This window comes from Heterocephalus glaber, unplaced genomic scaffold (assembly GCF_053883595.1).
Source record: "Heterocephalus glaber isolate CG9 unplaced genomic scaffold, H.glaber_assembly_v1.0 deba00001537, whole genome shotgun sequence".
In the NCBI taxonomy this organism is placed as follows: domain Eukaryota; kingdom Metazoa; phylum Chordata; class Mammalia; order Rodentia; family Bathyergidae; genus Heterocephalus; species Heterocephalus glaber.
This window is the reverse complement of record NW_028258332.1, coordinates 750,984-816,502: the sequence shown is the minus strand read 5'-3', so window position 1 is coordinate 816,502 and position 65,519 is coordinate 750,984. Positions and strand designations below refer to the sequence as shown.

Here is a 65,519-nt window from a genome sequence, read left to right as displayed (position 1 = left end):
GTGTGCACTGCTGCCCGGCGGCCTGGGCTGCGGCGTGGGTGGAGGTCACGGGTGTGGCCTGGCGGGATGGGTCCAGTCTGGAGTGAGTGTGTCACGGGAGGGAGACCTGTCCGCTGGGCAGCGAGGGGCAGCATGGTGGTCCTGTCCCCGTGTGGAGAGGGCCCTTGGGAGGGTGTGCGGCTGAGGCTGAGCGCTGCACCTGCTCCTGACACTGGTGCCCGGTTGGTGCCCGGCCTCTCTGTGCTGTGATCCGTACCTCGTCCCTCTCCCCATGCTGCTGCAGAAGGGTTCCGTCAGGCAGTCAGGGGCTGGGAAGAGGGGCCGGTGCCCAACACCATGCCACACCCTGAAGGGGCAGGGGAGAGGGGACACAGAAAAGCAGGACTTGGTTGGATGGCAATGTGGGGTCCCAGCACTGCATGGGGAGAAACGGACAGACGGTCACATGCCTGGAGCCAGGCTTGGGGCTGCTCACCTTCTGTGGCTGGAACACGACGCCTGGCTTAGTCTCAGAGGTTTGGTCCGCATCTGCTCTCTCCGTCACCCTGGGCCAGCGGTGTCGAGCCCGTGGCACACCTGTTGTTTTTAAGACAAAAGATGTTGATGTGTAAGTTGTTTTTTCTAAACTAAAACCTAGGCGTTCAGGTTTAATTGCAGTGTTGGTGCTGTGAGAAACGTAGTGGGTTTTGGGTTGGTTTGGGCATGCAGTCTCTAAAGGTTCGCCGTCCCTGGCCTAGGCTGCAGTGAGTGGACATCACAGGAAGCAAAGCTGCTCACTGGGGCAGCGGGAAGCAGAGAGGGTGTGAGCAGAGAGGAGGGGCTTGGGGCAGACAGACCCCTCACCCCAAACCTGGTGCCACACCTCCTCCACCGGGCCCAGCACCTGGCAGCCCAGCCTGCTGCCAATGCGCCAACGGGTCATCCATGGCCAGGTCAGAGCCCCGAACACTTCTTACTAAACCATAATGGGAGGGAAGAAAAGGTATTAATAATGGCCAGAAGGCCTCCAAATCCATAAGCTTGCATCTAAGAGGCTCAGTAAATGCCAAGAAGAGTAAAAGCAGAAATACAACCAGACACATTAGAGCACATTGCTAAAACCATCGACAGAAAATTTCAGAAGCACCCAGAGAAAAAAATCGTAACTGTGGAGGAGCAAAGGTAAGAGGGACATCTGGCTTCTTTCTCAGCAGAGATTCAGCAAGCCAGGAGGCTGGGCACCTGCAGAGAGGAAGACTAAAGCCACCAGCCTAGAATTCAGGCTAAACACCTTTCCACCAGGCAACAAGAGAACTTTAAGGAAAAGCTGAGGTAGTGCATCACATTCAGGCTGTGACTACCAACAATGTTAAAAGTTCTACAGGCAGAAATAAAAGAATCCCGTGCAGAAATCTGGCTCTGCAGAACAGATTATCATTCAGAGACAGACTACAGTGAGCTAAAAACGTAAGCCTCTAAAAGAAAACAAAACCAAAAAGATACGGTCGGTTAAATGCTAATTTTACCCGAGCTGGGCAGGCAGTGAGGAGACAGGGAGAGCAGTGCTCCCAGCCAGGCCACAGTGGCTCTGTCTTGTGCTGGCTGCCGTGCCTCTGGGCAGGGGCGCTGGGCCAGCTGCAGCACAGGCCCCCGGTGCCGCCCCCGGTGCTGCAGCTGGACATGCCGGCTGAGACCTTCAGAGCGCCTGAGGACAGAGGGGGCTTCTCCCAAGGACCGTTCCTCTGACCATGCCTTGCTGTCCGAGCAGTGCCCTAAGTCCCCGATGAGCTCATTCACCACCAGGTGGGCCTGTCCGGGTCATTCTGGGGCTGCGGCGTCCTCTCAATGCGGAGGCAGACGTTTGCTTTATACCTCTCTCAAGTCGCACAACAGAAAAGAGCACCGGGCAGTCATGCAAATACAGAGCAGCAACAGGGGAAGCCTAGATCCAAGCACTTGAGGAGCACATTAGCTACAGTGACGATTGGTGGACTGAATAAAGACTGAAATTCCCGGCGTGTGCTGTGCAGAGGGAGAGTGGGAAACACGTGCAGCACAGGCAAACAGAAGCAGGAAAGGTGGTCTGGTGAGGCGGCCCTGCTACTCACGCTGCAAACCGAGGAGGCCCCCAGCGTCCAGGACACAGGCGCAAGGTGGGCTCCCCAGGAAGGCGCGGGCACCCTGGAGGCACAGGTACCTTTCTGGCAACAGAGCCCAGAACACACTCAGAAAACCAACAGAGGAGCTGGAAACCAGTGAACACAGGCAGATGTCAGCAGAGTCCGGTAGCCAGTGCGTTCAGTGGGCCCAGAGCTGCTGACCTGCTAGACCATCTGCCTGGCCGTGGAATAGATTCCCATACATTCCGAGGCACTGGGCGCCCCGCCAAAGCTGTGTCAGGAATTCCCTGTGTTCCTCGCCCAGCTGCACGGCCCCCAGGGTCCACAAAGGACACAGAGCCACGGCCAGTGAGCAGCCACCAGGGAGGCTGTCACGGGAGATGCACGTCCCCAGGGCACAGGAAGGGGTGTGGCCCCAGCGGTGAGAAAGGCGGATCCCAGAAGCACCAGGTGCTTGCCCCACCAAAGGCTTCCAAGCAAGACCTAAGGGGACCGAGCCATCCCAAGGAATTCACTGTCCCAGAGATGAAGCCCCAGGACAGACAGGAGTGCAGGCGCCCGCCCTCCGCCCCTCCGTGGGACCCCGTGTTACGGCTCGCCCCCCATGGCCTTGCATGTGAGGAGGTGACTGCATGGCGGGTGCTGTGCTCTCGGGGACCCATCCGTGAGGAGCTCGTTGACAGTGCTGTCAGTGCCAGGGCCTGCCTCTCCAGCTCCGAACTTCCCTCTCTGCTTCCTGGCTCCCATGGGGTGAGCAGCCTGGCTTCGCTCCACCAGCCCCTCCACTGTGCTGTTCCTGCCTTGGAACCGCGGTAACCCTCTCCTCCTCTGGCTGCGGCTGTCAGCTACTTTGACCCGGTCATGGGTGCATGATTAATACTCAGTGCCTGCCATACCAGTTGGAAATGACAGGATGCAAACGAGCAGCCAGAAGGCACTGGTGTGCACTCAGCATGACTGGGACTCACATCCTCTGGGCGAGCGAGCGGAGGATGAACACTACCCAGAAAGACACAAGAGACCCTTGGAAGGTGCTGATCACCGTCTAGAGGTGAAAACCGTGATGCAGACAGGGGCATGCACTGCTCAGTGTTGGGAAGGGGCCATGTGTCCTCAAAGGCAAGACCAACGAACTCACAGCATGGCCATGCCACCCCGTTCAGATGAGCTCGAGGGGAAAGACAGAAACTGGATCATCCACCCGTGAGCCAGCAAGCACAGAGCCACGAGCAGCCCAAAGAGAAGAGGGAACAAAAACACTTCAAGTTTCCATGGTGGAAATGACACCTAGGCCATCAGAGTTCTTTTTTTTTTGTTTGAGAGGTACAGTCTCGCTATGTAGTTCAGGCTGGACTTGAACCCACTGTGTAGCCCAGGCTGACCTCAAACTTGTGTTGATCCTCCCGCCTCAGCCTCCCAAGTGCTGGGATTACAGGTGTGTACCACAGCACCCAGCATCAAAGTTCTTAAAACCAATGATAACAAGAAAATCCTCAAAAATCAGCCAGGAAAAAAACAAAAAAGATGCATTTTATACTGATAAACGAGACAGGTAGGAGCAGGTCTCACGGAAACAGGGTTGGAGCTCCAGAAGCACAGAGGGGTGGGAGCTGTGGAGCCCTCGCTCTTCACCTGGCAAAGATGGCTTGCAGGCCAGAGTAAGTCCTCCAGACAGAGCCAGCCTTCGACATGAAAATGTTAAGGCAAGCTCACTGTGCAACACACAGCTGTAATCCAGCGATTTGGGAGACTGAGCCAGGACTGCAAGTTCAAGGCCAGCCTCGGCAACTTACTGAGATCCTGTCTCAAATAAGTAAGGGCAGGGGTGTAGCTCAGTGGTAGAGCATTTGCCTAGCATGTGGGAGGCCCTAGGTTCAATCCCCAGCACTGAGAAACAAAAAGCACCTACCTGATGAGACTTGTGTCCAGAACATGTAAAGAGCCCGCCAAAATCAATGACAGTGACAATAACACAGATGTGCAAAATGATATGAGAGACTCCTGGCCAGAAGTCACCCTGATAGCAGCTAAACATGTGGGAAGTTGCCTGGACATCCTGGTCATTAGAGAAAATCTTACACCATAGTGAAATAAATGCCACTACAAATGTACAAGGGAGTCAGAGGTTAAAAAGACCAACCACACTAAGTGCTGGTGAAGACTGAGGTGACTGGGGTTCTCACACACCATTCTGGACGTGTATGGCGGTGTGCTGCTGTGTGTGCAAACTAACAGATTTTAAAAAGTTATTAGTGCACATTTGTAGTACGTACTTATTCATCTCAGGGCACTGCCACATGTATATCACGTATCTTCATTTTGTTCCCCTTCTCCCTTCCCTCCTCCCTCCTTCATCACAAGATCTCCTTTCCATTTACCAAAGATCCATCTCCCTATTTCCAATTGCCTATTTTTCTTTAGCTCTCAATTTTACTCTGGGTTTCTCAGGTAAGAGAAACCACATGATATTTAAGCTATTGTCCGATTTCTTTCACTTAACGTTATGGCCTCAAGGTGCATCCATTTGCTACAAATGACTCTAGTTTATCCTTCTTTATGGCAGGATAGCGCTCCAAGGTGTGTAAGCATCGGTCTTTCTTTATCTGTTCATCTGTGGATGGACACAGGCTGCTTCCAAGATTAGATGTTAGGAGTTGTGCTCTATACATACGATGTGCCCATGTCACTGGCCAGCTGCCCTCTGCATGCTCACCTGAGAGGAATGAAAGTGGACATCTGCACAAGGACTTGTCTGAGATATCCACAGTAGCTCTGCAGGCAAGAGCCAGACGCCCGTCCACAGGTAATGGGTTAGGAAGTTGCACACCGTGGCGTGCTACTCACCAGTGAACAGGAGTGTGCGGAGGGAGAGCATCGCAGCACAGGCCTCCCTGTGGAGCCCGTGTACAGAAGAGCCCAGGAAAACCCACGGGTCTGTGGCTGTCGGGCGTGAGCAGGGCAGAGACCACAGGGCCTGGGGCCATGAGTGGGATGAGCACCGCCCCGTCTCAGTGGCACTGGGTGCCACGTTTCTGTGGCTTCCAGGCACTGCCCAAACCCCACACTCCAAATAGTGCACCCCAGCAATGTCCCAAACAGGACAGGATGGCAGCGTGGCCCTCACTCGGGGAAATCAATGCAGTTTCCCATGGACAGTGGGGCTGTGAGTGCATCCCCAGGTCCTCCCACTTTGCCCTGTGTAAAGCTCCTTGCGGCTGCTAACATCGGTCTCTTCAACCAGCTGCCTTGCATGGAATCCGTATCAACTTGAGGGGAAGTGGTGTATTAACAGCATCGACCTTTAATCATGAACATCGTGCATCTCTCTCTACTGCTCCGGCCTTTTAGAGGTTTCTCCCAGCAGTGGATTCTAGTTCCCTAGTGTTCACGTCTCACACATTCATGCCTAAGCAGTGTTACGGTTCAGATCTAAGATGTCCCTGAAAATCTCCTGAAGCATGGGTGTGGTGCTCAGCAGAGGGTCCATGGAAGATGAGCTCATAGCTGGCTGTTGTTAGGATGAGGGGCCTGGGTAGAGGTGGCCCCTGGGGACGTGACCTGGAGGGCTGTGTTCTTGTCCCCAGCTCCTCCTTTCTCTCTGCTTCCTGCTCACCGTGGGTTGAGCACATTTTCCTCCTCCGGGCCCTCCCGTCATGACTTTCCAGCCTTGGAGCCAGCTGACCATGGACTGACTCCTCAGAAACCATGAGCCAAATCAGCCTGTCCTCCTTGTGTCCCAGTGATAGGAGAGTAACTGATACACCTGGTAAGGAGGCCAGCATTGAACAGTGGGGGTCCCCTCGACAAGGTTGCAGATCAGTTCAAAGGGCTGTGCTGAACGTGGCTGTGACGGAAATGGAATCCTCTGCTGCTCTCCTGTCCTAATTTGAGCCCAGATTTTGGTGACTGCCACAGAGGCGAGTCACCTCCATCTGAGCAGTGTGACAAGGAGAGGCTACCCACAGGGCTCTCCCCTCCTTCCACCCCTCATCACGGATTGGGACACGAGCTTGTGGCATCTGCCAGATGCTGAGCACGCCCCACTAAGCCACACATTCCACACCGGATAACAAAGCGCCATGGCCTGGCCAAGCCTGTTATCTGCTGACTGATCGAGCCCAGCTCTGAAAGGATCGCATGGGCCCTGGAGCCCTGGGGTCAGCCTCACAGCTGCACCAGCGTCTGGTACCCCAGGCTCTGTCCTGCAGGCAGGCGCCCTGGGGATGCCGTGGCTCCCTCTGGCTCTGAGGGGGACAGGTCTGCATGTACGGTGTGCTCTGCGCTGCTCTCACTCCAGGGTTGGCTCAGGCTTGTGCCCTGGGTCTGATGTGTACACAGGACAAGTGGCCGTGTCCCCTGTGTGACGAATGAGTCTCCTCAGACCTGTTCCTCCCCTCAGCTGGAGCAAGGGCATGTGGTTAACCAAGCACTGCTAAATGATGACGGAAGAGCAGCACAAACTGACATCGCCCCTGAAGTTTAATCCATCCAGAGGAGACGCTGGAGATGAATTCGTGGCAAGAACATAGAGAATTAACCAGTGAAAAGTGGACGGTTATTGACTTAGGGAAACAAAAACGGTTCCAAGAAGGAAATGCAACCCTGGGACAGTGCCACTGGGTTTGAATCCATGAGCAGCTCAGCCTGGAGCACAGCCACCGGATGGCGAGGGCAGAGATGGCAAGGGCGGAGTGAAGTTGGAGGGACCCAGGAGAGGGGAGGGAGTCGCGGCCCACAACCCACTGCCCACACGAGAAAGAGCCTCCTCCCAGCTGCCTCGGAGGTCAGGCCCTGTGAGTAGTGCGTGTTACAATTTGGAGCCGGAATGTCCCCTGGAGGCGCCTTCGGAAGGGGATGGATCCTCGGGTTGGATTGACCCACTGACAAGTTCACAGCTGAGGAGCTGGGGGCTGTGGAGAGTGGACATGGGCCAAGCCTTGACCCCAGGGCCCGCCTCTCTGCTCCTGGCTGCCGGGCTGCAAGCAGCTCTCCTCCACCACAAGGTTCCTGTCTTGGAACCAAGGGCTATGAACTGAAACCGCAGAAACCATGAGCCAAACAACCCTCCCTCCTCTAAACTGCAGTTGTCCTAAGGAAAGTTGTCCCTTCCAGCGGCTGACAAGGAGCATCCACCTTCCTCCTGTTTCCGCTCCGAGCCCTGCTGGCCTGGGACCTGGGAACAACCGTGACACAAAACAGGTGGGGAGGACTGTCAGGGCGTGGGGACAGGGCTTCCTCACTTAGCAGTGCAGCCGGTGCCCTGTGTGCTGGCAGCTTTTCTCCAGGAATAGACGGGGCAGCAGTGCTCAGCCCGGAGCCTCACCTCACCCGTCCGCCAGCCAGCCCGCCATCTGGGAAGCCAGCGGGAGGAGCAGCCGCTCACAGCTGGTTCTCCTCACGTGGTCAGGAGACCAGGGTGGGGCACGACGCTCCGCCCCCACCACACAGGAGCTCAGCATCCCTGCCTGACCCTGCTCCATCCCGCTAGGCCTCCCTGGCACCTGGGCAAAGCCTCCCTGCCTGCAGCGCTGGGCTGAGAGGCAGACAGCAGGTGGCCCTGGAGGTCCCTCATCTGGCCACACCATGCCCCTCCCCGCCTGCTGCCCCCCAGAGCCTTCGGGCACCAGGAGAGGTCGTGGCACTCAGCTCTGTCTGGACTCCCTCTGCTTCCTCTGAGACCCCAGGGGCACCCTGGAGGGAGGGGTGTTGCTGTGCACCACCTCCCCTGCCCAGCTACACTCTCCCTGACGTGGGGCCCCGGGCAGGAGGGCTTGGGCGCCCCATCCTTCTGAAGAGGGGATGGCTCATTGGCAGGTGCGTCCACAGAGGAGGTCCCAAGCCCAGCATCCCAGCGGAGGACCTTACTGCAGATGGGCGGGAGGCAGGGCTGTGAGCCGATGCTCTGCTGTGCCTGTAAAGGTTCACAAGCAGGTGTGTGAGGAGGAAGTGTGGAGGCGGCTGAGGATCTGTGTGCCCAGGACGCCCAGACGCCAGTGCCCAGTGCTGGGGCGACGCCCAGGCCAGCCAGCACCTCCCGGCCCGAGGAAGCAGCCCTGCCCCACCTGGACCTGACCTCTGGCCTCCACATCTCCTCCCCAAGGCCCCAGTGCAGGCTTCTGCCTCTTTAGGATGTGCCCACCACAGCCAGGTCACCGGCACCAGCAGAACAAGCACCTGAGCTGTGTCTGAGCAGCTAGCATGGAGCAGCGAGCAGCGAAGGTCAGTTTCAGAGCCCCAAGAGACCTCTGTCTTGTGACTGACCAGAGCCCCACATGGCTTTTCGTGTTTGTTTTCTGTGTTTTCCTTGAACTGCTGTGGAGACAGGACCCCTGCATGGATCCCCAGTGCTGCTGACCTTTCCTTTCCTGATGCCCCAAGAACTGCCGAGTGCCTCCACAGCCTCTGCCCTGCACCAGCACAGGCGCTCGCTCTCTCTCCCTCCCCTCTCCCTTTCCCTGCCCCCTCGAAGAGGCCTTCCCAGTCAGCCTGAGGAGCGCCGGGACTTGGAGCGGTGGTGGGCGGTGCCCAGGCTGGTTGTGGCTGGCTGTGGCCGAGGCGCCGGAAGCAGGCAGTGCACTGTATCCAGAGCTCTGCTCCTGGATCGCGGGTGCAGCAGGACTACACACAGCTAGCTTGGCATCTAGGGCCAAGATCCAGGCGGGGAAAGGTCTCTGTTGAATCAGGTTTCATCAACTCATAACCAACCACCGCAGCACTACCTGTACTCACCCGAGAGCGTCGGATCCTTGCTGCTGTCCCCTGCAGCCAGGCTGTGGGCCAGCCCCTCGCTGCTCTGCTCCGAGGACAGCGCAGCCCTGCTCCTCAGTGTTCAGCTGGAAGGCGGGCGCAGGAGCGCAGCCCTCTCCTGCCCTGGGTGCGCTGCACTCGTCACCGGCCCGTTCTGTTTGTGTCACGCGTCGGCAGCGAGACCCCCTCTGCTGAGACCCTTTCTTCCTGGGCGCTGGGTCGTGGTCTGCTCCCCTGGGGCTGCCATCCTTCCGGGCTGCTCTGCCTTGGTCTCCACGGCTACCGGGGCTCTCCGCTGGGGCGCTCCCTGACCCCGTTGGTGGGGCTCCCTCCCCGTGCAGACTGTGGCTGCCCCTCCCCAGCTCCTGAAGCCCGAGCCTCCCGAGCTGTCTCCACCCAAGCAGGCCTGGGAGCGCGGGATGCCATCTGCCCACCTTCCCCAGCGTGGCGCCCTGACCCACATGCCTGCTGGGCTGAGGGGGCTGCTGTCAGCTGTGCGGCCCCCCTTCCCCCTTCCCCCTGCTGGGATCTCCTTCAGCCTGGGGGGGGGGCGGCGGCAGAGAAGCCACAGGGCGCCCCGCACTCGGGGCGCCCCGCACTCGGTGTGCCCCGCACCCGAGCAGGGGCTGCAGCCAGGGCGCCCTCGTTCTCGGGGCTTCTGCGCCCGGGACGCCCTGGCTCTGGCCCGCCAGCAGAAACTCCGTGGCCGGGGCAGCAAGGCGGGGACGACCCGCGTCCTTCGGGTCCCGGAGCCAGGTGCAGACTGCGCGGCTGCCAACCCGGACCAGACACCGCCTTCCCACGCGAGCGAGGCCGCGCCGAGGCTCCGAGGCTCCGAGGCTCCGGTGGGTGCGCCCTGAGGCGCGGGTCTCGGGCAGGACCGGCCTGAGTCTAAACCAGTGGGCGGAGTCCTGGGCTCGCCGGGAGCGCGGGGACGGGGGCGGGGTCCTGGGGGGGTGGGCTGTGGGGAGACTCGGGCTCCAGGGGGCGGGACGGGGTGGGGCGGGGTGGGGTGGGGCGGGCCCCAGCGGCTGCATAAGAGCCCGAGGCTGCGCGCCCAGCGCGGAAGACCGGCGCTGGAGCCCCTGACCGGAGCCGAGGACGGCTTCAGGTGAGGCCACGCCCGCACCCCAGGCCGGGCAGGACAGGCGTCGTGGGGGGCGCCGGCCCGAGGGTGTGAGGGATGGGGATGCGCAGGGCGAGGCCCCGGATCCAAGCGGCTTAGAGCGGCGGGCCAGGTCGCAGCCCCACTCCACAGCTCCACAGCGGGGCGCTCTTTGCCGCCCAGCAGCCGCGGGCTCTGACTGCGCCCGGGACGCCCTGCTCAGGGCGGGCTGCGTAGGTTACGGGCCGGGGTCCCCCGACCGGGGAGGCCCAGGCCTCGGGGTGCCGGTCCCCGCAGTCGGCGGGCCCGGCCAGGTCAGATCGCCCCACTGCCTGGCCCCGCAGCCCGTGCAGGGCAAGGCCCGCGGGGACCCCGACCACGCAGCGGGCGCAGACGAGGCGGCCGTGCAGACGCTCTTTGAAGAACTTACTGCAGTCATTTGAAAACTCTGTTTGGGGCTGATTTTGACTGCATAAATTTTGCTCTTTTTTCAGTACTTCCTGACTGGGGCATTAGTCACTGTTGCTGGGTAAAATACCCAGCGCACACAGCCGGGAGGAGGAGGGCGCACTTCGGCGGGAAGGCTGCCCGCCACAGGGGCTGGGACAGGGCAGGGTCGGCCGGGAGAGGCGGGCGTCCCGAGTGACCCCGAGGCCGGGGCTCTCCAGCCAGTCAAGCTGGAGAAGGATCGGCGGTTGCGGAGGAGTCCTGTGCCGCTCTGGTGACCTAGGGTCGGGGCCTGCGGGGAGGAACTTGCTCCCGGAGCGGAGCGGAAACCGAGGAAAGGCAGAGGTCGCACAGCCCGCACCTGGCCCAGTGGGTGTGGGAGCAGCAGCTGCAGCGCGTGCTTCGGGTCTCCTAGCTCCCTTAACCCTGACCGTGGCCGTGGGCGCTTGGGTCGCGGGTGAGTGCTGCAGGCTCACCTCTCGCCCAGGCACTAACCGCGTGCTTACCTGTGTGTTTCATGTTGGCTGAAGACCCAGGAGGCGCCAAGCTCCCCGACTCCGTCAGCCATGAGTGAGCGCAAGTGCTCCGTGGGACTCCTGTCCTCCACGGTGGCCCGGGCCAAGGAGCCCAACGCCTTGGGGCCCCGGGAGGTGGAGCTCGTCCTGGTCAAGGAGCAGAACGGGGTGCAGCTGACCAACTCCACCCTCATCAACGAGGCTCGCAGCCCCGCCGAGGCCCAGGAGCGGGAGACCTGGGGCAAGAAGATTGACTTCCTGCTGTCCGTCATTGGCTTTGCCGTGGACCTGGCCAACGTCTGGCGGTTTCCCTACCTGTGCTACAAAAACGGCGGGGGTAAGTGCTGCCCAGGCTCCGGCTCTGTCCATGGCGCGTACACGGCTGGCAGGACGCAGGGCCCCAGACATGCGAGCGCAAGCGGGGACTCAGCCCCTCCTGCACACACATGGTGCCCACTCCACCCCCGAGGCTTCCAGCTCTGACCGGGCGGGGAGGGGCCCAGGAGGAAGCACCGGGGCAGCTGGGCTGCGCCTTACACTTCCAACAACTTTCCCTTGGGAAGGAAAATTCCCAAGGCCCGTGGAACAGTGTGTGGTCGATGCCAACAGTGTGTGCAGAACGTGTGGAGGCCTTGAACTCGGGGTGGGGAGGGCCCACATGCGCCCATCTCACCGCCTGCCCCCGCCTCAGCTGGACGCGGAGCCAGGACTGCTTGGTGCCCCTCCCCCGTGGCTCCTGCCTGCCTGCCTGCCCTGCCTGGTCCCCAGGCCCGGCATTTGCAGGACTTCACCTGGGCATGCCCCTGGAGTGCCCAGGTGTGTGGGCCTCATGGCCCATCTTGGACCTGAGGAGCCTGGAGCAGAGCAGAGCCAAGGCAGGGCCATTCATCTCTCCAGCCGGGCAGGGAGACAGGAGGGGCTTGGAGGTCTGGCCACATGCCCTGCTGGCACCTGGGCGGCCCTGCTCAGCAGACCTCAGCCGAGGCTGCAAGGGAGGCAGGCTGTGAGTGCAGGGACCCACTGGTCCAGGAAGCCTGGGCACAGCGCCTGGTGACAACGGGGGTGCATGAGGGGCCAGCACAGCCCAGAAGTGGGTGGGGCCTCTCGCTCTGCCAGCGTCTGATTGTGGCCCAGAAGAGGGCTGACCAGAGGGGTCAGGTGAGCGTGTGGGGTGCAGATGCCCCAGGGGACAGGCCTGGAGACGGTGGGCTCACCAGCAGGGCTTCCCCCTGGAGAAAAGGGTCGTGCCCACCAGGGAAAGCAGAGCCCCAGCCCAGAGATGAGCCCCGCCCACTGCAGGCCCAACACTCAAGGAGCTGTCCACCCACAGGAGCCTTCTTGGTGCCCTATCTGCTGTTCATGGTGATCGCTGGGATGCCCCTCTTCTACATGGAGCTGGCCCTCGGTCAGTTCAACAGGGAGGGGGCTGCCGGCGTCTGGAAGATCTGCCCCATCCTGAAGGGTAAGGCGCGCCCTGGGGTGTGGGTGCATGGGCCTCAGAGTGTGCACCAGTCCTGCTTGCTAAGGCAGGAGGCACCTGCACCAGGGTGCTAACCTGAGTGCCGCTTTGGGGATGGTCCTGACCAGATGTGAAGGTGCCCTCGCTGGTGGGGACTCTCCTGCCTATCCAGCTTTATCATCTGTCACCCATCTGCCCATCATCTCTCTGTACACCCATGTCTTTTTCTGTCTCCACCCATCTATTTATCTATTATCTATCTCCACCCATCTGCCCAGCTACTCACTGAGCCTTCCAACCTGTGGTGCAAAGCTACCTTGTGCTGAGCCCAGGTGACCAGCCCAGCCATAGCCTCCCCCAGCATGCTGGGGTGCATGCTGTGCCGGAGATGCAGACTGCAGGCATGGGGGGCTTGAGTAACCCTGGGAGGAGCAGAGAGTGATTTGGTCCACACCTGTCCAGCTCCCAGCCAGGCTTGGCCCCAGGACCTGGGCTCTGGGAGCTTCAGGGCTTCCTGGAAGAGACTCGGGAAGCCGCCCCTCTGACAGGTGGCACCTAAGAAATGGCTCCTGAAAGATTGGGCTGGTTTTCTCATAAGCTCCCAAGCAGCTGGTGCCTGAGGAAGGGAATAGAGGCTGGCACCCCCAGGTCGCACTGTCAGGGGTCAGGGGCTCAGAGCCCAAGACCGGTGAGCAGGGCTCTTGAATGAGGACATCTCCCAGCAGTGAGATTGTGCTCCGAGAGGAAAGGTCCCCTTCCAGGGGACAGGTTCCCCGAGCACCACAGACACCCATGGAAGGTGGGCAGGCTCCTTGGGTCCTGAGGGCCCGTGCTGACCCCTCGACTGCAGCACCTTCCCAAGCTGGGCAATCGTTCTCCAGAGCACAGAGCCCCTGCTCACACCCTCAGGGCTGACGGGCGTGGGGGGTCCGGCAAGATCCGAGAGCAGGAGTCACAGTTTAAAAGAACCACCTGAGAAAGTAAAGAATAAAACAAAACACAACAGGCTGTGCAAATGCATCTCTGTTCCCACCGTGGCCCCGTGGAGGAGGCCTGGCCACCCGAACCCAGGACCTGGGATTCTACAGCCCGACACTCCAGGTGGGCCAGACCCTGCGCTGTCCACTCACTGCACGGTGTGGACTCGCCCGAGGTCTGTGGCCCAGACCTACAGCTCCAGGCAGAAGAATCGCCATGGCCCCCAGGTCTGGCCCCCCAGCTGCTGTGGTCCGGGAGCAGACGGCGCCTCTGAGGTGGTGGTGGCCCGGTGAACGAGGCCCAACTCCTGTTAGGTGGCGTCTGAAAGCTGAGCCTTCCGTGGAGCGGGTGTCAGGGACCGGGGAGCAGGTGCAGCCACACAGACTGGTGAGGCCAGGGTTTGCTTTGTGGGATTTCCCAGTCTCACCCCAGGGCACGTCTCGACAGCACCCTAAGCCCACACACTGCCTGGGAGCCAATGTTCTGTCAGGCTGAAGTGCTGCTCTACCCAGGCAGTGGTGAGGGATGCAGAGCAACAGGGAGAAGGGTGACCCGGCGCTCCAGCCAGAGCTGGCAGATGGAAGCTGGTGTCCGTCTGGATGTCACATCACAGGCACAGTGCTTCCCACCCAAACTGCCTCAGTAGGTCTTTGTCTTGCAATTTATAAACTGTCAAGATTTAAACCACCAGGCGATTCCCAGGGACTCCAGAACACCCCACAGTGCTGACAGACTTGACTCAGGACACAAGTGGACGAATGTCTCCCACAGGCAGGACAATGGCGCCCCCGTGGGGAAACGAAGACCAGGACATGCGACCCCCGCTCAGCGTGAGCCCGGGAGAGGCTGGGTGGACAGTGATCCACCCACCCGAAGCCCATGTGGCTTCCTGAGCCTTCTGCAGACAGGCCATCCAGAGCACTGTGCCGGGGCCAGTATGTCACCACGGGAAGAGCGCATCATCCTCGCCTCATCACCCATGGCCGTGGGCACCTCGCGGATCCCCAGATACGAGCACTGCAGCTCTGGAATCCGTGGGGGAAACCCAGGGTTTTCGAGAACTAATGCCGACCAACCACGGCTCCGGGAGGTGCCTCCTGCTGATTGGCCTGCGGCAGTGCACAGGGTGCCAGCGAGGTAGGAGCCATGGTGCCCTGGACACCCTGGCCCCTGTGCCTTCTCTCTTGCCTCTGAGGTCTGGTTGCTAAACTGTTACGTGTTTCCCATCCCAGTGAAATAGACACCCATGGTAAATGAAGACAGCAGTTAAATCAGCCAAAATAATTCCTGTGGAGCTCAATGTTCATTAGTTCCTCAGTGTCCTCTGCAGGTGGCTGGCATTCTGTGTGCTGCCCGGGCCTGGGCAGCATGGAGCCAGGTGCTGAGCTTCTCTCCCGAGAGCCACGGGACCTCCTGGGCGAGGGATGGACGGAGGTTCCAGCTGAGCCCGGCTGTGTTTGAGACTGTGATCACCGCAGTTCACCCCGGTGCCTCCAGAAGCTCCTGGCCGCCTTTCGCACAGACGCAGGCATCACGGGTCAGGGAGATGCGTGCTTAAACCTCAGCCTCTCGCTTCTCCCTCCCGCCCCGTCTCCATACCAGCCTCTCTGCTGTGAGCGTGCACGCACACGGCACACATGTGCACACCCAGCACCAAGGATGCCAGGGCTCTGGAGCGCCTCCCTCCTTCCCTTCCTCCTAGAGCCCCGTCTGGAGGCTCTCGAGGGGCCTGGGCCGGCAGTCAGAGTACCTGCTCCAGCTGCAGTCCCGGGGTGAGTGTAGGCGGTCCCCCATGGCTGGCTTCACGACGCGTTTGGGTGCTGAGTCTGGGTGGTGGGAGGAGCCCGGGTCCCAGCACCCATACTAGCGGGAAGCTCCCTTTAGGTCATCCGTTTATTTGCTCGTGACAGACTCTATTTTGCAGGTGTCGGGTGAAAACCCCACACCCTGCTGTATTGAACATCAAAATTCATAACCTTCTGTAGTAAAAGTATTTTACTGTGGCTTATCCATTCTAATAAAAAAGGATTTAAGGTGGCCTAAAGAAAAAGCAAAGTACACACAAGGTTAACATAAATATTCAGAAAGGTAGATATTTAAGAAAATTGGCAGTGCGCATGCTGCGTGAAGTTTACATCCAGCCCTGCGCTCCCTGAGACAGGAAACCATATTGTGCATTCGTTGAGATTCCCCTGGATGTGGCAGAGACTGAGCCCACTCCCTGCCTGGGAGATGGCATCCTGGCACTGAGCAATACAGAAGCGTCAAGGGAGCTTTATTACAGCATGTAGGGGTGTGCTGGACGGCAATCACAGGATATCCGGCAGCCTATGGGCACATGGCCACCTCTCACAGTCTCCCGTGACCCTGAGGAGCAGCCTGGCCAGGTAGGGTGGGCCGCTGGGGTGCCACAATTCATGGCACGGTCCGTGACTGAGTCTCTGCCTTCTTGGAGGAGTGTGCTCAGAGGGACCAGAGGCATGGCCAACACTTGCACCTCCTTCCTGGGACAGCAGTTTTCTCACACAGGCCCTGGGGGCCCGGGCAGGAGAAGCCTCTGAGACTTCACACTGTGCTGCATTGGCAGACAGGCACAGCATTCGCTCTGCCAGGGAAATCTCCATGGTGCCCTTTGGAATAGCATGACTTCCCAACCACAAAGCTTCCCGACAACATGGCTTCCCAACAACAGGGCTTCCCAAAATGGCCCTATGTATGAATTTTCTGTAAATCACAACGCAGCCTTTTCCCTGAGGAGCTTAGTGAACAGAATTGCAGAATAGAATTAACCAGTGTTGACCAATTTCTCACTGGAGGAGCCCTTTGGAAGGAAACAGTTTGGTCTTGTCATCACTACATCTGAGCACATTTTCCAAGGGGGACCTTATAGTCCTGACCCCACGTTCACAAATTTTAGTGCATTTTTGCTTTTAATTTTGCTTTCAAGATAGGAAGACAACTTTAACGAGTTGCCTTGAGCATAAAAACAGCTTCTCCTAGGACTTCTGACCATGAAAAGCAACCCAAGGCACTTGCTGAAGTCTCCTTAAAGATGTGCTCCCAGCCCACTGGGGCTCCAGACCAGCAGAGGACAAGCTGCCTGCTGAGCTTCACTAAAGGCCATGATAGGTGGAGCTCAGACCATCCTACTTGCAAAGCTGAAATGCTGAAATGAAGAGGATTCTGCCTGGAGCTGAGTCAAGAGAGCCACAGCAGCAACTGCGAGACCATTTGTCCAGCAGTGTATGAGGGTCCCTTGACCAGTGGGCGGAGCCTGTTAACTGCCAGGCCCACCTACCCACTAGTCAGGAAGGCACCACCCTGGGGACGCTCACATGGTGTCCTCCAGGTCACCGGGAGCCCCGTCAGGTGACTGATCCCAGATGCCAATACTCTGAGAGGATCTGGGTGGCCCTGGGTGGCCTTGAGAGCCCTAGGTGGTCATATGTGCCCTGGGTGGTCACAGATGCCCCAGACCCTACCTGGTCTTGCCTGGCCCGAGTGGCTCTTGGTGGCTGTGAATGGCTTCTCCTGGGTGGTCTGGGGCTGTGGATAGCCATGGGGCTCCCGGTGGTCCCTTAGTACTGTTGGTGGCTCTGGGAGAACTGGGTCCCCTTTGATGGCTCTGTTGGCATGGGTGTCCCTCAGTGGCCCTGGTTGGCTGTGGATGACTCTGGCGGTTTTATGTGGACCCAGTGGTCCCAGATGGCCCTGGGCTGGATTGCCTGCTGGCTCTGGGGGAGCCTGCGTGGTTGTGGTAGCAGTGGATGTGCCTTTCTCTCCCCATGAGGTCCTCACTGGCCCTGTATGGCTGTGGGTGGCCTTCGTGTGCCTGGGTGGCCCCGGATGAGCCTGAGTGTCCCTGGCTGGCCATGGGGTCCCTGGGGTGCAGAGGTGGCCTCACATGCCCTCCCACGGCCCTCCAGTGACGCCCAAGTGTCTATGGTGGGAGACGCTTTGGAAAGTGGGCAGCCACTTCTCTGTGCTCCCAGTGCGGACTTGGGCACAGACCCCACACGCCGTGTGGGTGCCAGGTGCCGCTGCTGGGTAGAGATGTCCACCCTGCGGGGCCAGTGGCTCAGTGCTCCGTGCTGCCCTGCCAGGAGTGGGCTTCACGGTCATCCTCATCTCGCTCTACGTGGGCTTCTTCTACAACGTCATCATCGCCTGGGCGCTGCACTACCTCCTGTCCTCCTTCGCCGCTGAGCTGCCCTGGACCCACTGCAACAACACCTGGAATAGCCCCAACTGCTCCGACGCCCCCTCGGCCAGCGCCCACAATGGCCCCGGCCTCAACAGCACCTTCGGGACCACGCCCGCTGCCGAGTACTTTGAGTGAGTGGGGGCGCGCGGGGCAAGGGCCCTGGGGCGGCGCCGGTCCGGCCGCAGCTTCCCTGTTGCCCCCTGTTCTCTGCCTGTCCCTGAGGGGACTCTGCTGCCAGGGGGTTGTGTGGTCAGCCGAGCCCCGCAGGGTGAGCCTGGCAGGGTGAGCCTGGCAGGGTGGACGTGGGCAGCCCTCACTGCTCGTCCTGCCCAAGTGAAGGACGTTCCCTTCTCTGTGAGTTTCAACACAGCCTCCAGGGAGAAAGGCACTGCTCCCCTTCCCAGACAAGGCTTGGGGTGTGCCGGCGCAGAGACCCCTCCCGGGCCAGCGAGTGCTGAGGCAGGAGGCTGCAGGGTCCTGTGGCCGGGAGCTGTGGGCCACGCAGCTGGACCCAGCTTGTGCTCGGCTGGGTTTCACTTACTGCACAGGCAAGCGGTCGAGGGCTTCCTGCTCGAGTGTCCTCATTTTCCTGTGGGTTTCGTCAGTTTGAGACAGCAGGAGTGACTCATCAGGGGGCCATCTTCTCTTTGGGAGGAGTAGAAACCTTTAATTTGCCCAAGTGGTTTTCAGGCAAGAGGACCAGAGAGAAAGCTGGTCGGTTAGGTGACCTGTGATGCAGGATCCCAGGAGGGAATGAAGTGCTGCTCTGAACGCAAGAGGTCCCCAACCCCTCGCTGCTGAAGGCCCTCGGCCCGGCAGGTCTGTGAGCCTGGAAGCACCCAGGACAGGGCTGGGGTGGGGAGCAGTGTCAGGTGGAAACAGGGTGGCACCATGCGCCCTCGCTCTGCACACGCTCGGGGTTTCCCAGGTGTGCGGCTGGGGCTCCCCAAGGCCACCTTGCGAGCCCACCCTATGCTGCAGGTCACAGTGGATGGGGTGGTGGTCCCCACAGACGGCCCCCAGGAGTTCTGTCCCACCCGAGGTGGAAGGGTTAGGATCTCACTCCACAGCAGGGCTGCGTGTCCGGTAAGGTGGACATCTCATCCGGGGGTTCCACATAGGGTGTGAGTCATGCGGCACGGAGGATTTGACACCTGGGCAGCAGATGGGAGAGGGACACTCGGGCAGGAATGGCCAGGTGCTGGTGCTGAGGGAGCAAGTGCCAGTCCATTCTCTGAAGCACCGGCCGAGCTGTCCGGGATGGGTGCATGCTGGGCAGCACTTGGTCACCCATGTCTACCGCACTGGCGTGGAGAGGGACCATGGTAGCTCATGGCACCAGCCCGGGGTCCCACCCAGCCACCCTGCTGCCACCAGGCAGAGACAGGAATGCCTCCCGCAGAGAAACAGGGATCCTCAGCGAGACCCTGGCGCCCGAGCAGTGCACACAGCAGAGCACGGAGTGCCCGCTGGCCCAGTGCTTCTTACCTGAGGAAACCAAACCCCATCCGTGTTCCTCCTCACTTCCTGCTTCCTTTCTCCCTTGTTCTAGCCCCCACCTCTCCAGCTTTCCCTCTCAGCCGGTGTCCATGGAAAAATACTGAGGCCCCAGGGCAGAGACCATGGCCTACTGTGAGTCGTGCAGGTCCTAATGACCCACTCCTCGAAGGGAGACCTGGGCCAGAAAGGACCATGTGACCCAGAACTCTGCACCTGCACGCACTCTGCCTGCTCTGCCTCCACCTACTTGCTAACGTCAATTAGGAAGTCATAGCCTGAAAGCTAGGAATTTGCCTCCAGGAGACTTCGTTGGCTGCACCTTGCTAAGTTTGATAGGTATTTTCGTTTTCATTTGGTTCAAAGGACTCCCAGCCAGGCATGGTGATGCACGCCTGTTGTCCCAACACTTGGGAGGCAGAGGCAGGGTTGCTGAGTTTGAGGCCTACATACATTTCTGTTACCAATTTCTAATTCGGTTTGGTTTTGTCTTGATGACATAAATTTTCAATATTTTAAAATATATTAAGATTTGTTTTCAGCATGTAGGAGGCTGAGGCAGGAGAATCATTGCAAGTTTGAGCCCAGCCTGGGCTACATCGTGAGACCCTGTCTCAAAACTTTTTTTTTATTTTGTGATCCACTTTATGGTATACAGTGCTGAAGGCTCCATGTGTACTTAAAAAGAATGTGCTTTTTGCCAGGCCTGGTGGTGCCCACCTGCCATGCCAGCACCCCGGAGGCTGAGGCAGGAAGGTCACTTGCACCCAGCCTGGGAAACTGAGAAATCCTGTTTTTTCAAATCATGCATTGTGCTGGTGCTGTCGTACAGAGCATTGCGCAGTGTCGACTGGGTCACGTGCCCAGTGTTGTAGTCATCTGCATCCTTCCCAGCTTTCTCTGTACTAGCTGTCTTAGTTACTGAGAAACGGGCATCCACGTCTCAGCTCCAGGCATGGGCTCGTCTGTTCCCACCAGGCTTTCTCTGTCCGTGGGTCTGGAGCTCTGTAGGAGGAGTGTGCCATTTTGGCGGTCCGGTGGGTGGGTTCCTCTTTCCAAAGTCTCCCTTGCCTGAGGGTAGTGTGTCCGCCTGGTCCTCAGGGCTGGCGTTTGGGGGGTGTCTCCTCCTGGCTTTCAGGTGTAAGCTGTGTGTGCCCTTGACGTGGGCTTCGTGTGGACACTGCACTTGGCTCCTGCTTTTTAACCGTGGGGCGATCTCTCTCTCAGTCTGACTGACCATGTGGCGATTGCCAGTGGGCTGGGCTTGCATCTCCCCTCTTGCTGTTTCTGCCCTCTCCTTTGTTCCTCTTCTTCCCTTTGTTCCCTTCTTCTGAGTTAACGGTGCCTAGGCTTCCGGTTTCTCCTTTGTCCCCTCCGCCTCTCGCTGAACAGTCCCTGCCTCTCATCTTTGGTGCACTGCCATCACAGGTCGGTCTCCACAGTGTGCTACGGACTGCGCCATGCGGTCTTATTATTTTTCCTTAAACAACTGCATTTTAAATACACTGAAGGCAGAGTCCCCGTCTTTGTGGGCCCCAAGTCATGGATCCTGGAAGGGCTCCTCTGTGGTCCTGATGGTACCGTTGTCCTCCTGCTTCTGCTGGGAAGTGCTTTGCCTTCTTGGTGGGGCGGTGCTCTCCATACAACACTACATCTCCCTTCCTAGTCACTTTGAGCGTGCTGCTCTGCGGCACGATGTACCGCATCCTCCCGGGAACGTTCCTGTCTTCCATGACAGAGCTCTCCCCCCTGAACCCGTCCCCGAGCCCCAAGCTCCTGCCACCCCCTTCTGTCCCTGTGTGACCTGCTCTGGGGACTCCTGCAGTGGGTCCCGCAGCCTCTGCCTTCGAGTCTGATGCGCTGAGCCTCTGTCTTCAGGTCCATCCTTGGCGGGCTCTCAGGGCATGGCGGGCGATGTCACACACTGCCCAAGCTCAGATAGACACGGGGGGGGGGGGTTGCTGTCTGGCTTCATGAGTGATGCAGCTATGACCGGTGCACAGGCATGAGTTTGAGATCCTGCTCTCCGCTCCTTGTGTGCGTGCCTGGAAGAGGGGCTGCTGCCTCACAGGAGTGGCCGGGTGCTTTTCTCAGCCCCTGCGCTGTGCTCCACGGTGGCCACTGCCTATCTGTTTCCCGTTTGTTTTGATGACAGCCACACTGTGGGCGTGGGATTCTCATGCAGCTGTGACCTGCAGCCCCAAGGATCCAAGGCATTGAGCACCCCGGTGCCACTGGCCGCCTCTCCCTGTCCCCGTGCTGTTTGCAGTAGAAGTGGAGAAGTATCTGTTGTTGAGTATCAGGAGCTCGGTCTATTCTGGGTGTCAGTCGCTTGCCAGAATGTGATTGGAAGGCATGTTCTGGGGCTGTGGCTTTTCCTCGGTTGTAGACTCCTGTGATGCACAGACATTTTTAAGCTTGATGAAGTCAGATTTACCTATTTGTTCCTTTGTGCAGTGGTTAAGAATCTGGGCCAGGTCTGAGTTCATGGAGTTAACCCCGTGTCTTCTTCCAGGAGTTTTATGGCTTCGGGGCTTACCTTTCGCTCTTTGCCCGTTGAGTTAATTTTGTATATGGGAAGACTGGCAGCCACTGCTTTTCCTCCTGAACTAGTCACATTCCCTCGCTTCTGGCCATGCTGCTCGTTTTATTAACGCGAGGCTGGGTGAGTTTCAGGGTAATGGCTTTGGAGCTTGGCCTCGTCCTTTAGAAGTGAGATTTCTTGGCTGGAAGGTGCTGTGTTCAGGTGCCGTCCGGCTGCTGCCTCTCGGGGCCTTTACCGCCTGGCCGTGGGGTGACAGTGAGCACACGGATCCGCCCGCTCACTGTGACTGGGTCCCCCGCTGTGGAGTGCCTCGGCCCGCCTGGGCTCCCTCAGCACCACTCCGTGGTGTGTGGTGTGCGGATTACAGGAGCTCTCTCAGGGCCCCTCTTCCCAGGACTCTGCCTGGCCTCCATGCTGGAGTGTGAAGGCCCAGATTCTCCATGGGGCTGAGGCCTGTTGGACTGGCTGGGCCACATCCAGCCTGGGGGTCGGCATCGTTTCCTGGGGAGCTGGGCTGACCCAGGTGGAGCGTGGGCTGCAGTGTCTTCTTCGCAGCGCGGCCCCCACTTTCCTGAGCGGGTGCCATGGAAAGCTCAGTGCCTCCCCGCAGCGTCCTGCAGGAACCCTGGAATCTAGTGAGCTGCTGCACAGAAAGCAGCAGACGTTGCACCGGCTCAGCCTGTCCCCTCGTGGCCTTGTCCTCTGCCCTTGGGACGGCTCCCTGAGAAGGCACGTGAGGCCCGTGGGGCTCCCGGTCACCCGGCAGCACGGTTCCACGTCTGGTCGAGGCAGCAGGAGCTGAGGTTGATTTGGGTGTCACCCAGAGATCGGGGGCCTGAGTGGCGCCTCACTGCCCAGACACAGGCGCCTAGGGCACCAGGCCGGCGGCCAGCCCACGGAGCGGGGGTGCAGGCGCCACACGGCCATGGCTGTCACACCTCCCTCGCAGGCGCGGCGTGCTGCACCTGCACCTGAGCCACGGCATCGACGACCTGGGGCCTCCGCGCTGGCAGCTGGCGGCCTGCCTGGTGCTGGTCATCGTGCTGCTCTACTTCAGCCTGTGGAAGGGTGTGAGGACCTCAGGCAAGGTGAGGCGCGGGCGCGGGGCTGGGCTGACACTTGCCGGGCCTGGGAAGGGTCTGGCGTGGGGGGGCGGGCAATGCGCTTCCCTTTCCCGATGGGGCATGCGGGCCGCGTAGGGCACCCACGGCCACCTCGCCCAGAGGACCCGGCCCGCAGCGGCCGCAGTGTGCGGAGCCTGGCCTTGAGTCCTGGGACGACAGCACCTCCCACAGGGCGCCCGAGCCACAGCCCGCCTCTGCGTCCACGCTGTTCCTGCCCGGCTTTCCCTCGCCGTCCCTTTGGGCCTGCAGCACGGCGCCCCTGCCCAACCAACCCACTGCAGCAGAGGGCGCCACTGCCCGGCCCGCCACAGGTGGCTGAGTTCTGCCAGCGTCCCTCCAGGCTCCGCTGGCCCTGGCAGGTTGGGCGAGTGCCCAGGGACGCTGTCCTCTCCCCAGGTCGTGTGGATCACAGCCACCATGCCCTACGTGGTCCTCACCGCCCTGCTCCTGCGTGGGCTCACCCTCCCGGGGGCCATCGACGGCATCCGGGCCTACCTGAGTGTGGACTTTCACCGGCTGCGTGAGGCCTCGGTGAGTGCACGGTCAGGGAGCTCCCTGGGCGGGCCGCAGCCTCACAGGGTCCGCCCCGCCGGAGCTGACTTGCAGGCCGCCTCCCTCAGCGCCCCCAGCAGCTGGGAGGACAGCCGTGCACCGCACTGGCGAGTTTGAGGTTTTAAAGCCACACTGACGCAGTGCGAGCACGCGGCCCGAGCCAGGGGCCTGTGCGTGGGCGCGCGCCTGCCTCAGGTGGCCCGGGGCTGCCTCCAAGCGCGAGGGAGGCCGGGGAAGGAGGCTGAGCGGGTCAGGGCGCACGCGCGTGGAGGAGCCGACGCTGCGAGGAGGCTCGTGCAGGCGCCCTGCCGGCTCTGTGTGCTGCTCGCAGGCCCAGGGCGGTGGGTGAAGGGCACCAGGGGAGCGTGCGGCTCGGCAGGGGAGGTCAGCTGCCCCCAGGTCCCCTAACCTGGCTCTCTCCTGGCTTGCAGGTGTGGATCGATGCCGCCACCCAGGTGTGCTTCTCCCTGGGCGTGGGCTTTGGGGTGCTGATCGCTTTCTCCAGTTACAACAAGTTCACCAACAACTGCTTCCGGTAAGCTCGCCCCAGGGCCTGCAATGACTGCCACTGCAGGTCCCTGCTCAGAGACCATTCCTGGAGACAAAAACCTGGTTCGGGCCGCAATCCTCCCTGCCTTGAGGAGGCCGCTGAACTGCGTGGGGTGTGTCCCCTCCGGGCGGGCCTTCCTGGAGCTGTGGGGGACCCCACGGTGAGGCCCGCTCCCCTCTCCCGCCTGGCCGCCCCAGGAGCACAACTCTCCTGCTCACCGACAGCTTCACCCCACCCGCCAGAGCGGGTCTGCAGCCTTGTGCTGGACCCAAATTCTCCTAAACACAGGAACAGAATTAAATCTGAGACCTGCTTTCTCTGACCTTTATGGGCTTGTGTTTACTCTCACATCCTGAGGATAAAAACGCACTAAAAATACAGACAGCGCACAGCTAAACGAGCAGACAGCCGCTGCAGGCTCCCCAGCGGGGGTGTGGGTGCAGGTCCCAGATCGCCCTGCCCGGCCACCTGTGTCCCCTCTGTGGACAGCGTCCCAGTCCTCCCCCTGCAGACGTGCCAACGGGCACCTGGACGGCAGCAGCCCCCAGAGGCACCCCTGTGCCCCAGGCTACCCCACTTCCCTCTGGCCCTCGGGTTTCTTAGCCCTGAGTGGGGTCCCCGGAGCCCACTGTGGATAGTCTGCATTTCACCACAGTCCCCGTTTTATGTGTATGTGTCGGTGTCTGCCCCACCCTCAGCCCTGACTGTACCCCAGAGCCAGGAGCCCCCACATGGCCCCAGGTCGGGCTGCAGAACGGTGATCAGCTTGTGCGTGTCCAGGAAAGCAGCCCTCCAGACCTCTGTGGGGCCCAGACCCAGCGACGTAAGGCCAGCAGCTGGGAGGTGGTGGGCTCTCACGGCGGCACCAGGACGCTGGTCTTGTCTTGCAGAGACGCAATGCTCACCACCTCCATCAACTCCCTGACAAGCTTCTCCTCGGGCTTCGTGGTCTTCTCCTTCCTGGGGTACATGGCCCAGAAGCACAGCGTGCCCATCGGCGACGTGGCCAAAGACGGTGAGCCCCTCCCACCCCTGTGCCAGCTGCGTGCAGCCTGTGAGCAGGTGGCCGTGGCCCTGGGTGTAGACTGGGGGCTGAGCTCCCCCGCACCACCCCGGAGCTGGTGTCCAGGGGGACCATGGCCAGTGTCGCTGCTGACTGATCTCCTCCTGGGTCTCAGGCTTGGGAAGGGGCGTGGGGAGCTGTGGACCATGTTGCCTGTGCCCTGAGGACCAGGGTCAGCCTTGATGGCCCTGCTGCTCCAGGAGAGCTGAGTGCGAAGGCCCCACTCCACAGGGAGGACACGGGCTGGGGCTGCAGGAGAGAGATCAGGCTGGGCTGACCCTCCTGGCGTCCCTGAGCCTGGGGCTCCCCTCCAGTCAGAAATCCAGTAAAGGTGGGAGAGGAAGCAGGATGCAAATCCATCCAGAGGTGAACTTTCCTCATTGTTGCTCTGCCCTGTATTATGATAAGCAGCCTTCACCCTGAAACTCCAGTGGCCCCTGGAAGTGGAGCAGCGTCCTCCCTTCATTTCCTGATCGCAAAGCAAATGTCATTGGTGCAGAGAGGTCGCTGCTGTCTTCATCCCCACAGAGTCTGGAAGCAACCTTCCCGGGCTCACGGCTGGCGGCATTTAATCTTCAGTGTGTGCGTGTGTGTGTGCGTGTGTGTGTGTGCACCTGGGGTGTATTTGTGCATGTGTGAGTGTTCCAGCACATGCTTGTTCCTGTGTGTGTGCACATGAGAACTTGCTCATGTTTGTGCATGTGTGTGCTTGCTCATGTGTGTGCATGCTTGCGTGTGTGCACGACTGCTCACTTGTGTGTGTTTTGCATGTGTGTGTGGTTACTCCCGTGCATGTGTGCGTGCACACGCATGCATGTGTGTGAGTGTGCGTGTGCATGCGTGTGTGTGTGCGTGTGTGCGTGCTCACAAGATGCACCCAGGAGCACCACGTGGAATGAGGCCGTGGCATTAACAGTGGTTCTGGGACCACTCCAGAAACCCCTCCTGTGCCCACATTCCAATCCCTGTCTTGAGCTTTGCCCTCCTGGTGCCCATGGCCTGGTGTGGGTGTGAGTGAGTCGCAGCGAGGTGGCTGGGCTGGGGGAGGGGCCCGCGCCCGCATGCAGGGTTCAGGGTGTTCCCTAGAGCCCTGGGCCCAGGAGAGTGAGGGATGGTGAAAGGGCTCCTACTGATCTGGGCCGGAGTGCACCCCAGCCCCTGTCTCTGTGGGTTCTAATTGCAGGCCCCGGGCTGATCTTCATCATCTACCCTGAGGCCATCGCCACACTGCCGCTGTCCTCGGCCTGGGCAGTGGTGTTCTTCATCATGCTGCTCACCCTGGGGCTTGACAGCGCTGTGAGTTCTGAGGCTCGGGGTGCGGGGCCGGGTGGGGGCCCTGCCCACTGTGCAGGCGGGACCCTCTCTGGGCCAGGTGCTGGCCACTGGAGTTGAACTCACCCTCTCTCCCCCTGAGCATCAGTGGGCCCTGCCTGGGCACCAGGGCCAGACTCAGAGTGATAGTGACTGCCCAAGGGGATACAGCGGGGCACCCTCCGGGGCCTCCAGACCTCTGGGAAGGAGTGGCGGCAGCACAGCCCAGGCTCAGTGTCTTGGTGCCACCCGTGGTGCCCAGCCCACTGCACCCTTGCTCTCTGGCTCTGCCCTCCCCACCAGGTGGCACCAGGACCGGCCAGGGCCGGGGGCTGCCCCATGTCTTTGCCCACCCGATGGGGCTCAGGGTGTGCTTCCTGGAGTAGGGGGTCCCCCAGGGCTCCACCATGACCCCTCCCAGGGTCACAGCCTGCTGGGTGGACCAGGGCCCTCCGAGTCCCTGCGTCTGTGCACCAGGAGCGTGGCCCATTCACTGTGCTCACAGGGCACACAGTCCCCAGGCAGTGCCGTGTGCTCTGTGTGGCCCCACCCCGCCCAGCAACCTCACCGCAGCGGGGTCACCCCAGGCCCCTCTGAGGGCTCTGTCACGAGGGAGCCCGGCTGGGCTGCAGTGCAGGTGTCTGCTCCCGTGCGTCCAGGACGTGACCCCGACCACAGGTAAGTCCAGCCGTGTCTGTGCCCGCAGATGGGGGGCATGGAGTCCGTCATCACCGGGCTCATCGACGAGTTCCAGCTGCTGCACCGGCACCGGGAGCTCTTCACGCTGTGCATCGTGATGGGCACCTTCCTGCTGTCGCTCTTCTGCGTCACCAATGTATGCGCCGCTGCCTGCTCGCACTGGGGCCCATGGGGCGGGCAGCTCAGCATCAGAGGCTGGGGAGCATGAGCGAGGGGTGAGGCCCGAGTGGCCCAGAGCCCGGCTGGCTGGGAGGCCCTGGGGAAGCCCCACAGTGGCACGTGGGGCCTTCGGGGCGGGGCGTCCCCTGCCTGAGGTGGCCAGGGGACATGGGATTGGGCCTGCAGTGGCCGCTACCCCTCGGCAGCCTGGGGCACGTCTGCTGGCCAGCTGTTTCGGGAAAAGCCCTTTCCAGGCAGGCTACGCAGCCAGCCCCGAGCTCACCAGGCCCCTCTTCCAGGGCGGCATCTACGTCTTCACACTGCTGGACCACTTTGCAGCTGGCACGTCCATCCTCTTCGGGGTGCTCATCGAGGCCATCGGGGTGGCCTGGTTCTATGGTGAGTGTGGCCAGGAGGCTGGCACGGCGCTGCCTCTGGCTTTCCCTCTGGCGCAGCCACCTTGACAAGAGGTGTTCAGGCACCGGGGAGCTTGAGCTGTGTCCGCCCGGTGTGGTGGGCTTGGCACAGCCTGTCCAGCTGGGTGGGTGCAGTGTGCGCTCTGGCCTCGTGCACTGGGGCACAGTGGGGCTGCTCGGCGGGGCCCCGTGTGTGCTGAGTGGCCACTGTGCCCGCGCGGCTCTGCAGACAGTGCTGCTGCTCGGCGGGGCGGGGCGGGCTGGCCGGAGGACAGTGGCCCCGAGAGTGACAGGAGCCCGGTCCGGCTGCGCACTCACGTGTCAGGACTGTGGCACCAAAGGCAGTCAGGCAGCGCTGCCCCCGCGTGTGGCCACCGTGCCGAGGTGGGCACAGGGCCAGGAGAGCAGGCTGGTGCCGGCCGGGCCTCTCTCACATCACTCTCCATCCTCTGTTCCGTACCACGAGGCTCGGTGCTGGCCTGCCTCAGCCTCCGCAGGGCCTCTGCCGAGGGAGCTGGCGCTGCCCTGCACCCCCACTGCCCTCCAAGCCCCTTGCCCAGGAGGACTCCCGGTGCCCTGTGTGCCCGGTCACGCTCTGCCACCACCAAGGCAGGGAGGCGCCCGCCCAGCCACCCAGGGCCCTGCGCGTGCCCCCAGATGGCAGTCACACAGCAGCCTGACTGCAAGGTCCCCAAAGCTCGGCACAGCGCTGAGCCATGCAGCAGGCGGCCGGTGGAAGGGAGCCGTGTTCAGATCCCATCACCAGTTCCTCCGAGTTAGATGAGAGTACTGAAGAAAAGCCCGCCTGCCTAAAGCGGGCCCTGGGGTGTGGCTGGAGAGAAAATGCCATTCGTTACATTTCCGGAAGTCACTTCGCAGCACCAGTGGTGCCCTTCAGCCTTCCAAGGGGACAGGGGCCCTGCCACACAGCACTGTGACTGACGTGCAGGAATCTCGGGCACTCTGCTGAGTGGCAGGCGCCAGTGCCCCAGGGCAGACACAATGACAGCTGAGGCTGGCGGGGCTGAGGAGGGGTGCGCAGTGGTGCATAATGGGGCAGAGCTGGGACAGTGAGCGAGGCCAGGGCACAGCGTGGTGGCAGCGTGAACACACGTGACGCTGCCGAACCCGGCACCTACGAAGGTTACAGTGGTAAAGTGGTAATTGGCGCATCGTGCCATGGATTTTAAAAAGCGGAAAAACACCAGTTGCCGAGGGAGGCAGGGCATGGGAGGAGCCCTCCAGGGTGTGGTCGGGGCCCAGGCCCACCGCACAGCTGCCCGACGCCTGCCCACCCGGAGGGCCGCCAGGGCTGGGCCTGCGCATGGGGTCCGGTGGCAGCCAGGCCCGGGGTGCTGGGCTGGGGCCCCTGCGGAGCCTGAGTGTGACCGGGCTTGGGGTCCACGGGCGGGGCCGGGACAGGAGCTTGGGCTGTGTGGCCTGGTCAAGGTCCTGACGCCTGTGGCCCCACCTCCCCAGGTGTCCAGCAGTTCAGCGACGACATCAAGCAGATGACGGGGCGGCGGCCCAGCCTGTACTGGCGGCTGTGCTGGAAGCTGGTCAGCCCCTGCTTCCTGCTGGTAAGGCCCACGTGGCCGGTCCTCCCACCCTGTGCTCCTGGCCATGCCCACCCCAGTTTCCCCAGGTCCCCGCTGGGCAGGGGTGTGCTGCACGCATCTCTGGTCGGATGGCAGCTTCCCTCTCCCCGGGGACCCCAGGAGCAATTCACATGTGATCCAGGCACCCCGACATCTGTGTGGGAGAGGCAGGAGCCAGCTGGCGGTGCGCTGCCTCTGGTGGGCAGGTGGAGACAGGGTCTGGCTGATGAGCACTGGCACCCCAAGGACAGGAGTGGCCCCAGCTCCACCCCGTGGTTCCCTGGGTCCTCCTCAGGTGGCCAGCAGTCACCTGCTTTATGCTGTAGGCCAGGGGTGGCTGGACAGAGTCCCTCAAGCTCCTGCCCTGAGTCCACAGTTGTTGGAGCTGCCTGGGGCAAGGCGGGGACTTGGGCCAGACCCCATCGCAGAGTGATGCTGGGGCCAGTCCCAGGCCAGCAGGGCCTGTGAGTGAAGAGCCCTCATCTTCCACCTGAGCCAGACTCTCAGCCACTGAGCTCCCGGGGTGCTGGGTGCAGGGAGAGGCGGCAGACAAGCCCATCCTCGGGGTTCAGAATGGAGCGGGAGAAGCCCCAGGTACGCCCAGGAACTCGCAGCAACTGGGCTCCAGCTCACATGTGTGGCCACGTGACAGGAGTGTCCCAAGCCAGCCCAGGGCAGCCCTGTGCTCATCAGTGTCCTGGGCAGGAAATGCCCTGTGAGGGCCAGCAGGTGCCCCAGGAAAGTGTGTTTAACTGTAACACTGAGCACGGTGCTCAGCAGGGTGGATGGTATGCACGGAGGCACAGTATGTGTGTAGGTGCGCAGTGCCCGTGTAGATGTGCAGTGCCCATGTAACATGCAGTGCGCGTGTAGGCTTGCAGTGTCCATGCAGGCGTGCAGTGCCCATGTAGGCAGGCACTACGCATGTAGCTCAGTGTGTGTCCATGCGCATGGGTACAGAGATTGTGTTTGAAGAAGCGTGATGCGTGTGTGCTTGGTTAGCCAGCCAGCCAGTGCCCTGGTGATGGGAGCCTGTCCTGCTGTCACAGCAGTGCTGAGGTCAGCTCTGGGGTTTGTCACTTCCTCAGAACACACAGAAGCTGCCTGGGTCCAACACAGGCTGCAGGTTGCACGTGGTGCCCAAGCAGTGCCCTGAGCAGCAGCTAGCTCTGCCAGGCTGTGGTGTCAAGTGAAGGACGGGGAGGACTGGACAGCTCTCCCTGGGAGGACGTGCCCACCCAGTCCTGCCCTCTCACCCACGGGGCCCTGGTGGTCCACATGGCAGCGCGTGTGGCTGAGGCCCACTGCTGGCCCTTGCCCCGAACCTCGGGACCGTGCTGACATGTGTCCTTGGTTTCAGTTTGTGGTCGTGGTCAGCGTGGTGACCTTCAGGCCGCCCCATTACGGGGCCTACATCTTCCCCGCCTGGGCCAACGTACTGGGCTGGGTGGTTGCCACCTCCTCCATGGCCATGGTGCCCATCTACGCGGTCTACAAGTTCTGCAGCCTCCCGGGGTCCTTCCGGCAGGTGGGTGTGTGGGTCCTGCCTGGCCTCTCACTGACCGAGGGCAGTGGTCGGGATGGCCTCCCTGGCCCCATCTGCTGCTGCCCACTCTGGGGCCAAGAAGGACAAGCAAGGGAGGCTGGCCAGCAGGGCAGTGGGGCAGCAGGAGGTGTGCACATGGCCCTGTTTGTCCATGTGTGTGGCTGGCGTCTGTGCATCCATGTATCTGTGTGTCTGCTTGTGCCTGAGCGTGTGTATGCCTGGGTCTCTGTATGTGTTTGTGTGTGCCTTGTGTATCTGTTTGCCATGTCCATGTCTCCATGTGCACCTGCTTGTACATTCATATGTCCATGCATTTGTGTGTGCTGTATCTGTGCCTGTATGTTCATTGTCCACACGCCTGTGTGTGTGGCATCCATGTGTTTTGTGTGTGCACGGATGTTCACCGGGTCCACATACAACAGTCTGATGTCTGCAGCTGAGCTGGTTCTGGGACTGAGTGGCCCTGGCATAGCCCTGGCTCAGAGCCAGGCTGTCCTGGGTGCTGGGGCCGACCTCCCTCCCGCTGGGCCTGCTCCATGGACAGCAGCTCCCAGATCCCAGGCCAGCCCCCGGGGAGTGGGGCAGAGAGGCCCCGGGGATGGGTGCCTCCCCAGAGTCCGCCTCTCAGACCAGGCCCTGGGCCCCAGCACGGTCCCACAAGGTGGGTGTGAGCCCTGGGGCTGCCAGCCTGAGTTCAGGACCTGGCCTGGGGCTCTGCGTGTGACCACATGCCCACTGTGCCCCTCTGTCCCAGAAACTGGCCCAGGCCATCACGCCCGAGAAGGACCGCGAGCTTGTGGACCGAGGGGAGGTGCGCCAGTTCACGGTGAGTCCCTGTCCCCGCCTTGGGAGGCTCCAAGTGACCCGAGTGCGGTGCCCTTGCCCGTGGCTGCTCCTAAGGGCTCGGGGCCTGTGTTGCGGGAGCAGCAGTTTGCCACTCACGGGAGCTCTGGGCACCAGGGATGGAGGCCAGAGGGCAGCAGGGCAAGCAGAGCCAGGGTGGCACTGGGGGACCCCGCAGGAGACCCAGCAACCGAGAGGATCAGCAGGGGCGGGGGCGGGGGGCTCGGGGGAGCTGCACTCTGTCCCCTCGCTCAGGTGCCTGGCCACGCTGTGCATGTCTGCTGTGGCCACGGAGAGGCTCTGAGAGCCCCTGTCCCTCCCACAGCCCAGCGTCCAGGTCTGCCCCACTGCAGGCCCAAGAGCTGGGCGAGGCCACACCCCACCAGCAGACTCGGGCCCTGAGCGCAGGGAGAAGGCGCGCACTCGGCCAGGACGCAGTGCCCACGGCCGCTGGGTGGTGTGGCCCTGCGCCTTCCTGCCTGGCCACCTCCTCCCTGGCAGTGGAGGCAGGGGCTGCCCTGAGCATGCACGGCTGGCACGAGTGGCAGTTGGGGCTGGCAGCAGGTGGGCAGGGAGGCAGGCAGTGAGGGCTATGGACCCAAAAGAGGTGAGCCACAGGGCAGCTCGGCTGCCCACACCCTGCCACCTGGTCCCCTTGGCCTGGCGCTGGTGCCGGCTCTGCCTCCAGGGTCCCACTCAGCCCCCTCCTCCCGGAGCCGCCGTCCAGGACCCTCGAACGGCTGCTTTCTCCTCCTCTCGAGCTTCTCAGTCTGGGCCTCAAATCTCATTTTCAGCCTATTCCCTTTCTTATTCAGCATGCAGGGCTATTTCCTGCCTTCCACAGGCTTTGATAGCTTTTTTATAATTAGTTTGAAATATATTTTAATTCCCAGTGTGACTGCTCATAACCTGCATGGAAGTCTGCTTGGAGACTTCTCAGTGCCGTACCAGAGATTGGACCTGGCCCTTCACACTGAGCTACACCTCCACTCCAGCGCTTTTTCATTTTTTATTTGGAGACAGGGTCTCACTAGGTCACCTGGGTGGGTCAGACTTGTGAGTGTCCTTCCTGCCTCAGCCTCCCAGGGGATTCACCTCTCGTTGCTCTCACGTGGCTGCTTTGTGCTCAGACACCAGGTGCCCATTCTTGGAAATGTCCTGGACTTCTCAGGGGCCTTGGCCCAACCAGCACGACAGGGCTCTGCGCGTTTGTCGGTGACAGCACATTCTCTGCCCGGGGGCACGGTGCTGCCTCTGCCTCGGAGCAGGCTGCCCCGGCAGCATCTGCATCGGCCCCCAGATCCTCCTGTAATCTGCTAGCTTGGCCCTCTGGCCTGTAAGCTCAGCTGTAGGTGTCTTGAAAACCCGGCCCAGGTGGAGAATCCCATCTCCCAGCTGGGCCGTCCATTCCCCTGCACTGTGAGGATCATCTCCCGGAGCTTGGTGCCACTGGCCTTTCGTTCGGTGGACCCCAGTTTGTGCACGTACTCCCTCCTTTCTTCTTTCTGGGGACTCATTTTTGTGTTTTCTCATTCTCTCACCTCTCTCTGCTGCTCAGAACCCGGTGCCTGGTTGCCTGGCAGTCGCCCTGCAGCGGCACACACCCCACTGTAGGCCTAACGCAGTCCCCGCTGAGCTCAAGGGCTCGAGTCTTCCTTCCGCTGACTGCTGTGTGGGAGCCCAGGGCCCTCGCCTGTGTCTGGCACGAACGGGGCCCTGTGCTGTGCTGTGCTGTGCTGTGTTGTGTTTCGTGCCCACACACCCTGGTGGTGCCGGCCTCACTAGTCCGAGGACCTTGCCTGGCTTTTCGCATCTGCACGAGCCACCCTGCGTGACCCTCCTGCAGAGCCCACATGCGTGCCGCATCTCCTGTGCTCGCGGCTGCAGGGACGTCTGCCCCTTGCCATCCCTCCCCGCTGCTCCAGGCGTCTGTCCTGACACAGGTTCCCTGGTCAGGTGGTTTCACCCCGGTGCACGCTCTGAGCTTCTCTGGCCACACTCTCAGGAAGCAGCTCGCGTCTGCAGCTGATGCAGTTCTGAGACCTTCGCAGCCACGCTGAAATCTTGCCTTTGCTGTCATGTCCCCTTGGGGTCTCCTACCTCGTGGGGATTGGGTTTCAGGGTTTGCACTTCAGGGCCACATGTGGCTGTTTGTCCGTGACTTCTTAGCCCGCCCAGTGAAAACCAAACTGGCACGGCCAACACCTCACCCTGCCACCCTGTGTCCTTTCCTGAAGCCACAGTCTCGGCCCCGTGCACATCCTTCCTGGCCCTGCCCACCTCAGCGGCTTGCTGTGTGGACAGATGATGGGGCATGGGTGGGTGGACAGTAGATAGACAAATAGACAACAGATAGATGACAGAAGATAGCCGATGAGGGACAGGTAGACTACAGATGATAAATGCTTGATAGACGACAGATAGGAGGTAGATGAAGTGATTTCTGTATTCCTGGAAAGTACAGTATTTGGTTTTAGTTCTGTTGTGTCATTATTGGTTTTTTGCAGTTCTAGGGATGGAACCCAGGATCTTCACACTGAGCACATCCTCAGCCCTTTTTATAAATATTTTTTATTTAGAGCTAGGGTCTCACTGGGTCACAGAGTTGCCCAGGCCGGGCAATCCTGCCTCAGCCTCCTGGAGTGCTGGGATAACGTTGCAGGGCCTGTCCCACTTGGTTGCGGTGCTTCTGACTTGGTGGGAAAGCATCCTGCTGATCTGCTGTCTCGGGCTTGGCTTCTCCTGTTCACCACCCGCACCTCACATTTCTGGTGCCCCGTTCAGTGAGCTGCCGAGTTCATTGTTTCCGCCCTGTCCTCTGCCCCAGCCCTTTCAGGACCCAGCCGTGTGTGCAGCTCCCAGGGCCCTCCGGTCTGTACCCCGTCTCCCACGGTGGCGGCACCTCTGCCGGGCCGCGTGTTCTCCTGCTTCCTGGGGACCCCCGTCCTCGAGGTCCTCCTGCCCGGGTCTCAGTTGGGGTCCTGGCTCCCTCGACACCGCACTGGGCTGCAGCTGGGCCTCTGGTTGCATCTGCGCGTGACCTTCGGGGATCTGGGCGTTGCCCCGGCACCCACCCTCCAGTGTCCTCTGCTTCATCCTGCGGGCTGGGTCCCGGGCCAGTGCCGCCAAACCCTGGCCTTGTTGTGGCGTCCCATGAGCATGGTGGAGCCAGCCACACGCCCGCCACATCTGGTGCACTGTCAGGACAGCCCTCTGCTTGTCCTAAGTGACGCAGCATGGTCACCCTCGAGGTCTGTGCAGGGCTTGTGCCCAGACAGGCTGGACAGGCAGATGCGGATGGCAGGGTGATACCTGCTGGCAGCCAAAAAGCTGCTCCTGGGGTTCCTCCCTCCCCAGGTGGTGCACAGGGGCAGGTGCTGGGGTCGCGCACTGCAGCAGCGTGGACCAAAGCCCTGAGCACGTGGGGGTCGGGCCTAGGCCCCCGGGGAGGGTGCCCCGCACGGTGCTGCCTTCACTTCTGAGTCACCCCATTGCTTTCCAGCTACGCCACTGGCTCCTGGTGTAGTTCAGCAGCCACCTGGCCAGCCGGGCGAGTCCTCACCGGGGAGGTCCGCGAAGAGCACTGCGTCCACCCTGGAGCCCCGGCTTCGCAGACAAACGCCCGGCGGACCTTCCATCCGGTGTCACTGTGAGGCCGACTGTCCCCGCCATGCCCGGCCGTCCACCCCGCGGCTCATGCACCCGCGTCCCTGGGAGGTCTCGCCAACTGTACATATGCTGTGCCGGCCCCTGTGCCCCGGTGCCCGGTCGCTGGTGTGGCTCAGATTTAAAAGCCAGGCCCCCCGCCTTGTCTGAGCAGGCAGACGGGAGGGAAGGGGCCGTAGTGCAGAGTAGTGACGGAGGGTGCTACCCGCTGTCACACACGTGGGCTCCGCCCTGGGCCGCCAGGACGAGGGGCTGGGTGTGCGACAGGACTCATTCCTTCCCTGCAGCCGAGAGGACCAGCCCGCGAGGACCCAGCTCGGGCTGCTGCAGTCCTGCCCGCGGGCTCCTGCTCGGCTGCCAGCCCCACCCACACCCACTGTCTGCGGCCTGGGGTCTCGGCACGCATGGCACTGGGACGCTTGGCCCGCTGGGGACTGGCGTCTTGAATCCTCCTTATCTGTGTCGAAACATGCGGCTCCTTTCTGCAGACCCGTTCGCCGTTCGCCGAGGTTCTGGGTTTGTTTACAAGAATAATCAGCAATAGCGTGACGGCCGAGGCGGAGACCTCCTGCTCTGGCTGCCCTTCCTGGCACACGGGCCGCCCGGTTCACCCCGGGTCCTGCCGTGAGGCTGAGCGAGGCCCCCCCTACGTTGTGGCGCAGAGCGCGGGACGCAGGCCTGTGGGCAGCCAGGTTGTCGGCAGCCGCGGCTGAGGAACCAGGTTCGCTGGCTCCCTCCTGAGGAGCGGCTCCATGTGGGAACCAGGTGTTGTCGGCCTCTGTCTCTGTCCCCGTAGTCAGTTCCGTGTGTGGGTCCTCGTGAACAATAAACGAAACCTGTGTTGGAAAAGGACCTTGCTGCGCAGGCCCGCTTCCCCGCACACCTGCGGCCATCACCTGCCCCGGGGCGGCCTCACACCCTCAGCCGACCGTACACCTGCCGGGGCCGGGCAGGCTGCGTGCGACTCTCACCCCCTCCGGGACGCCCACTTCAGGTCACCTGTGGGTGCACATGGCACCCGCTCTGTGTCCCACCTGGCGACCCGCCCAGCGCCCTCTGACCCCAGCCCACCCATCAGCCTCCCTGGGCTCCCTGCACCCAACTCAGGCCCCGTGGCCTGACTGCCGTGACTGCCACCCCAGAGCCTCCATGTAGCCCCCAGGCCTTGTCCACGATGTCACCGAAGGACGCTGGGGACCCGCAGATCCGGCCGTGCCCAAGGGTATCCTTCGGGTGCCACGCAGACAGTCACTGGTCGCCTTGGTAACACAGAGCCCCTGGCAGACGAGGACGGGTGCAGGACAGCATCCCCACCAGAGATCCTGTGCCCGCCCTACACGGAGGCCTTCAAAGCCCTGCCCACGCTATGACCCCTGCTGCAGACCCCAGAGGGACGCCTGACCTCCCTCAGCTCTCGGCCCACAGCGGCCTGGTGAAGAGCCCCGTTGCCCCGAGTCCTCACTGCCTGCCACAGCCACAGCCTCCAGGAGGCCCGGCATGGCAGCCTCAAGGGTGAAGTCACGGGGTCAGCTGGGCCGAGGGGCTCAGGCACCAGCCAGACCACACCCTGTGAACACGCAGACCCCGGCAGGCCCCACAGGCCGAAGCCACTGAGGTCCCTCCCAGCCCCACACGAGAGAGGACAGAGGTTGCCAGGCCCTGACCGGGGTCCAACATGCAGGAGTGATGCTGTGGACAGGCACCTTGGAGACAACACAGGGACACCCAGGCTGGGCCCCAGGACCGAGGCAGGCACCCCAGAGTTACCAGCCCCCTGATAACTGGAGACAGCTCCAGGTGACCAAAAATGGAGGGGGGTGGGGTCCAGGTCTTTGCCGGGTGCTGGTCCAAGTGATCCTCAGGAAGTTTGAGGGAACAGAGTGGGAAGTGGCCAGTACTCTGAATATGCAAAGAACTTCCACAAATCAATAGGAAACCAGCCACCCAGCAGAGAAAGGGACAGAAACCATGAGCGTAGCTGCACTGGTAGCAACCCCCTGACAGCTGCTGGTGGAGAAAACATGCTGGGCTCACGGTTTTGGATGGTTCAGTCCGTGGTTGGCCCCAAGCACCCATCATGGTGACTGTGTGGCAAATCTCACACCTCAGGGCTGAGGTGCAGAAGAGAAGCACAGGAAGGAACCCGCCTTGAGTCCTCCAAGGGTGTGGCCCCAATAGCCAAAGGCCACCCATGAGGCCTCACCTCCTAAAGTAGCAACATGCTAGGGACCACTCCTCTGGAGTGTGGCCCTGGGGACGCTCCAGGGCTGAGCCCCAGCAGGCACATTGCGCCAGTACATGTCCAGGTGGTCCATAGGGAAAGACATCTGCCTGATCCGTCACCATGGAAATATAGGGACCCCTGCCTGCTAAAGCAGAGCCTGCAAGTCTGGGACCACCGAGGGGGCAGTGAGCAGGAGGAGCACAGTGCATCTCCAGCTGGAGAGCAAACTGTGATGGGGCTGGGACGGTGCGGCCTTGTCCCCGACAGCTGGCTCACCTGTGCTGCTTCACCCAGGGCCACAGCGACCACCTCTGTACAGGTGTGCCCACCCGCTCACCTGGACCTCTTGCCAGCCATGCCCCAGCCGAGGTCCAGGCCCACATGCCTGCTCGGCCTCTCCTTCTGGTCCCCCTTTCATCCCTTCAACATGCAGCTCCACCAGGGAGTCACACGCAAGGGGCGCTGGGGGGTCCGTCCCAGAGGTGCATCCACCTGAGGCCACGTCCCCTCCACGGGCCCACAGATGTGTGCAAAAGTTCACATCGGCGCGTGCATGCGGCCGTGTCCATAACACACGGGCAGGAGTGCCCCTAACACGAGCGGGAGAGACTGCAACACGTGTCTGAGGTGCTCCTAACACGCGTGCAGACTGCGGCAGCGGCCTCATTGGGCAGCGTGCAGTGCAGCCAGCCTGGAGTTCCGAATCCCAGATCGTGTCAGGACCGTCAGCGGCTGGCCCTGGTGTTGGGGCGTCCTTACAGGCAGAGCTGTAGCCCCAGAAGACTTGCTGACGTCCCCTCCCCTGTACCTGTACAGGTGACCTTCCTGGAAACGGGGCTGCTGCAGGTGTCACAGGGCTGCCCCCACCTCCAGGAGGAAGCGGGGCAGGGACACCGTGGGCATCTGCACACCTGCATCACATGGCCGGCCACCAGGCAGCACTGGACTGGGCGCACTCGGGCGGACCCTGCCCTGCCCCTCCTCAGAGCCCCGGCCGCCCCAGGCCTGACTCGGGCCCCTACTGAGGGCCCCGTCTGCTCGTAGCACCCAGCGAGCCACGAGGCCCTCACGCTTCAGGCTGGGCTGTGACCCTGCAGAGCTGACACTGACTCCTAACTGTCAGGTACGACTTCTGCCAACAGAGCCGGGATGCAGCTCAGCGGCACTGCGCCTGCCTGGCGAGCACAAAGTACTGAGTTCCCTCCCCGGTGCCACAAAAAAGGCTTATCAACAGGTGCTTGTGGTTTGTTGACTTTTAATACAAGTTTGAAGTGGAGTCCTCATAAATCAGCTCAGCCAGATGGGAAACCACGGTAAAGCCTTTAAGAGCGCAGAGCGAAAGCTCAGGCTCCCCGTGTCCGGGGCCCTCACGCTGAGCTGCGTCCCAGCCCGTTCTTTAGTTTTATTTTGAGACAGGCTGTGGCTCCAGCTTGCCACCCTCCTGCCTCAGCCCACCAGAGTGCTGGGATTACCTTCGTCCTCACCAAAAAGAGGCAGCTGGCGGTGAGGGCGGTGCAGACCCTGAGCTGCGTGGGCGCTGAGGACACCTCTGGCCACCACCTGAGCACCACACTCGGTGCCTTGTGCGCCCGGCTGCTGCTTTCTGTTCGTGTCCTCTGTGGGGTTGTGGGGCAGAAGCCCAGGTGCTTGGTGCCGCCAGGGGCGTGGACAGCTTCAGGGGGCAGCTGCTTTCTTCTCTCTGCAGTGGCGAGAGCAGCGGGCGGCACAGGGGCAGCGCACGGGTCCGGCAGCCCAAGTTTCCTTGCCCTCTCGCCTGCACCCGGGCCATCTGGAGCATTGGCGGTGGCTCCTGGGCCACGAGGGACTGGGCTGCTGCGCTGGGGCTGCCCAGCACTCTCTGGGGCTCACTGGCGCTCCCACTCCCGAGTGAACCCCACGAGTACCTTCTGACCCCGAGAACACAACTGCTAACAGCCTGCTGCTGACCGGAGCCCTACCTCTGACACAAACCACACGACGGGCATTCGATGCTGCCTGCATTCTGGGCGCGAAACGCACAAAGGGACCCGAGACCGCGCCCTTCCACAGGCACAACTGGCTGGGGCAGCAGCGGCTCCTGTGCCGTGGACGGGGAGAACTCGCGTCCACTCCCCGCAAGCTCGGTGCGAAGTCTGGGGTGCCTGCAGAGCGTGTCCCAGCGGCTGGCTCACGCATGTGGCCCACTGTGCGGTGCCCGGGCAGCGAGAGCCGACAGTGTAACCTGCACCTCCCCTCCTCACCTGCAAGTGGCTGCGGAATTTTAACTTTCCTAGCAGATCCATGTGTGTCAAAAGTAGACTGTTTCCTACGTAAATCTATGCGTTCATGACATGCTATCTTTTTCTTAATTTTCTCGGTATTTCTGGGGTACGTGGTTCTTCTAGCTTTTCAAATTGTGCAAATCTAACAAAAAACCCTCCGTGTTAGGAGGGCCCATGCTGTCCCCACTGTGCGGGCCAGCAGCCCCCTGGGGTGTGGAGCAACCAGGGCCACCCTGATGGGCATCTGGGGCTGAGGCTTCCCTGCAGGCCCTGCCCAGGCTCCACGTCCTCGCTCTGGGCCCCTGTTCTCGCCAGGGCACATACTGTCCTCCCTCCCCACCACCCAGACCTCCCTAAGCCTCCTTCCGGCACCCGGCTCTGCTCAGCGTGGGCTCCTTGAACCACAGTCTGCCAGGCTCCCGGCAGCACCGTGTTGAAGATTTGCTGGAGCAGGGCCAGGCTGGTCAGCTCGCTGCTGGCCCGGACACGGCAGAGAGTGGCATTTTTTTCTTTTTAGGTTCACTAAATTTATTTTAAAAATCATAAAACACTTCTTACAAAAGAGCATTACATTCTGCACACTGCTCTGAACAGATGCTGGGGACACGTGGATGATTGTGACTTTCCTGCCTGTCCCACCCCCAAATGTTTACAGTGACCACACACAGAGCAAGGTGTTCACAATAATTACATGGGGGAATTTTTTTTTAAACCACCAACAATGAACAAAAATAAAATCCACTCACTCTGCTGTTTTAAAATTTCGATGTTAGTTTTTGCATGCCCTCCCCCCAACCCTGTTTGTAAGGAACTAAAACATTACATCTGGTGAACAGCAAAGATTTCACTACACCTCAAATGCAGAACACCTGTGAAGCAGAGGAATGTTGGCTTTTTAAACAGAAGCAGATAAAAAAAAAAAAGATGCAGGACTCCTTCAGTTCTTCACTCGTCTTAGAAAACTTTCCAGAATACTGCTTCACACTGTTCTGCAGCAAATACTGTGCATTCTGTATCTGGTCCTGTGTTCCTGTAATGGTAATGATCCGATCTTTGGATCCTTCTAAAGGCTCATCAATTTTGATCGAAGCTCCTGATTCATGACGGATTTGTTTAATCCGCTGACCACCTTTGCCAATGATAGATCCAGCCAGATCTTTGGGAATAGTTACTTGTGTAGTAATAATAGGTCCACCAAGATCACCAGATGAGCCACGACCCCCTGCATAGGAATAACCACATCCAGAGCCACCCTGTGGTTCATACGCCATCTGCCACTCTGATGGGCTCCATGCATCTATGGCAGAGTCCTGAGTTTCATCAGCACAGAAACCAACCATGCCATCATAGTGATCTCCAGGTCTTCCTCCTCTGTCATAGGCCATTAGAGCCCCTCCTCTAGGTGGTGGTGGTGGTGGGAAAGGAAGATTCCGAGCTCTGCTACCACCCCGGCCACCTCGACCAGGAGGAGGGGGTAGTGGTGCCCGACGAGGGCTCATATCATCATAATCTCTTCTAGAGGGAGGCATGGGACGCCCACCCGACCAGGAGGCATTCTGTCAAAACCACCTCTTCCCCGCATGGGAAATCCTACAGGCTGTCCACGGCGGTCGTCAAACATCATTGTAAAACCACCGTAATCGTAAGTTTCATTGTAAAAATTGGGATCATAAGGTTGCACACGTCCTTTGATCGGAGACTCAGATATAAGGTCAAGGATGATCTTTATGCACTCTACAACCTTATCAGGCTTTCCTCCAATAAGAACAACTTGGTCAGTGGAATGAGGACAGCATTCTTGGAAAAGCTTGATTGTTGACTGAGTGTTCTCTCGGAGTTCTTTGATCTTAGCACCTTTGACCCCAATAATTCCTCCTGCCAGACCTTGATGAATTAACAGTCTCAACTCACAGTCAAAGTCACTTCCTTTATAATGTTGGTACTCTTCCAAGGTAGAGATGATTTTCTTCAGAATTTCTCCAATTCTTTCAATATCAGCACTGATACTTAATATGTGCTTGGGCCACTGCTGTCTGGGACTGAAACACTGGCATTGTAGTCTGTATGGAGAGCCTTAATATTCTTGCCTCCTTTTCCAATCACTGCCCCAGCATTCTTGCTCTGAAGCAGAATTCGTAATTCAAGCATCTCATCAGTGTTTCTAGATCTTTTAAATGCTTGCTCCTCTTCCATATTTTCTGCAGGACATTTACCAAATTCACCATCGGTTTCAGTGTTGGGGAAGGTTTCTTCAGGCTGCTCAGTTTCCATTTTCTTTTTCTTTTCTTTTTTTTTTTTGGTACCGGGGATCGAACTCCGGTCCTTGTGCTTGTGCAGCAGGCAGCGAAACCACTGAGCTAAATCCCCGGCCCCATTTTCTTGCATTAAATGGATACACCAATCTACATGCCGGAAACCAGTGTGATGAGGCAGAACGTCGAGGTCGGTGCACCAGACCAGCCGAGAGCGGCACTGAGTGTTCACAGGCAGATGAATGTGGGTGAGTGACGGGCACGGGGGGCGGCCCTGTGTTAGGGACCCGCCGTCCCCACGGGGCCAACACTGCTGTGCCACTTAGCTCTGCGCAGGCTTGTCATCACACGGTGACCCGGGGCGGAAGCCGGGCTCAGGGACGGGGGTGCTTATCCGCTCTGTCGCTGAGCAGGGGTCACGGCTGCAGCCCTCTCTGCTCTCTACCATCAGGCCTGGGCCCCTCATCCCTGGGCCCTTTAGGCACAGCCTGGGTGTCAAAGGGCAGAAGAGCCCTGGGCTGCTTTGGGAGAAGCAGATTAATAAAGACTCGAGGGGCTTGTGTTCTACTCCATGAAGCTCCCTTAACCTGCGGCTCTAGCTGGCGGGCCAGGTCCCCACGCAGTGACTCAGCATTGGCATGTGGAAGACACTGACCCGACTGCCACCTCCCCCCTCCCCGGAAGGGCTGGGTCCGAAGCAGTCAGCCCAGTGTTGCCACTATGACCCCAAATTCCCAGCAGGCAGAAGCTGAGGAACCTCTGCCCGCCAGCAGATCCACAGCCTTGCTGAGCTGTGCTCCCCAAGAGAAGGGCGGGGCTGTGGCAGAACACGCGTGGGGCAGGCATGGGAAGGCGCTCAGACCCGGAGCCGGAGCTGGAGCCAGAGACAGAGACAGCCCCGCAGCCAGGAAGGAGCAGGTGCCAGCCAGGGGCGCGACCCTGGAGGGGTGGGGCCCAGCTGCCCGGGGCTGGCCTGCTGGGGTGCAGGACTCCGGGGGTGGCTGCCCCTCCGGCCCAAGCTCAAGACACCAAGCCCCAGGGGTCCTTGGCCACAGCAGCTGCACCTCCCTGGCTAGGTGGGGGCGCTCGTGGGGCCTCCAGGGATCCGGCTCTTGCATCACCCGGGGGCAGCTCCATGTCCCGCTGGACCCCTCAGACCAGGGGCAGGAGGAGCCCCGTCAACCTCTGCAGATGCCGCCAGACTCTTGTCCCCATTGGGGTGCAACAGGGCCACATCCAGCCAGTCCCTCGGGGGCATAGGGGATGGAGGAGAGACCCTGCTGTGAGTGGGCGTGGCAGTCGGGGTGGCCACTCAGGGTCGCTTCCTTGGGCTCTCCCAGCTGCAGCCCGGCCTGGACAGGCGGCCGGCCCTCGGGTCCAGGAAGGTATGGATTCCAAGGGCAGGCTCAGCACAGTCCTGCTCCCTCCCGCCGCCTCCAAGCTCCTTCCGAGGCAGGAAGGGCTCCCTGTTGGGGACAGCAGCCCACGAGGCCTCTGGGTGGGTGTCCTCGAGCCACAGGAGATGACATGAAGGAAAATCCACAGGCTGTTTGCTGAAAGCATTGCCCTTCGAGTGAGCGCAAAAGCCCCATTTATAACTGAACTTCACATCAAGTGTATTTACCTAGAATTTAAATAATTTCACTTATGCCGGAAGCTAAGCCCTCTCTCCTTGAAGTATTTGCCGTGTGGATGAAGGCTCTGTCCGACAGGACGTCTCCTTTGCTTACTCTCGGGCACTGTAATATTTGCTCGGTACATCGCTGAAGACATGCCCTTTCTGAGCTGCACCCTCAGTCGTGGCCCGGCCCGGTGTTCACGTGGCCGCTGGCCGCATCCTGCAGGTCCCTGGTTAAGCCCAGCGCTGGCTCCAATCAAAGGTTAGCGCCTGGATTATAAACATCAGCTGTTAAACACTCTGGTATCCTGTAAGCCTTTCCACACAGAGACGCTATGTGTGAAATGCTAAAAGTTGTGCTAGTCTACCAGGTGCTCATTTAAAGGCTTAGAAAGAAAGTTGAAAACAAATGGCCTGTGTGTATCCGTGATGTAAGGGCAGTGAACTCATGCTGGCCTCAGACTGACCCCGTGTCATCACAGAGGCCCGGCTGCAGGGCCACTGGGTCCTGAGCCAGTAATCTGGGCGTTCGGAGGAAGCAGGTGGGTGCACTAAGGGCGGGACTCTACAACCTCTCTAACCCTGAGCCTCAGTTCACCCTCTGTTCAAGGGAGCTGGCGCCGGCATGAAGACCATGAGTTAAACCTGGGAGGTGCCGCAGCTGGTCCCGACTCCGACCCTCGAGCGGCTTAACCTTGTGCTCTCAGCCTCCAGGCTGTGGCCACAGTCACTGCAGCAGCAGGTCGCCTCGGGTTGGCTTCGTAGGCTTTGCTACCCAGCACCTGCTGAGGTCCCTGGGCACCCATGAGGAAACGAAGGCTGAGAAGGGGCGGGGCACTGAGCCTGGGTGCGCACAGCGCAGAACGCCCGCTCTGTGCACCACCAAGACGCGGGGTGGGGGCCGTGCTCCTTCCCAAGCTCTTGGAGCACACGGGGACTCCACAGCTGCTGCCCCTCCCTGCCACCCTCACTGTGGGCCCACAGGGCTGGGGACGCAGCAGGCAGCTGGACTCCGAGCACAGGCAGATGGGAGGGTAGGCCGGCATTGCCAGGGGCGCCCCACGGGGGTCAGATGACTGGCCTGGTGCGGAGGCAGGGCGTCAGCATCCAGGCCAAGGTTCTGGCTCCTGCCAGTGAGAGCCACTACCCACGCATGCACACACTCCGTGCATAGTGTGCATGTCCTCACTCTGTACACAACCCAACGCACACATGCACACACACGCCTGCTCACGCACTCCCACGGGCACGCGCACAGGCACACGTGCACAGGCACGCACACCGGGCCTGCTCACTGGAGTGCACAGCTGAATGCTGCTGACACTGGGTTTACGCTCAGTCCTGAGCTGTGTCCTCTACAGCACTGTGCAGCGCCCTGGCTTCTGCCCTCTCATGGAGCAGCGCCCTCAATCCTCGACGCCCCAGGTAGTGCCAGTTTCCCAGGAGGGGTGCCCTGGGGCAGGGTGCAGGTGAGAGCGGACCAGGCAAGGGGCCCCACCGTCGCCCAGCCCGTGTCATCCACCCCCTGCTGCAGGGGCCACACCAGGCCCCTGTGAGCTTGACGGGAAGCATGGGCCCCCAAGCGGAGTACAAGCAGCGACAGCAAACACCAGGAGGGGCGTGGAGAGGAGTGCTCCCCTGGGGCACCTGAGGACGCCTGCAAGGCGGATAAGCCCTGCGCCCTGCGGCACTGGCAGGCTTCGTGGAGACGAGAGGCAGCAGATCTGAAATTGCCCTGTGCGCATCCAGAACTGAGCAAACAAACAAATTTCAGGCAATTAGAGCAGCACGTAATTTGCAGGCCCTGTACAGACGAGGACAGGGCCCCACACAAGGCTCCTGACACCAACCCCACAGGTGTGGGCTGCTCTGTGGGCACAGAGGGCCCTCACCAGGGACTCCAGCTTCGAGCAAGGGAGGGCAGAGGCGGAAGGACAGCAGAGCCCCAAGGGGTGGATGGGCACAGTGCAGGGCACAGGGCACAGGGCACAGATGGGTCAAGTGTTTGTGTCATGGCACGCACACCTCTCTGGGGCCAGCAGCAGGACCTCCAGGTCCCCGAGCGTATCCACAGTCCAAGTGGCTGCTTCTAATCTCCTCCAGCCAGAGCCAAGGCAGGAAGTGCTGTGGCCCCAGGGTGCAAAATGGACCCAGGGTGGCTTGCAGGGCTCAGGGCAGGATGTAGAAAGGGCGGCATGAATGTCAGCCCACCTGGTAACCTCGGAGGGAGGGAGGGAGGAGCAATCCCGGCCGGCCGAGAACAGCTACTCTCAAAGTGCTCTGTGCTTGGCGAGTCGGGGTCAGGATGGTCGGGACCACACAGGTAGGAGGTGTCTGAGGAGAACAGGGTGCTGCTCAGCTCAGAGGACCCCCACGGGTCACGCTGCAGGTGCGAAGCAGGCCAGGAGCCCAGCAGAGGGGCAGTGGCTCAGCCCAGCCAGTTGTCCCCACACCTGCTGCCCGTGAGTGCTGGCCCGGTGAGGCCACCCGGTGGAAGTGAGAACAACAGCTGTGTGCAGTCTCGGTGGATGCTGGAGGGGACCCTGCAGAGTGCTCAGGGCTCCGCCTGGTTCCGGGGCGTGCAGTGTGCTTACACGGTGCCTGGGTCGGCTTTCAGGGACGCTGACGGGGATGTGCTGAGGTCCTCGGTACTGTGGAATAGTTTGTCTTGTATCTGACTCTTTTTGTAAGTCCAAACTGACTTTAAAGAGCACAGTTAAAAAGTAAAGGAGTGAAACAGGAGATTCCTTCCATTCTTAGTAGGTCCAGCCCAAGCAAGGATTGCAGCGTGAGTGTGAGTTCAAAACCATTCAAGCTGGGTGTGGTGGTGCACACCTGTGATCCCAGCTACTCAGGTGCTTGAGGCAGGAAGATTGAGTTTGAGGCCAGCCTGGGCAACCAGTCTGCAAAAGGGCTGGGGCTTCGGCTCAGTGGTAGAGCGCTTGCCTAGCATGTGAGCCCCAAGTTCCATCCCAAGTGCCCAAAGAAAGGAAAACGAAGAGCTATTCAAAAGCATTCTTCCCTGGGCTGGGGATTTAGCTCAGTGGTTTCGCCGCCTGCTGTGCAAGCGCAAGGACCCAAGTTTGATCCCTGGTACCAAAAAATAAATAAATAAGCATTGTTCCCTGGCATGGTGAGGTCCCAACCACTGCCATGCCCAGGGTGCCCCCCAAATGCAAGTCCTCCCTGCCACGTGGGGGTGGCTGGGCTGAGTGGCGACCCATGGCCAAGCACATCCCCCCAGCCTAGGAAGGAGTGGCCAGAGTCGCCTCATGGTGTGAGCCACCGCCCGGGGGGCAGCTCTGCCAGAGAACCCTGTAGTCGGGTTCCAGTCCCCACCTGCCCAGTGTGAGACGCAGGCCTGAGAAAAAGAGTACACTGAGAGACAGAGCCAGGAGAGAGACAGCGGGGCCAGGATGACCAATGCCACTGCAACGGACAAAGGCGCTGGCCAGTCCCAGGCACTGACTTTCACTGGCAATCAATCGGGGTAAAGGCGACGTGTGGTTTCTATGGAAATTAAAGTAAACAAGGCTCATAAAGGACAAGGCAAAGCGTTCTCGAATTAGGAACAGAATAGACAAGAGTACATGGTTGTAATTAGAACACTGTCCTTCTAGTCTGAAGGTTTTAGCTGTGGGAATGGAATTTGGGTGCGAGTTATTCTGACCTCGGCACATAGGATTCAGCCAGACTCACTTCTGTAAACAAGCCGGTCATGGGGTTAGCGCTTCCCAGCCTGCTGTGGGCATGATCAATATTACGTCCTCTGCACAGCTCAGTGGCAGAGCTCTGGCCTAGCATGCAGGAGGCCCTGGGTTCAAATCCTGCCAAAAAGGCAGACAGACCAGAGGGGACCCAGACGTGCACACACGGGTGCTCCCAGCATCACTGCATGTGCCCCGTCACCAAGTGTGGGTCCGGGGTTGTGGGCTGCCAGAACCAGGGGCCAAAATAAACCTGCTTCCTTTACTGCCCCACTGTGACCCTGCTGTGGCAGAAACAGAACCAGACTAACAGTGCCTTCCACCTCGTGACACACATGCACTTTTCTGCTGTCTTCACGGCTGGAGAACGCCTCTCTTCTCAGTGCTGAGTGCAGCAGCGGGCCCGTCTGGATGTTCCGAGTTTATTCCCTCCCTTCGAGGACATCTTGGTTACTCACAAGCTTGGCCATCATCTGCTGTAGAATCTGGGTGCAGACTTACCGTGGACACCAGCGCTCAGCGCCTCCGGGGGCCACCACTGTGTGCCAGAGACAAAGCCGTGCAGGAGAAGCTGCACGCTGCCTCCCGAGCTGCCGCACCTTTGCATTCCTGGGCCCGTCCTCGCACATGGCCTGGCCAGGGCTCCGTGCCGTCCCGACAGTGTGCCAGCATCTCCTCGCCCCTCCTGGTGTCTCTCTAGCAGCCTCTTTGCCAGCTACACATTTTCTTCCATGAGGTGCTGTGTTCCCATGTTGAGTTTTTGTTTCTGTGGCAGTGGGGATCAGACCAGGACATCGCACCTGCCAGGCTGGTGCTCTAACACTGAGCTACACTCCTGGCCCCTTGAGCTTTAAGGATTCTCTGTGTATTTGGATCAGCATCCTCCTTCTTCACATATGCCTTTTCCAGGTATATTCTCCCAGTCTGTGGCTTGTCTTTTCATCCTATTGCCAATGCCCTTTGTGGAACAGACATTTTTAATTTTAATGAAGTCTGATGTATTGATTCTTTTTTCCCTAGGCTGCGCCTTTGAAGTTGTATTTAAAAAGTCACCTCTATTGGGGGCATCGAGATTGTCTCCTGTTATCTCCCAGGAGGTTTGTAGCTTTGCATTTTAGGACTGTGATGCACTCTGAGCTCTTTTCTGTGGGGAGCATAAGGCCTGTGTCCAAATCTGACGTCCGCACGTGGCTACCCAGCTGTTCGTGCGCCATTGGCACACAAGGTGCCTTTCTCCGTGAGCGGCCTTGCTCGGCTGCCGTGGCCTGGGTTTCATCCCTGGGGCCCTGCCTGGGCTCCTGTCCTGTTTCGGCCCCATCACCAGTGCCACATGGCCTGGGCTCCTGCGGCTCCACCACAGCCCCGACATGGCTGGGTCTCCCTGCTTTGTTCTTCCTCAGTTTTGTCAGCTGCTCTCCCCACACTCTCGGGAGTTGGTTTGTCCACACTCAAGGTCACTTGCTGGGATTTGGCTGCGTGTGCTTCAGCCTGAGAGGAGAGAGCGTCAGCCTTTGATTTGTCCTTCTCAACTGTAAGTGGCTGTCAGAACAGCCTCCCCACCGTGAAGTCCAGGCCTGCACCCCGAATTCCCAGCCAAACGTGCATCTTCCTTTCCACATTTGCACGCTGGTCCTTTGGGGCCATTGACCACGAGCCAGTGATTTAGTCTTGGCTTTCTCTAAGTGCCTGGACAAGTGTCCCAAGAAAATCATCATCAAAACTTCATCTTTCCTTCTGGTGCCTGCCTCATGCGTGCAAGGTCCTGAGTTCCATCCCTGGTACCAAAAAACAAAAATTATCTTTCCCCACCTTCACCATATTTCAGCTCTCTCCATATATCTGGTTCTATTTCAAGACTTTCCATTTTGTTCCAAATCTAAACAAAAATCCAAATATCCACACCACCCATAGAAAATTCTCAGAAGAGTCAGTGGCAACGCTGTAACCCGTCCTGTCCCTGCCCCACCCAGTGCCGTGGTCCAGTCCTGGATGTCCACTGTGACACTCAGCAGGCCGAGCCCAGTGCTCCAAATAAAACAATGCAGCCAAATACACAGAAACAGCCCAGAAAAGGCAAAGCCCATTACCTCTGGCTCCACCAGCCATGTCATCGATGGAATCGACTGAGCACTTGTCTGACACGGAGTGACATTAATTAACCAGGCCGGGCTTTGCTCTGAAGTCATCAGTCCAGATTTGCTAGAAACACAGTATTGCCAGGCAGAGCTCATTCTCCTCTACACAGGGCGTCCTACAGCTCTCCTGGCTCCATGAAACAGGACGGGCTCCACCCCCGCTTGCTTCTTCCCTAAGCCTGGGAAAGGCAGCTTGGGCAAGGACCTCCACGTGGTCCCCTCGGCCCAGGAGCCAGCACCTCTGGCCCCTTGAGCACAGAGCTGGGTGGGAAGGACTAGGTGCCACCTCGGGGCATCCCGGGTGGACGTCCTGGGGTGGCTGTGCCCCGCACACACAGCATTGCCCCCTCTTTTCCATCTCTTGAGCAGTCCTCCCTGTGGCCCTGCCCGGGCAGGGCCAGCATATGGCTGGAAGAATACGGTGCACAGGCTGCGACTCTAGCTGCCTGGCCCACGGTGACCGACGGTGACGGTGACCGGCACACTGGTCTCCAGGCTGTCTCTGCAGTACCCCGAAAGTCTTTCCAGCTCCGCCTCATGTGAACCCAACCTGCAGAACCCTACACAGCCCGGGGCCTGGAGTCCAAGAGGGACTGGCTGTGTGCTCTCCCTGGAGCCCAATGGCCTTATCACCATGAAGATGGGCGGGAGCACCGACCGGGGAGCCGGGGCTTGCACTTGGGGTGGAGAGAGGGAGGCCTGGTCACCACCTTGAAGCCCAGTGGCCCTCACTGAAGTGGAGGTGGGCGGAGATTGGAGGGGAGCCAAGCTCTTCCCCTCCAGGACCAGCGGCTCAGGGGCAGCTGAAGAGGTCAGGAGACTGAACAGGCAGCAGCAAAAACCCAGAAGAAACACATCAACTTCTGGACACATATGACCCACCAAAACTGGTCCAAGAGGACATTAAAGCCTAAATAGTTCAAGAGGAAACAATGAGATTGGAACAATACTTAAAAAGTCTCCCAAGGAAGAAAACTCCAGGACCAGGCAGATCCACGGCTGAGTTTTAGCGGAACGTTAAAGGACTAAAGTCAATGTTCCTCACATTATTCCATGATGTAGAAGAGGAGAAATGCTCCCTTACTCATCCTCTGACACCAATGTCACTCTGATACCAAAACCAGAGAGAGCATTCATACCTAGAATATATGAAGTACTCAAAAAACACCAAAAGAACAAGTAACCCAATCAATAACACCGAACAAACAGTTCTCAAAAGAAGTGCAAATGTGGGCCGGGGATTTAGCTCAGTGGTTCCGCCGCCTGCCTCGCAAGTGCAAGGACCTGAGTTCGATCCCCGGTACCAAAAAGAAGTGCAAATGGTCATAATTATAAGAGAAATGTTCGACATCTTTGGCCACGAGGGAAATGCAAATTGGGATTCTGACTCACTACAGTCCAAGTGGCTATCATCAAGAACACAAAAAAGTAATAAATGCTGGTGAGGATGAGCAAGGGCACCCTTATATGTTGTTGGTAGAAAGAAAATTAGGGCTGGGGATTTAGCTCAGTGGTTCTGGCGCCTGCCTCACAAACGCAAGGTCTGGAGTTTGATCCCTGGTACCAAAAAAAAAAAAAAAAAGAAAGAAAGAAAATTAGCACTGCCGCTGTGGAATTCAGTATGGATGTTCCTCACAAAACTAAAAATAGCTACTCTGCCCAGCTCTGCCACTTCTCAGTATCTTCCCAGAGGAATCGAAGTCAGCGTACCATAGGGCCACCACACACCCACGCTTACCATGGTACAATTCAGTAGCCTCAGTATGGGATCAGCCTCGATGCCCACCAGCAGGTGAGTGGGCAGAGGAAGCATGGTGTGCACAAATGCAATAATATTCCTACTATAAAGAAGGACAAAAATCACGTCATACAGGAAAATGAATGGAACCAAAAGTCATCATGTGAAGTTAAATATGCCAGACTCTGAAAGACAATAGCATATGCTCTCTCTCAAATATAGAATCTAGAAAAAGAACAAGAAAAATGATGACATGAAAGTAGAAGGGAGATTATTAAGAGAAAGGGGACCCGGGGAAGGGGAGGGAGGATAACAGGGCATATGATCCAAGTATGTTACATGCCTGTATGAAGAGGTGGGGCGAAACCATTACTCAACATAATTAACCCGGGCTAAGAAAAAAAGAGAGAGAAAACCAGCTAAGAGCTGGAAAGCCCCAACACTGTTCCATCTTAGAATACTTTTGAGAACACTGTAAGAGAAATCCAGGGCCGGGGATTTAGCTCAGTGGTTCCGCCGCCTGCCCTGCAAGTGCAAGGACCCAAGTTCAATCCCTGGTACCAAAAAAAAAAAAAAGAGAAATCCAAATCTTGAGGACAAGGTGAGTCAGAGTCAGAGGCTGGTGCTCATAAACCTGTCAGAACACACCTTGCTAGCTGGCTTTGCATCACTTTGACAAACACCTGAAATGCACAGCTTGAAGAGCAAAGACTGACTTAGGCTCACGATTTCAGAGGTTTCAGTCCATGGCCACCGGCTCCACTGCCCTTGGCCAAGGCAGAAGCATCACGGCAAGAAGGTGCAGCAGAGGACAGCTGCTCACCTGTGGCAGCCAGAGGTAAGGAGGAAAGAGAGCCAGGGAGAGGAAGGGGTGGGTTATGGGTCGCTCTCCTGTCACTGGGACAAAACACCCAACACCCACAACTCAAAGGAGGAGACGTTTACTTGGCTCATGGCTTCCAGGGGTTCAGTCCCAAGTCTGCTGGATTCCGGGCAGGAAGACATGGCGAGACAGCCAGGAAGAGGAAAGCCGGTCCATCTGTGGAAGTCAAGGCGCAGAGCGGAGGGAGAAGCGACAAGGACACGCCCTCCAGGTCACATCTGTGGTGACCACCTCCACCCAGGCCCTGCCTCCTCACAGCATCTTCAGCCGTGGAAGGAGCCACTGATGAGCACAGTGCCGCATAATCCTGTCACCTTCCACACAGGAGACTTGGGACATTTCAGATCTAGATCAGCTGGGGACAAGGTATACGTTCAGGGGCACATTCCCAGTGAGCCACTTCCTCCAGCAGGGCCTGACCTCCTGACAGCCCAGATCACGGAGAGCCCATGAACAGGCTGACCCATGGATGTGGTCAGTGCCCCGTGGTCCAGGGCCCACCTCTGAGCACTGCTGCACTGGAAATCAACCCTCAGTACACGAGTCTTTGGAGGACTCAGTGTTTGAACCATAGCTGCTCAATGGCCTTCGAAAACCACTGGGCCTTGGGAGATGCTGGGGGAAGGCAGCTTCGGGGAGCACAGAATGGCCCTTTCCATGGCTAGGCACAGGAAGAAGCTGCTTGCATCACAAAACAGACCTCTTGGAAGACAAATAGGAGGCATTTCCAAGAAACTGGCAGAAGGGGCTTGACTAAACACTAAAATCTCTTGAAATAAAAGAAACAAAATGTACATAAAGCTGGTGAAAGGCAGTAAAATAATACATGCACTTAAAATCACATGAAAGATTCAAACTGAGAAATCTTCACTGTGGATGGGGACAGAGCCAGAAAGAGACAGAAACCCACAGCTCAGTGCAAAGCAGAACTTTGGTGAATTTCCAAAGCAAGGAAAGATGGACCATGCATGTGCTTGGGGGAAACGGACCGTGTGGAGAGATGCATGCATGGGGTGAGGGGGAGGTGGACCACACATGGAGAGTCATGGACACACATAAAATCAAGTCCAAGTCTCCCAAAAACGTGGAGCCATCGGGGCTGACAACATCAGCCCTTCTCCCACAGAAACAGCTCCAAGAAAGCCCCAGGGAGAGATAATGAGATTTTCAAAACCTCTGCTAGAAGACAGGCAGACTTCTGACAAAATGTGCTGAGGAAGAATGTAAGCTGAGACCTGTAGAACAGCATGCTATGTCCCTAGTGTTCTGAGGGGACCGTGGCCATGCACCCCTCCAAGGGTATGCTTGGCCAAGGAAGGAGGAGCTTCAGGCGCCAGTGGCCTGGGGAACAGATGCCATCCAGCCAGCGCCTGAGGAGAACCCTGGTAAGGACTGTGCAGCTCTCACTGGTGCGTTTACAAGGCCCAGAGCAAAATGAAGGAAGCTCAAAATGCAGGAGGAAAGCAGGGAGGGGTACAAGCTACACAGATCCTCTGCTTTTCATAGTTTCTCTCCCAAATGTAGCATTATTTTTTAGTTACTGTTTAATGACGTTCTCAATAAGGAAAATCTACCATCACAGAACACAGTGTGGAGCTTCCTCAAACACTTAAACATAGATCTGTGCACTATGCTGCCGAAGAGATCAGGGTGTGGAAGGAAATCCATTCCGAGTGCACTGCCTCATGGGTTGCCATGGCCAGGACGTGGCACTGGCCTGTATAAGTGCCCACCAGCACATGAATGGGTAAGGAGAACCTGACGCATATCTTAAGGTCTGTATCTAAAATGTCCCCCAAAAGCTTCAGAAATGGGGTGAGTGGAGGTGGTCAAGGATGCGTGACCTGGGTGTGCTCTGGTCCCCCGCTCCTCCCTTCTCTCTCTGCTTCCTGGCTGCCATGGGCTGAGCAGCTCTCCTCTGCCAGGCTGTTTCTGCCTTGGAGCCAGCCGACCATGAACTGAATCCTCTGAAACCATGAGCCAAAATAAACCTCTCCTCCCTTAAGTCACAGGTGTCAGCTATTTTGTCTCAGCGACAGCAAAGTGACTAATACAGATGTACATTGTGGACTACAATTCAACCCTAAAAAGGATGAACTCTTGTCACTTGTGCCAGCATGGTTGGAACTGGAGATCACAGTGCTAAAGCCAGGCCCAGAAAGACCAGCACCTCCGGGTGTCACTCACACATGGGATCTAACAAAGTTGATCTGATAACGTTGAGAATGGAGCTGAGAAGGGGAGAGGCTGATCAGTGGGTGCTGACTGACAATGTGGCAGGAGCAAGGAGCTCTACTGTGCTGCTGTGGCAGATGGAGACTCCAGGCAAGACAGTGACTGCGCTTGCAACACCAGAAGACAGGACTCAGCGTTCTCAGCATACGGAAATGGCCAAAGTCCTAGAAGGCAGACGTGACCACCTGAGCAGAACACGGTGCAGCATAATGCATCACGTGATGCTCCATAAAGTGCACAACTTCATGGGCCAATCTTTTTATTTTATTTTTGTTGTTGTTGTTGTTTCTTTTCTTAGTACTGGGGATCAAACTCAGTGCCAGGCAGGCACAGTGCCCCTGAGCTAGATCCCCAGCCCATTCTTTTTATTTAAAAAAACTTTTTATTTAAACTTTAGAATATCAGCGTGGATTGACCACTTGTCTTTACGAGCACACTGAACCTGTGCCACCGAGTCAGCAGAGGCAGAGCTGCATGTCAGAGACAGCCTGTGCTCGGGATGCCCCTCAGAAGAGCCTCTCCAGTGTCACCTTTCCCATCCTGCCCTGTGGCCCCCTCAGGGGCTGCATGGCCTGGGCACTGTGGCCCTCTCTCTGACTTGAGAGACCCCAGGCCCTTGTCACACAGCTGCAGAGGGGACACGCCACCTTGTCCTGGCCTGTGTCTCCTGCACTGTGGCTCCGTGGATCCTGTGCCCATGAGGCTAGAACCAAACTCTGGAGGTGGTGGAGGCTCTGAGATGAAGGTGCTCTGGGAGCCCAGACAGATGAGCTCTTGGAAAGGCCAGGGTCTGAGCCAGGTCCTGCACTTTCAGCAGAAGGCCAGATGCTCACTGAAAATAAGTCTGCTGGACCCAAGGACCAAGAGTGTTTTCTAAGGAAAATTTGGGGAAGAAAAGCATAGCTGTCCACCAGCTACACACACGAAGGGTGGTGTCACGTGCCACAGAAGGGAAGGCTGGGTTAGCCAGGGGTAGGCAGTGCACGGTCGCCACCGAGCGGAGACCAGGTCTCAGCACAGGACAGCACAAGGCGCAGCCTCCTAGCTTCCTGCAGCTGCCGGCTGACTCACTCCAGCCTTGGGCCATGAGATTCCAGGGAGGATCCTCAGGGTTTCTCTTACCACTTGGGTGTCCCAAAGGCTCCGTGGAGCAGGTGGCATGAGGACTGCATGTTTGCTACTCATGCCCACCTGGCCCTGCAGACCTCACTGGCAAAACACCAGCACAGAGACAGAATCATGAGAATCCCAGGACGGCAGCCTTGAAGCTTTAAAGGAGAAGCAGCCCGCCCCCAGAACCCTGAGTAGGAGTGCCAGCCTAGGAGGAGGACACCCTGCTTTCCCCTGGTCTGGGAACCCAGGGGGACACCCTGGCAGTTCCCTCCCGAGGAACCTTGGCCCAGACTCCTCCACAGCCAAGCGGGATTGAGACTGTGGTCCAAGGAAGCCACAGGCCGCCCTCAGTAGCCCCTGTGCTGGTCCTGCTGTGTCCGAGGCACTGGGCTCTCTGAAGGTAGCTTCACCTCCCCGCTTCGGCTTCACTGCTGTGAGTTAAGCAACTGCCCCAGCTCATGGGGAAGCAGGCAGTCACTACCGCTTCTCACTTCCACAGACCCAAACTGTTTATTCCAGGGACGAGACATGTTTACCTGAAGACATCTCACTTAGACGCCAGTAGCTCTACATGTGCATGGCTGGACCCTGGAGCCCTCCTGTGACCACCAGTCCCGTGGGAGCAGACACACGTGGTCACCAGGACGGAGTTGGTCCTGGAAGGGGCCACACCTCACACATCAGCAGTCCCCACGCATGCTGTCCCCGTGCCCAGTCCTGCCCGGTCTCCTCGTCTTCCTCTGATGCCACATCCTCCTCGGAGTCCCTGCTCAATCTGCGGCCAGTCACTGCCACTGTCCCTCCCACCACGCTACCAGACCCTTCTCATCCATGCTTCTCGACTCCCAGCTGTGGCTGAGCGTGGTCGGGCCCTGACTGTGTCCTGGTCTTCAGGGGAGGGGAGAACGGTACCAAGGCTCCCTGCTTCCCCTCTGGGACTCGGGGTCCAGCCCAGCCCCGGCAGCCAGGACCTGAGAGGCAGGGATCCCCGCCTGTCCCTGTGAGATCCTCCCCGCACCAGCCCCTTCCTGTGGCCTGACTCCTCCCTCTCTCCAGAAAGCTTAGGTGTGGGTGAGGTCCTGCACCCTGCAGGCAATGCCGCCTTCGTACACACTTTCTGGGCAAGTGGGCAGCTCCCTGGGGGTCACAGCTTGACACAGTGTGGGTGCTGATGAAAACCCTCCCTCGCCTTAGTTTCCTTGTCCACCCAACAGCAGCCCTCCACTCTTGCCCCGGGGTCATCATGAGCACTGAGTTGGCCCCTGGGAGGGGGTCCTCTGGTGCCTCCTTTCGAGGTGCACCTCATGCCGGAGTGGCTGCTCTGCGCCGTGGGCCTCCTGCTCCCTTTGTGCCCCTGAGCAGGGGGTGCTCTTGTCTGCAGCCGCAGGTGGGGTCCTCTCCCATGGCCCCAGTCCCCTCTGCCTGCAGTGGCTTTTCCTCGATTGGAAAGGGCTCTGTGCCCTGGCTGTGGGTCACGAGGCAGCAGCTCTGGGCTGTCATTACTGCGTTCAAGGGGGCAATTACAGCCACAGTGGGGCTGAGCTGGAGCTCCAGGAGGGCACCGAGGGAGGCTGGGTTGAGCAGCCTTGGCCTGGGGAATGGCTCGCCTGCCTGCCCTGGGAAGAGCTGCTTCCATGAGCTTTCTGGCTGTCAGGAGCTGTTTAGCTCCCTGAGTGCCAGAGAGAATATAATCTACTATTTGTTCAAAAATAGGTTTCTTGAGGTAACAACAGAACCTAGTACTAAGTCCCACTGAAAGCACTGTGGGAGGCTGGCCTGGCTTTTTGTAAGATAATCACAGGGCTTGTGTGTTGCACAGCTGACACCCGCGATCTCATCGATTTTCCTCCTGGGGAATTGGGCCGTCAATGAGGGCAATGGCCCTGGAGGACCAGCGGCACCCGTTCTGCAGCCAGCATTGAGCCAGTGGAATCCAAATGTCCAGATCTGGGTGCCAGGAGAGCCACCTCCCACTCCAGGGCCACTGCCAATTTGGAGGCAGACGTTTCTTTTATATCTCTCAAGATATTCATGGAACGAAGTGGGAGGCAGAGATCCACTGCCCCTCAGCTGCCAGGGCTGGCCTCAGGTCACAGGGCTGAAGTCAGGGCAGGGGCGGGAATAAACAGTTCCTGCTGCCAGAGCAGTCAGTCACTGGCCTTTCCTGTGTCTGCTGCCCCATGTGTAGAGCGAGGGTGGCGGGGGGCTGGGAGGCCAAAGTCTGGGGACCAGCTCTGGGCACTGAGCTGAAGCCACTACCACACTGGGAAGTGCTGAGGGTGCCAGTGTGTGTGGGGGGTGCCTCTGTGCAGGCCCGAGAGCGCCACCTCTGGCACTCTTCAAGGGCTTTGGTACAGATTCCTGCTCTTTGCAGCCACTTTGATTCCCACTGCTGCCAGCGCTGACATGGTTCAGCAGATGTCTGAGTCTCGAGGAGACTGAGGCAGGCACCCTATCCTCAGCCTCATCCTCCTGTGGGATCTGCACAGAGTAGGCAGGCGAACAGTCAGCCCAGCCTTCAAGGAGCACCTTGCGTTGCAAGCCCCCTCCTCTCTCTGAGAGCCCCTGATGGCAAATGTTCCACACCGCTGGCCACTGTGGGTGACACCAGGAATGGACACAGAAGGAAACGGCAGCAATCCAATTCTAGCTCCAAGAACAAGCTTGGAAGCGAACAGGAAAATGAGGCACTTGAGGACTGGGGAGGGAGAAGCAGCCCTGCCCCAGAGTCCCTGGGCTCTGCAGCCCCTTCCTAAGCCCCATAGATGCTTTGAGACCCCACCCCCGCAACTTCCCAACCCCTCATGGTTAGAGCTGGCATCAGTCTTTGTCTCCAGAACACGGCGTTACCTGCAGTCAGCTGCAGCAGGAGAGGCAATTGTTGCAGGGGTCTCAAGTGCACTATGAGCCAGACAAGATGCCCCGGAGGCACAGGACAGCCCTGCAGAGGGTGGCAGGGCCACTTTGCCCAAAGGTCTGAGCCTGCTAAAGATGGATGTCCCTCAGAGTGAGGGGAGGTCCCTCAGGGTTTTCTGACAGGACAGTGAGACATACAGGAATCTGGTCAGGCACCATTACAGCGCTGCCACCGCTGGGGCAATGAATAGACCTTACGACTGGAGAATGCCTTGGATGAGGGTGTGTGGTTCAGGGAGTCTCCGATGAACCAGACCATCCCTGCCTTCAGCCCCCTTCATTGACAATCAGCTACAAATCCCTTCTATCTGCTTGGAGAAAGCTAGATCCTGTGAACTCCTCCTGGAGTCCCGCCTCTGAAAACCCTCAGCAATTTAACAGCATTCAGATTTCAATAAATGTCTAAGGATGTGTTTGATGATGTGTACACACATGCTGTGGGCACAGGAGAGGAGACACCACAACACAGAACAGCTGAAGGACATGAGCAACTCTAGCAAAACCATGGGTCCTGTTTCCGGGAACTCTTCTGAAGAAATGGGAAGATCGGGTGCCTACCACGGGCTGCAATGATGCCTTCCTACTGAAAACATGAGGTGCCATGCATGAAGCCCTGGAAAAAAGGAGAAAGTCTCCCTCTTAGACCCTGGGAAAGGGCACTGGCCATCTCATGCTAAGGAATTCTGTGTTTTCCTTCAAAGTGCTTGTCCCCACATTGGGTTTATATTGTAAAACAAAACATCATAAAGAAAGTTCAAGTGAGGCACAGTTTTATGAGTGCAGAACATATTAACAAAATGGAAAAACACAGGTCAGCTAGAGACAGAGCATAACCTGTGCTCTGCCAAGGTCAGGCAGGACCCAGAGCAGCCTTCTCTAGGAGATGAGCAGGATTGAGGTAATTTCAGCAGTTGAAAACTCATTCAATCCAGGGGGCTGTAAATTTTGCAAGTCCACTGGATCTCCCAGGTCAAGAGCCAAAACGGACACTTTCCTATCCCTCAAACTTGAAAACTGTCCCTAGATTTCACAAAATTATTCCTTCTATGTGCTACTGGGGTCCGAGGCCAGAGGCTGGACTCTGGAGGTCCCTTGAAATCACTTGCCCCAAAAAAGTAATGAAGCAGGAAAGGGAATTAATCGCTGTAGCTACACTGGGAATATAAGGGGACCAGATGTCCTTAGCCATATCTTCAGAGATACTGACCAGAGCTTTAAGTTTGCATAGAGGAAGAACTGGGGCAGGGAACACAAGGTGTGCATTACAGTCTTGGTCAGCTCTGGTCTGGTCATCACTATCTCGATTCTGGTTCTGCAAAGTGGTTCCAGGGAAGTCCTCGTTGCTCAAAGGGCACTCTGGTTTCCATGGGTTGATGGCTCCTGCATGCGGGTCGGGCAGCCTCAGTCCTGGCCAGGGGTAATTGCTCCCACTTAGGGAGTGGCCTCATCAGTTACTTGTCTCCCAGGCCCTACCCTTCCGGGAATTGAAGGTGACTTGAGGTCTAGGGCAGTGACCAAAGACTTCCAGGTGTGCTCCAGAAGGTCTAGAACAGGCCGTTCTGGCAATTAAACGTATCTTAGCGACTCTTATCTTGGGACCTTCAGTTTTGAAGCGGGATGAAATAGGTTAAATTTGGGGGACTAATAAACCTAGCTTAGACAGACACTCCCTGGGCGGTTAATGCGCACATGTGCAGAGCCGAGCAGGAATCTAAGCCAAAATTTAAGGCAATAAAGAGGGACACAAGATGAAGACAGATCCCAGGCTTCATCCTACTTTGGTTATCCACTGTGCATCTGCAGGCCCCAGGGCAGTGGTTTTTTTTTTTTTTTTTTTTTTTTACCAAATGCAGCCTCTAAGCAGGTCTGGGACAACTCAGTTACAGACTCTATTATATGTCTGCGTGGCATTCTAGCCTTTGGAGAAGACTAAAGCTCAGGGAAGAATTTCTGCGCTCCTTTTGACCACTCTGATTTCTGTGATCAACACTGTGTCAGCTCCTCCCCCCATACACACGAAATCAGGTGTTTGTGAATCTGAAGGCTTTTTCTTTTTTCTTAATTTTTGGATACAATCCAGACTTAACAGCAGTTTCCCCGCATCGCCCCTCCCGCTTCCCCGCCCCCTCCCCCGCGCATGCCTGTAGCCTCTGTGGCCGCCCGACCTGCAAGTCGAGTGTGTACGCTGTGGGGGGCACCAACCTCGGGGGCGAGGGTCAGCCCCAAACGCACCCAATGAACCCTGCTGACACCAACACCCGACTCACACACAGCCCTCCTCCCGGCGCGCCCCCTACTAGCCAAGCGTCCGGCTGCCGCGGGGCACGCTGGGAGCACGGCGCAGGCGGGTGACGTCACGAACACGCGCCCCCCCCCCCGAGTGCTGGCGCGCGCGCGCCCACTTCCGGCAGCGACCGGGGGCCCGGAAGCGGCAGCCGGCGAATCCCGCGGCGCCAGGTGTAGGCGGCGAGAGTATGCAGGACGGTTGGCGGCCGGCGCGCGGCGCGTTCGTTCCCCCGCGGCGGTGGCGGCGGCGCGCGGCGGCTCTTTCGTGAGCGGCGGCCGGCTGCGGGGGCGGGGGGGGGGGCGGCGCCATGTGGAGCGGCCGCAGCTCCTTCACCAGCCTGGTGGTGGGCGTGTTCGTGGTTTACGTGGTGCACACCTGCTGGGTCATGTACGGCATCGTCTACACTCGCCCGTGCACCGGCGACGCCAACTGCATACAGCCATACCTGGCTCTGCGGCCCAAGCTGCAGGTGAGCGCGGGCCAGGCCGGGCGGGCAAGGCTCCCCAGCTTGAGTTGTCTGTCACCAGTACCACAGCCCGATGTCCCGCGGCCCCCGCGGCCCCAGTGAGAGATAAGGTCGGACTCAGGTTCTCGACAGTGTACTCCTGTCACCGGTGCCACAGCTCCGTATCCTGGTGGCCCAGTGAGCAGGTCGGGGCACTGACCTATCACCAGTGCCACGACTGATGTCCGGGCGCCCCAGTGGGAGTGGGGTTGAGTTTCTCCTAGTCCATATGCTATGGGCTGTGGGTGCTGCCCCTTGTCACTGGTGTCCATGGCTGGTATTCCGGCACGCTCCTCCTGGTCCCCTGTGCTGTGGCTCCCACCAGATACGGCTGGCCCACATCCTGTGATCTTCACCAGCCTCCCACTGGCGTGTTCCTCCTCTGCAGCAGACACATCAGAGCCCTGCCTCTGGAACTCTGTGCGATCGTCTGCCCTCTGGCCATGGGATGTGCTTTCTGCCAGGTGCCTCGCAGGCTAACTCTCTTGCCACCCTTTCCAGCTGAGCGTGTATACCACCACACGGTCCAGCCTTGGGGCCGAGAACAACGTGGACCTGGTCTTGAACGTAGAAGACTTTGACGTGGAGTCCAAATTTGAAAGGTAGGAGTTAGTCCACGTGTTCATGTTAGCATTGTATGATCAGACTGAAAGCAGCAGGGGTGGATTTGTCACTAGGAAGTAGTTTTCTCTTGCCTGAGGGTCGTGTGGTACACGCAGCTGGGAAATCTCCAGAGGAGCAGGTGTCACATTCCACCTGGTAGAATTAGTGCCCGTGAGTTATGAGTAAGGGAAAAGAAATGAGAGTGGAGAAGAGAATTGTGTAGAAAATTAGAAAAGTTGAGGCAGCGTCCACATATGTTAATTTTTAAATTAATGTACAGTTCAGCATTTCACATACAATTCTAACTTTTGTGTGTGTGTGGTACTGGGGATCGAACTCAGGACCTTGCACTTGCGAGACAGGCGTGGCACCACTGAGCTAAATCGGCCCCAATTCTAACTAAAAGTTCATCAAGAAGGCAGGTGTGTGTGTAGGCGTACTCGGGAGGCTGAGGCAGGAAGATCACCCCAAGTTTGAGGCCAGCCTGGGCTACATAGCAAGATCCTGTCTCAAAAAAAAAAAGTTCATCAAGCATGATATTAAAAAAGATCTGCTAGTCAAGATCCTGCCTTCTGCCATCTGCACTGCCTGGAGGTGTCAGACGTGTTCTAGGGGCTAGCCCTCCCTGGCTAGCTGCCATCTCATCAGCCAGGGTGGTTCCACCTGGTCTCTTAGCTGTGACCTTGGCAAGTTAGGCCCCATTCTGAGGTTCCTGAAGTGCAGCCCAGAAGTGCCGGCCCATGTCTGTTTAGTTCCTATCAGTGCCTGGACCTGCCCATGTTGAGCTTTGTTTCCAAGATGTGACCGCCGCCTCTGTGCCAGGCCTGTGCGTTTGGGAGGGCAGATAGTGAGGGTCTTGATCTCTGAACCTGGAGGAGGAGGACACAGCTGTAGCTGCCCCAAGCCCACCCAGAGCATGCTCACCAGAAACACCACAGAGGAGCTTGGGCTTCAGTAAAGCCCAGCACCCATTGGTGAGGAGAGCCACCCGTGTGTGGGGTGAGGCATCTGGTATTCCTGCATGTTTTCCTTTGTAGCAGGACTTGTTCGAACTCCAGCTGTGGGAGCTGTAGAAGACGGAGGAGGAAGCTGTGCTGTGGTTATAGGAGGAGCAGGAGCTGTTCTTGGGATGAGCATGGTGCTTGAGAGTCGTGGCCAATTTGAGGCTTGAAAACCTGACTCTCGTGCCCTATAATCTCCTGTCTTTTCTTAAAAATACAACAGAAAGCAAACACCCGCATTGAATATTTCTGACCATTCCTTGTCGTGGCAAAGAAGCACTTGCAGCACACACAGTCGCTGTTATTTTTGAGAGACTGGGGTCCGAACTTGGCCTCATGATTTTTGAGTTGTGTCACTTCTGGTGCTACAGAAATCAGCTGGTCGCTTGCTTATCCTCTCCAGCAAATCAGTGACCCGCTTGATCCTTGTGAGATGGAGGCAGCAGTTCTGGTCGTCGCCTTCAATTAGAGCTGCCCACATGTCTCAGAATGCTCAGGGCACGTCTGTGTTTAAAGTTACAGGCTGGTGGGTTTCACTTTTAGTAGTTCTGAGCTAAAACCAGTTGAGGTGGAACAACATTCTCTCGAAAGACGTTGAGCAATGTGTATGTTTGTATACAGAATGTAACACACATATTTGAGATGACCATTTCTGCCGTTTTAGGACAGTTAATGTTTCTGTACCAAGGAAAACACGAAACAATGGGACACTGTACGCCTACATCTTCCTGCATCACACTGGGATGCTGCCCTGGCATGATGGCAAGCAGGTGCACCTGGTCAGTCCTCTGACCACCTACATGATCCCCAAACCAGAGGAAATCAATCTGCTGATGGGGGAGACTGCTGTGCAGGTAGGAACCTCACAGTGTGTCCACAGCTGGCTCTGAGCTTGGGTCTCCCACTCAGAGTTTGCACACATGTTAGCCGTGTGGCAGCTTGTGTTAGGGCTGTGGTGGTTTTGTTGGAGAGTAAAGCAGTTCTGAGTGTTACTGACGTGTGTATCTTTTACCTGAATAACTTCCAGTAGGTTTATAAATAACTTCCATATCAAGTCGGGGATTTTGTTTAAGCGATGGCTTGGATTCTTTGTCCATGTGTCCTCTCGGGCCATAGGCCCTCTGGATCCCTAGGAAGGGCCTGGGCCCCCTCTCTTTGTAGTTGTTTCTGTGGCTTGTACTCATGCTGTGGTATACATGGGACTGGACAGCTGGACGTTTATTCTAAGCTTATCATTCAAGACTGAAAAGCTGTAAGTGTGAGTTCCATTGTGTTTACCAGTAGAAAGCTGTATGTGCGAAAAATAACTGGAAATCATAAAAGTGATCATTCTCAGGGCCATGCACAAAACAAGGGGAAGCCTCCTATGCTGGGGTGAGGGGCAGTGAGCGGCTCCCAGGAAGCAGCCTGAAATGGTTCCAAACACCAGGAGTCAGGGGTCTCAGGTGAAGAGCGGGTTTTGGGAGCCCTCTCTCAGCTGGTCCCCACTTGCTGTGTCTCCTTGGGAGGGGCTCAGCTGCCACCCCCCTTGCCCTCCTTGGGCACAGTGGGCCTCTCGGGGCCCTGTGTTGGGGCCCTGGAGGGTGAGTGTGTACTGATGGCTGTGTGGAGTGGCCTCTGGGCGGTAGCAGGTGCTGAGGAAGCATGGGCCGTCGTCTCCTGGAAGACCCTGGTAATGTGAACTGTCACAGCCGATTGGTTGTTAGGAAGGATAACATGGTTCTGCTTTGAAACCATGTCTGCTGCATCTGCGATGAGTAGGATTTTCCTGTTGCTCATTTTCCGAACTGAGTTTATTTGGAACTGATGCCAGTCCTTACCCATCTCCTTGCAGACCACTGTGGTAGCTGGCTTGGCAGTGCCTCCACAGAGGTCTCACAGCCCTGGCCCCTCTCACCCTGCAGCTGGGGTCCCTAGGCTCTGCCCCCCAGACTCCCAGTGGTGGCCTGCTTAGTCTGAGGACCCAGATCAGAGTCAGCGCGACTCTGACCAATGACGGTGGAACAAGAAGGGTGTGCTGAGACCTGGGGGAACCCTCAGCCTGGGACCCCAAGGGCCCCCCGCCCCGGGCTCACTAGGCCTGTCTTGGAGGGCCTCTGCCCAGTGTGGGTCTGTCTCTCTCCTGTAGCCGCAGATAGAAGCTGAGAAGAAGCCATCGAGTGCCCTGGACGAGCCTGTCTCTCACTGGAGGCCCAGGCTGACACTGAACGTGATGGTAGATGACTTTGTTTTCGATGGGTCCTCGCTGCCCGCCGATGTGCACCGGTACATGAAGATGTGAGTGTCTCATGGGCCCCAGCAAGGGAGACGCAGCGGGTACGCAGCAGTGGGAGGAGCCTCTGAGGCCTGGGCCGGTAACTCCCAGGCAGCAAGGACTACACCTGCGTCCTGGGCCTTGCCTGCAGCCTCCGGCCCCTTGCCTACCTCCCCACCTCCTCCGAGTCCCTGGTGATAAAGGTCCCCTGGAGACTGGGAGAAGGTGAAGGTCCAGCAGGTACCTCTTGCCCTCTGCCCTCAGCAGAGATGGCCAAAGACAGGAGTGGGAGCTGTGACTGGATGTGGCCTCTTCACTTGTGACTTTGCCCGCACGAGCCACCTGAGCCATGAAGCACAAGGAGGTTTTTACTTGATTCACCTAAATGTATTTAAAAATTCGTCTTCAGATCACGACCTAGGTCATGCTCCATCATATGTTAATCATCACTGCTTACGTGGGGGCAGATGTGCATTGCCCCTCTCCTGCTTTCGGGGAGCCCTGTGTGGAGACCCACGCACATGCCGTGTGGCTTCTGGAGGTTGCCACAATGAGGCCTTGGTCTCGGTCATCATAAGCAGCCCTTGTGCTGTCACAGGGCATTTTCTTTTTAAGACTACATCTATTTTTGAACATGTTAATTTGTCCGCTCCATTCAAAGTAT

General features: G+C 58.8%; 2 protein-coding genes, 1 long non-coding RNA gene and 1 pseudogene across 6 annotated transcripts in view; 2 read left to right on the top strand and 2 right to left on the bottom strand.

The window, feature by feature from the left end:
- Positions 1-5,039: 5,039 nt before the first annotated feature.
- On the bottom strand, positions 5,040-9,690 carry LOC147824589 (uncharacterized). Its single transcript, XR_015442152.1, has 3 exons — positions 8,829-9,690; positions 8,274-8,739; positions 5,040-8,010 (listed from the first exon to the last, which is right to left on the bottom strand). It is a non-coding gene; the product is annotated as an uncharacterized LOC147824589 (long non-coding RNA).
- Positions 9,691-9,894: 204 nt separating this feature from the next.
- Positions 9,895-35,975, top strand: Slc6a3 (solute carrier family 6 member 3). Of its 2 annotated transcripts, none has more exons than XM_004845138.4 (15): positions 9,895-9,957; positions 10,929-11,250; positions 12,244-12,375; positions 17,454-17,685; positions 22,546-22,684; positions 23,117-23,251; positions 23,704-23,807; positions 24,713-24,837; positions 26,069-26,181; positions 26,903-27,031; positions 27,354-27,453; positions 28,950-29,050; positions 30,429-30,596; positions 31,369-31,440; positions 34,960-35,975. In XM_004845138.4, exons 2-15 carry the CDS (start codon positions 10,965-10,967, stop codon positions 34,981-34,983), a joined length of 1,860 nt encoding a protein of 619 aa, XP_004845195.1. In that variant the 5' UTR covers positions 9,895-9,957; positions 10,929-10,964; the 3' UTR covers positions 34,984-35,975. The 2 variants fall into 2 exon arrangements, with proteins under 2 accessions (XP_004845195.1, XP_021114244.1); XM_021258585.2 differs by lacking the exon at positions 9,895-9,957 and adding an exon at positions 10,577-10,743.
- A 4,331-nt stretch (positions 35,976-40,306) lies between these two features.
- On the bottom strand, positions 40,307-41,894 carry LOC101726121 (heterogeneous nuclear ribonucleoprotein K pseudogene; annotated as a pseudogene).
- Positions 41,895-60,631: 18,737 nt separating this feature from the next.
- Clptm1l (CLPTM1 like) overlaps positions 60,632-65,519 on the top strand; it is a 16,649-nt gene continuing 11,761 nt past the window's right edge. Inside the window, exons 1-4 of one of the 3 annotated variants that reach the window (XM_021258583.2) lie at positions 60,632-60,961; positions 61,499-61,599; positions 63,266-63,455; positions 64,730-64,878. In XM_021258583.2, coding sequence (XP_021114242.1) covers positions 60,800-60,961; positions 61,499-61,599; positions 63,266-63,455; positions 64,730-64,878 — 602 coding nt within the window. In that variant the 5' untranslated portion in view covers positions 60,632-60,799. The remainder of the gene's footprint in view (positions 60,962-61,498; positions 61,600-63,265; positions 63,456-64,729; positions 64,879-65,519) is intronic. The other 2 variants (XM_013072407.3, XM_004845137.3) reach the window with 2 other exon arrangements.

Bases quoted from the DNA above. Each gene is read 5' to 3' on its own strand.
- Slc6a3 (XM_004845138.4), top strand. From the start codon at position 10,965: ATGAGTGAGCGCAAGTGCTCCGTGGGACTCCTGTCCTCCACGGTGGCC. The intron at 22,685-23,116 runs GTGAGGCGCGGG...TCCTCTCCCCAG, and splicing joins GTGTGAGGACCTCAGGCAAG to GTCGTGTGGATCACAGCCAC. The intron at 29,051-30,428 runs GTAAGGCCCACG...CCTTGGTTTCAG, and splicing joins TCAGCCCCTGCTTCCTGCTG to TTTGTGGTCGTGGTCAGCGT.